Raw genomic sequence first — 68,846 nt, forward strand, 5'->3', positions numbered from 1 at the left:
GTGAAGAAAATAGAGAAATAATTAAGAAATGTATTGGTTGGTTTCCGTTTTGTTTTGTAAATGGAAAAAGAGCTGCAATGGAGACTTGAGTGTAATTCCTAAGATAGTTGCTATCCTTTGTTACTGAGCTGATGATACCAATGACTCTGTTAATGTAGAAACTGCATCTACAAACAAAAATATTACTTTACAAATTGTGTGTAAATGTACATGGGGAAACTAGAGGGGCAAGCAACAACTGCTATTCCTGAGTTAAAGCTTAAACCACTCAACACCTATTTAAAAGGCGTAGGCTACTTTTATTTAAATAACTATATATGGATATAAGACCCTGACTTTAGACCCCCAGGTTTGGGAATGCAAAATCTACAGTTTTAAAATTACAGGGAACTAGTGTGGTGTATGGAGTCTGAGAATTCTGTTAGCATGCTTGCTGAATCTTTAAAATCTGAGCCATACTTTCTTGAGTAGTAGAGTTCAAAAGTCTTTTAATTTGGGTTAGATACCAAACTAGCTATGGCTTTGTTCATCTCAAAAACACAGCCCTGATAGAAAATTAATCCATTTACTTTTGCTGCGTCATGTTCTTATAAACTGTATGCAATCACATCTTTTGGTGACTTCCTGGTAAAGTCTTTAAAATACCTTACCTTACCTAGATGCATTTTAGAAAGTATACTGAAATTCTATCTAGTGTGTGTTATGGCACTAAAAAATCCTCAAGAAACAAGTTCAATTTGAAGCAAAGAACTATAAAACAGCTTCCATAGCTGGAGATCCAAGAACAGGCTCCCTTCTTTCTTCCATGACATTTGCAAGCATGGCTTAACTACATTTTTTAAATTTGTTTCTTCAAAATGTCAGCAAATTGCTTTACAGATTTCAGCAATAATACTTGCAATGGCTGCACCCATAGAATTCTGTGATACTGAAAATTCCCAACTGCAAAACTATGGACAACTCCTGAGATCCACACCAAGGCAAAGCTTCCATTGTTTGTCAATGAGAGTTTTGCCTAAATAAGGAGCGTGTGAAGTATGATTTGTCCTCATGGGACAGATACTGAGAGAGTTAATATGTGGCCTACCAAGTACTACCCACATACTGTAATGCATTGGCAGTACCACAGAAATTTTAGATATTTTAAGTTCTTTAAAACGAAATAGAGCCAAAGACACCATGTTTTGTGTTTGGTTGCAAACATAACCCCTGAAACATGGGTGATTGGGATTTGAACTACCAATGTTCAGGGGAGTTGGATAAAAGGTTTTGTCCCATCTCAGTAGGGTCTGGTGAGGCTTAGTGGTACACAGACCTTGTATTTCACTCTCAGTATTTTGGGCCATTATTAGAGTATTGCAGTGCTTTCATAAGGGCTGCAAGCTCAGCAACAACTATTTTTCCTCTGAGGAATTCTTTTCAACCATGAGGATTGTGAGGGACTGACATCAAGTTTTTGACTGAAGGTAGGTTTTATGTGTGTGCGTGCTTTGGCATGATTTCCCTCAGACTTCACAGAAATCTGCACTTAACTAAAATTCTTTCCCATGGTAGCATAATGTGCCCGTCTGCCCACAACACACACTTTTAAAAGAATTCTTCTTTATCATACTGCATTGAAGGCTGGCAAACATTTCCCTTCATTACAGTTAGTTCAAATGTCCTTAATTGTGATGAGTTCACCATGTCACACTCTGCCCTTGTGGTATCTTGTAACTTTGTTCACCTTTTTCCTTATGTGATTCCACAGATATATAAATTCACCCATTCAAATATCTCCAGTTTACTAGCAAAAATGTCTGAATTATGTCACAGATGTAGAAATGCATCTTGGGATCAATGGATTACAGATCAAGTCATGCTCTTGTCATCACACCCTTTCTATATATGCTCTCACTTGCTCATCAAGGCCAGGTCCTCCATTCCTTTTCATGCTCAAAGGTTCCATTGATCCCAGGATCTGTGGTAAAGTGGAAAAGAACTTATGTGCACAGAGGAATATGCCAAACATGTTCAGAGCTGAATCTGGTTTGTTTCCCTTACATGATTTTTTTAAAAAGTTGCCACCCTTTCCTTTATACTCATGCAATAATTCATTAGCATAATTTAAAACCTGTGTTCTTTAAAACAAACAAAAACACACACACACACAAAATATGCTGAACAAATAAATGCAGAAGCTAAGAAATACAAGGGGATAAAGGAAAATGCACCTAGGGTAGCGTAACATACCAAGGAGTCTTTCCTTTCAATGCACCAGCATAATTCAGTGGTGGAAGTGGAACAAGAGTTACACAAGCACACAGAACAAGATGATGCAAGTATTATCTTACTAAGAGTTAGAAATATTTAGAATGTTTGTTTAATTTCTTCAGCTTCTCTTCTGGTGAAGTTTTGATGTCAGGCCTTGATGACTCAAGCTTTTTCTAAGCACTACCAGTCTCAAGGCAAAACTGAGGCAGCTTGAGATTGCCAGTTGCCAGAGGGATTAACGAAGAATTCTTAATTTTTTTTTTTTAACTGCAGGAAGTGTTTGTCATTACTAACAGCAGTGATCATGTTTTAGTGCATTTATGCCCTTGGGTTATATGAATCTTTCACCTGTGTCAGGAGTTGTATTTTTTTCCTTAGAGAAGAGTTGAAACACTTTCTCCGCACACCTGTGTTGGATCACAGGACTGCTAATATCTCTGCTGCACTGTCATGCTTCTTTGACAATGTGCTATATATGGATTCTTTTATAAACAAATACATAAGTGTTTTCAAAATAGTCATTCTGGTGAGCCTTATTTCTAATGTAAACTTCAGGCCAGGGTAATGTAAACTCTCCTACCAGGTATTCAAAGCGTCTAATATAATAGAGCCCCAAGACGGACTGGAGCCTCAAGGCGCTATTGAAAAACAAATAACTCTTCCTGGTGTGACAATGACACCTAGTCACCATGAGACTCAGAGGAATGCCACAGTTTGGAAATGTTAGTACAGGATAAATAACTGTAATGTCACTGTCACAGTTTCAGGGTACTGTACCTGTATTTCCCCTCCACACTATGGTCCGCCAAGAGCACCCACTTTTATTTCTGGCTCCCAGCCGTCACCTTTCCTGGGCAGAGACCCACATCTTTATCCCTTCTGACCAGGCATATTAAGGCTGCACAGCTCCCCGGTTTACCCTGTGATATCCCCAGCAAGCCTGACTGCCTACAAGGCTGCATTGTGGTTTCTCTCCAAAGGCTATGAGCACAGTATTGCCCTCGGTTATAAGTTACCACACAGCTCCTTCTAAGCAAGCACATTTATTCTTAAGGTAAAAGCAAGATAGAGAAAACACATGAAAGCAATAAAAGAACCTATACACATGCTAAAATGCTTATCAAAGGTTAACCTAACTCCAGCCTAGGGCTTTGGTAGGTTTCAGTCCTTCCAAATCCACAACTGGGTTTACCCAATGGTTACAAGTTCATATCTGTCTTTGGCCCAGTCTCAGTTCTGGATCGATCAGCCAATTTTTGAGGCCTCTGATCTTGGGCTGTGTAGCAGGTAATCAACAGACAAACACCCTCTCCTCAGGACATAGCTTCAAAAGGCTGGGTTTTTGCATAACTAGAGTGGGGGATTTGATTAACCTCTCCCTAGTGATACCCCAGGAAATCAACTTAATACTTATTGTCCCAAAAGTCCATACTTGTCTGGCATATTTTCAGTATAGTCTTTTGAACTCCCAAGTCTCACATCTGTCACATCCCCCTAGAGAAGTTACGGACAATCCCAGCTCACGATACATAAACTTAATACAATAACGGCTTTCAGCTATATTGCAGGGAAATTGCCATATCTGTCAGTCACAACATACGCTTGGATTAACACATGGAGCAGCAGAGAATACACAATAAGTACACCTCTACCCTGATATAACTCGACCCGATATAACATGAATTCAGATATAACGCAGCAAAGCAGCGCTCCGGGGGGGCGGGGCTGCGCACTCCGGCAGATCAAACCAAGTTCAATATAACGCAGTTTCACCTATAACGCAGTAAGATTTTTTGACTCCTGAGGACAGCGTTATATCGAGGGAGAGGTGTATTTGTTTTCAGGGAGGAAGGGTGTCCCACTCAGCCAAAAGTCAGAATTTAAAATGATTTTTGTCTTCTGCTGCACTTCTGCTGTGATGAGCAATTTGCAGTAATGTGCTACAGTCTGATTTCTTTGTGAAAGCAAAAAGTATCTTTTTCCACTCAGTAAAATGGCCGAAAAAGGTAAATTACTCATTTTGCATCAGGGGTCGACTTCCACTCCCATTGAAGTCAATGGGAGTTTTGTGACTGACTACCATTGGAGTGGGAGAAGCAGACACTCAATAAGAGATTTTCTTCAAAGAGCTGCTGCTTCTCTCTTGTCTTATTCCAAGAGTTGCCATTTTTTATGAATATAGACAGGGAGATTGTCTAAGACAGTCTTTCAAAATCACAACCAACTGACCTCTGGGAATCAATCCAAACCCCACAAACCAGATGAGTGAATTTCAGCTATAAAATTATTCCAAGTAGGAGAAGGCCCTGACTCACTTTTACAGTTCCACTCAACCCTCTGCACTATTTTAGTCAGCTGATCAGCTGGCATAAAGACAGCAGGAATGGATGGATCAAGGGAATTGCTAATGAGTTACACAGTCTATCATTTCTAGACTGTTTAAATCCAGTGGCCAGATATCATCACCATTTGATTGATGATTGTTTGACAGCACATCTGAAATGAGTCGCTGGACACAGTCCAGCCCCTAATGGACAGGTGTCCATATCACAAAAGACCACCATCACACTTGACAGTCACCACTTTCCTTGTTGGCTGTCTCAGCAAAGAACTGAATGTACATATGTAGTAAGCTACCCCTTTTCCTCCCTTCTGACTAGATCTATCCCCCATTCCCATCCTGTTTGGCTCCCAGTTACAATTTTAAAGAAACAGGACACATCCTCATAGTCAAACCAATGTCAGATAGCTTCCATTGTGGTTAAAGAAAGGTTTTCCATCTCCATGAATCAATTTATGCCCTCCATGAAGGAATCACTCATGAAGCTCTTAGTATATTTGATCATACAGAGACTCCTAATGGGATCACCAGGAAGAGACTAGCAAGGGAGCCAGCTGTTCAGGCCAAAGTTTCCCCTTTTGTATCAGAGCAATTCCACTGAAGCCAACGGTGTTGCACAGATGTAGCTGAGAGATCTTGGCCACAGAAACTAGAGATGCAAATAAGACCTATTAGGTCATGTCTTCCATCACTTTGACCATGCACAATTGTACTTTTACTAGAGTTTTGTAATACTTCCCTTATCTACAGCAGAAAAACAGAAGAGCAGCAAGCAAGTTTTTCTTTCTTTTTTTAACTCATGAGGAGCAGGAATCAGATGAGGATAGCGGACAAGACGGCCAAGAAAAATGACAATATTTTTTTTTTCTTGGAGGAGACTTTCCCTCTTTTCTAAGTTTCCCTAGAGGACTGCTAATTGCAACAGAGCGAACATTGCATTGCAACATCTTCATGCCACATCATGGCTGGCATCATTTCATAACTTTCTGATTCGCTGAGACAGTCTGAAACTACAATTCAAGCTGTATGATCCACATCTTGATCCATTTCCATGACCCAAATTCCTGGGGCTTGGGGGGATGTTTTTTTTTTTTTAATTGTGCGTGACTCTTGAAAATCTAATAGGTCCTCCAAAAAACAAGACGAGTAGCACACCCGCCCAGGATTCCTTTACAAAGACTCATGTCTAGTTCAACAGCACTTGCCTGGACGCTTATTTAAGCGCATGTTGCACCTATAACTCTGTCTCCCAGCAAATTAACTGTTTTATTGAATGTGTGCGTGTTTTTTGTGCCATAAAAGGCCACCCCCTGGTTCAGTGCATAACAAAATGCAACCACATTTTCTCTCCTGGAAAAACTTTGGGGGCAAGGAAGTAGGCAGGGAACACCTCCCATTCCCCCACCCCCTCTTTCTGCTGTTCTGGCCAGGAAATGGGGAGGAAGGCAAGTGGGAGGCCAAGGTTAATTTAAAACAACCATCTGATACAGTGCTTGTCCGAGGGAGCCCCGGCTTTGGGCTCTTTCTTGGTGGGGGGCTGCCTGGGCACCCTGGGGGTCTGGATGGATACACTTTTGGGGTGGGGCTCCCTGAGATGGGCGGGGGTTTATTGAGGGGCTCTGGTAGCACCGAGACCAGCTGGATCTCGGGTGTATTTTGGAGGTAGTGGTGGGGGGAGGCTCTGCCCCGGACCCCAGCACCACTCTGGGGCGGTGGCCGGTTCCACCTTAACGCGGGCGGAGGCGGGGGGGGGGAGTGAAGGAAACGGGGGGAGGCGGGGCAACCGCTAGGTCACGTGATTCCGCCACCGAGGCGGAGCCGCCGCCATTTTGTCTGGGACTGGGAGTGGAAATGTGAAAGGAAAAGCCGGAGCGGAGCCCAGGAGACCAAGCGGGGCGCGCGGCGGAGAGAGCCCCTCCCCTCCCCCCCGGAGAGCAGCGCGGCCCCGTCGGCCCGGGCCTGCGAGCAGCCCAGGGAAGGAGGCGGCGGGCTGCGGTACCCTGGGGCCGTAGCGGCTTGCTGGCCCCCGGCGCACAGCAGGGGCCGCAGGGGACCTTGCTTCCTAGGCTGCGGGCGCTCTCAGGGCGGGCTGGTTCCCGGCGGGCGTCAGTCCCGTCTCTCCCCTTGGGTGGGGGGCAGGCCGAGGGGACCCCAGGCTGCTGAGGGGGGCCGGCGGAGCGGAAGATGTCGGGCCAGTCGATCACCGACCGCATCGCGGCCGCCCAGCACAGTGTCACCGGGTCAGCCATCTCCAAAGCCGTCTGCAAGGCGACGACCCACGAAGTCATGGGGCCGAAGAAGAAGCACCTGGACTGTGAGTATCGCACGCCGGGCCGAGCGGCGCCTCGGCGTGCCCGGGGCGGGGGAGCATCACGACTCCCCTCCCGTGTGGCCGCTGAGTCAGCCGAGGTGAAATGCTTGGCCTCGGGGCCCACAGAGGCAGCGCCGCGCCAGGAATAGGACTCACGATTCCTGTCAGTCACCTGCTCTGACTGTTAGGCAGCGCTGGAGCTCCCTTTAGAAACCACATCGCTTCGCTTTCTGCCGCTCCTGAGATAATGGGGCGGAGAAGAGAGGCGGGAGGAGGTGACTGTGCCGCCACAGCGCCTTCCAAGGGCTACCTGAAGCCGTGACAGTCTCAGGAGGTTGAGATTCTCCCCTCTGCAAGAAAGTGAGCTTGGAAACGTTTCCACAAAACACCTGGATGTTACTGTGTGGAGACCATTGTTTGTAATTAGTGATGCTGTTTAACTCCGCTGTTAATGTCCAGCATGAGACTTGTAGGCACCGCTCTTGCTGTGTAGGAAATAGTATGACTCTTAGGAGAGAAAGCAGAAGAAGTGGGTTGTAGCCCACGAAAGCTTATGCTCTAATAAATTTGTTAGTCTCTAAGGTGCCACAAGTACTCCTGTTATTTTTGCGGATACAGACTAACACGGCTGCTACTCTGAAACCAGATTAATATGGTAACAGAGGTACTGTATGGAGGCCCTTCTAAATGATGAAATACCTAACCTTTAATAGCCGCTTTCCCAGATATTTTATTTCTAGTATGCCAGATTTTTTTCTCTTTCATTTTCTGCTGCCTATGGTAGATTGAAGTTGAAAAGTAAACCTGAAATCCATAAATTGCAACGTAACAGGAAGACAAAAAATGGTGAGCGTAAGGTTCTTAGTTGTCTGAAGGTTTCAGCTGTTGACTTGATTAGTGTATTGAGTGCATCACTTAAAATAAAACTTTGTCTGGTGTAACTCACAAAATGAGGAAATGTAAGTTGCCTGACATTCTGTCTTCAACTTGCCACCACAGTAACTTTCACTGAGATTGTATTGTGTTCATGAGATTCCTTTGGATGTAATTTGATACAGAACTCTATTTAGAGGTATCTGTTTTCTACAGGGATTTGTGTAGAAGGAATTCCATGGTTTGACATGATTGATTTTTCTGCTATTAAGAACAAATAAAAAAGCATAATTCGGACTGCATATGAGAAATGAGGAGACATCATGGGAGTGGTTGTAATGTAGACTTTAGTGAAAATGTCTTATTCATTGGAATTTTTCACAGAAGCCATCATGGTGTAATACCCCCTAGTTGTTTTTCAGGGGCTAGGCTTAAACTTTTTCCTAGCATTTGTCATTTGGATCACAGGTGTACAGAACTTTTTCTCTTGTTTCTGGCGCGTGTGTGTATGTGTGTGTGTTAGTTACAGCTTTCCCTCTGTGCAGATCCACAAAGGTTATGAGTTGTTATAGCTATAAGCTACGGAGACATCCTTTGCTTTTTGGCTTAAGCTGGCAGCTCATACTTTTAGGTCTGGAGGTCCCAGGTTCAATCCCTGGTATGTTGGCCAAGAGAGCAGTCATCACATAAGCAGGTAGGATATTAAAGTATATGATCATATAGCTGAAACATCCATAGAAGTGTGATAAATATATTTCCTGCACAGAACTAAGCAGAAGTAGGGCTTTGGTTAAAGTGAAAATTACTGTGGTCTCCTCTTGGTCCCTCATTGCTGCTCAAAAATGAATCCAGGACTAGTATATGCCTGTTGAGGGTTTCTACAGTTGTCTGGGACTATGCCCAGCTTCAGTGCTCTTCCTCAAACTAATACTAAATATCTCCAAATACACTCACGTTTAAATAGTAAGAAAAGCACTTAACGTTAAGAAAACGTTGTTATAGGCAAAGACCTACACATATGATATGTGTGTGTATGTAAGCAGTTGCATAGTGCTATGGAGCTTTGATTGTGTTTCTGTTGGGCTGCTGAATAGTAGTACAGTCACGTAATTAATTTTTGTTAAGTCAAGGGATCAGAGCTGTGTGAATGGAAATATTCCATTTTTAATGTAGGTCACAATGTCCCAAAAGTAAATCAGCTGCTCTATTTTTCATAACGTTAAGATATTAGACCAAAGTAAATTAACTTTTATGGTGGTATTTCTGCATTCCCAGTGGATCACTGCGGTTCTCCTAACTTCCCCGCTTACTTTATTCTCCAGCTTCTCTTCCCACCCCCCAATTTTATGTTGCAGTACTTGGGTAGGATTAGATATCTTTTCTTTTTAAAGTAGATCAGAATCGCCCTCTTAAATGCACACCTCTTTCCTTGTTGGCTCTGTCTTTAGTGTGCATCTTATCCAGTGGGTCGAATGTTCTGTGTCTGCTGACTTCACAATCCCTGCTTCTTTGTTTTCAGAACAGGTCACTTGCTTGGCAATATAAACTCTGCCACTAACACACTGGGGAGAAAATAAACTGATCTAAAACTAGTTTTAACAAAATAAATAAAACCTGTATCGAGGCTAGTAGCTTATATAGTAGACAAAGTTTTAGCCCAAGAAAACTGATTTAAATTTTTGATTGGTAGTATTTATCTGGGATTCAAATGACATTGAATTATTTGACTCAAATAGAAATTTAAAGAAATATGATCAAAGCCAAGATTTTATTTTTTTTCCATTTTTTAAGTATATGGAAGTCAAGACATACCTGGGAAAAATTAAGGAAGGAAAAAGTTACAAAATATTTACTGCTTGATTAATCAAACAGTTAAAATTTACAATCTGTAGAGTATACAAGTTTTAAATATCATATAGGAATGGGGAATAGCACTGCAATAGCACAGCTAATGAAAATTGTACTATACATTGCAAAATTTGGCCCTGATCCTGCAGTCCAATCTGCACAGTCAGATTTTTGTGCTGTGTAGACCCTCTTTGACTCCTTGGACCATTCTGCTTGCACAAAGTCTGCCTAGATCTGATTGCAGTCACACTGATGAGCAACCCTGTGGTAACAAATTAGAATATGTAGGGAGAAAAGTCCAATATTTTCTGATTCATATTTCAAAGGAACTCTTAAACAATAGTGAGTAAAACAGTGGCTTTTTCTTAAAATGTTCAATACCTTGACACTTCAAGATGCTTGGTAATACCGCTGTTTTACGTGAGTGATCCATATTAGGCTCAGCAGCCTATAAAGTATACAGTTTTCCCATACTAATCTCCTGTAATCAGGGGGAAATTTATAACATCAAAATATACCTTTGTATATGTTCTCATATCATTAGAAGTATTCTAGGGGGTCTCTAGGGGGTTAAATTTTGGATTATTTCTTACCTTGTATGCCAAGTTTTTTTTATTTTTACAATATATTTTAGTGCGTTCTTTGCATATCAGTACTCTTGGACACTTCTGGTTTTGTCTGAATGCATTTTGGCATAAGAGAAGAGAGTGTAATTTTTTGTCACAAGAGTAGAAGATGACTATGCAGTAAAATATGTAGTAGTGCCAATTAAATATGTAATCCAATTTTGGTTCCTGTTGAGCCAGCACCTATTTTTAAATGCTCTTTTGTTCTGCCCATGGGGTCACAGTCTGGTATTTTTGCACCAGTCTGTCATACCTTCTTTATTGATCCTCTGCATTTACTCATAAAGGGTGTATATCGTCATTTCTACAGGAAGGAATATATGCACACAGCTAGTGCTTTAATTTCATTTTTGTACATGGGGTAGGGTGGGGCCCTGAGATAGTTAATACAAGGGCAAAGGGATATTCTTCTCAGGCCCCCAACCTCACATAATCTTTCAAGAAGGATGGGGGAAGGGAATTCAAAGAGTTTAATGAAAGGTTTTATGTCTGTATTCTAGTTTCCAATCCATGGAAGAGCTTCGATGGACATCTTTCATTGACGTTTTCTAAGTTTTGAATGCTTGACTCTGCAACCTTAATGTTCTTTTAAAATAGTTAGTGTATGTAATAATAAATATTGAAGGTGATTGCATCAAAACTGCAATGGGTTAAAGTGTTTTTATGGCATCAAGCCTGCTAAATTTGGTGTGTGTTTCAGCGGACTTTGTCTAAAGAGGTAAAGATTAGAAACTAGGGATGAGACTTCAAAAACCGCTAAACTTTGTCCTAACAAATCAATACTGAATGCTTTTGACAATCCCACCCTAAATGTAGGATAGATGGTGATATCCATTACATAGTTCACTTGTTTAGACTTGTGAGGCAGGGGGAAATCCCCTGTTTCAATTTTTATAACTGATGCAAAATATCACAATAATCTAACTTGATAGTTTATTTGCTTTTAAGAAGATTGTCATATTTATGACCAGACTAATTTGTGAAGTGGAATAAAAATACCTAATGGCTTTTATAGTTCAGTTTAATCCTGATTTTATCTGAACTCTAAGGAGGGAGATGAGATAGTGTTGTATGTAATGTGAAATGATTTGAAACTGAAAATTGTTTCCTTCACCTACTTTCTGTGTTTCAGTTTTTAATAATAGAACCTATTCTGTATCAATGTATCGAAACAGAATAGTGGACAGATTGAACTTTGTGGCAGTGTACTACTAGTAGAGACAGGAATAACATCTACATATGCAGTGAAATATCCTGATGTTTCGAATGCGCTAAAAATGTTACAAAAGTTCAGCCAAGGATTTGAAAGGGATTTAAAGACTCGGTAGTGAAAAATAACCATCTTTCAACTCATTTTATTAGAGTTTGGAGTGTCCATTTCTTATAAGATGGAACAAAAATTGAGCAAATATAGTTTGTGTCCTGAACATTTTATTAAAGAGAACTTCAGTGAAGACTGACAGGCGCTTGTTTAACTTCTGTTTTGCATCTCCTATTGATTGGAATGCTTTCCAATCAGTTGTGCTTTCAAGTTGGTCAACAGTTGGTGAAGGGACAAGAGATAAGAATTGTCTGTGCAACAGTTGGAATCTACTTTTTAAGGCTTTTTGAAACAATTTTCTTAATTGGCAAAATTGATTTGTCTAAAAGATTTTAATTGCAGAGAATATATTAATTTGACTTTCTTAAAACTGATCATTTTAGTGATAAACTTGTGGGCTTTTTGAAACCAGTCATTTTAAGTTGTGAATTTGCAGTTGATTATGATTTTGTTTTTTATAGACCTGATTACTCAGAATATTGCAATGTCACCACAGGCCAAGTTTAAGAGAGCACTAATGCTCTTTTGTGTAAACCTTACATACCAACAAATCTTCTTTAAGTTTGTTAAAATAGAAGATCTTTGCTTGTAACTGATTGTAAAACTTTTTTACAAACTGATTGTAAAGCTTTGTAATTCTTAAAGTAAGCTTGATATATCTATTCAATAACTAGATTCAGTGCTTAATTCAAAAATAACTTTTCCTGTCACTTTGATGTCAATATGCATTACAAAATGGTATAGAGTACTTATTTGGCTAACTCCTTCATTGCAAGGTATTCGAACTTAGAGGAACTAAATCAACCTGATAACATTTTAGTTTCTTAAAACATTGATCAAATGCATTTAAAAAATAATTACATGATCACATACTATTTTTTCCATAAGACACCTTCCTCATTCAGCGCACAGGATGGATGGTGCTCATTGAATTAGCATCCATTTAATATTTTGTTTTATCATCACGGTTCAATGTGTGGCCCCATGCCTTATTTACAACACACTATTCAAATTGTGCTCTGAAGATAGAATTATTAATTTCCTCATGGTTTTTAATGCTATTCATCACTATAGTATCTAAGTGCTTCACAAATATTAATGAATTTATTTTCACAACGCCTTTGTGAGATGAGGAAATATTATCCCTATTTTACAGATTGGGAATTGGGGGACATGAGATTAATATCTTGGATTATAAACTCTTTGAACCGTCTTGTCCTGTATTTATACAGAACCTAGCACAATGTAGTTCTGGGCCATGATTAGAGTTCCTAGATGCTATAGTAAATCAAATAATAAATATGTCCACTGTTTTAGGTGCCAAATTTGAAATGCTTAGGCCTTGATTTTTCAGTATGTTTAGCATTATCTAGCTATTTATATGTTCAAAGCACAGCTCACATTGGCATCAGTTGCTGCTGTAAGTGCTTGGCATTTCTGCAGATCAGATTATCAAGTTGGGCACCCAGAAAATGAAGAACACAACTACAGCGACCTTTGAAAAGGAACTCCGTGGCAGAGGCAGGGATAGAATCCCATTCTCCAGAGCAGCGTTCAACACTGCCTTAGCTGTGAGATTGTCCTCTCTTCCTGCAGTCTCCAGCCTCATTCACTATGAATCTTCCAATTTCTGCTACAAATGAGGCAGAGGTCCTATAAACGACCCTTTGCTGCACAACACTGATTGATCACTGGAGAATGGGCCATGGCATGCAATGAATGAGCTGGATTAGGTAGGAAAAATAGCATGTGATCATGTAACTAAAGACTGCATCATCATTCACGTGCACAAGGGGACTGAATTAAGGTTATGCAGACAACTTTAATTCTGGCACTTCCTAACTTTTGAGTTCTTGGCTTTGCAACTTTGTTAATGTTCTTTTTAATGTATTTTTCTGTGTGTATAATTATAGCCAGGTTAGGGGACAACAATATGTAACTAGATCTCCTGATTCACCTGCATTTTTAGAGCAAACGAAGTTGAAGTGGGAACTGAGGGTGTGCTGTTCCTAATATTTAAAATGTAAAAAGCAGCAGTTTGCATTTGTTTCAGCCTTTCCCTCTAACTTCTTTCGATAGTAACACAGATGAAATACTCAATAGGTTGCCTTTAGGTAGTTGTCTGATCCTGCAATTCCTAGGAGTTATGAGGATCCCTCTCTCTGTCCATGCTTCGTCCCTAAAATGTCACAAGTTTGACAACCTTCACTCTACTCCCAGCCCCTACAAAGAGAGAATTAAGAAGAAAATGTCTCTTTATATAGCAGCACTGTTAAGCCTGTGAACCAGACAAACTTTTTTCAGGTCTTCGTTACAGAGGTAACTATAAGTACAACTCGAGGGTTGCCCATATGTTGAGTCGTCCCCCCCCCGGGATGTCTTCTCTACAAAATTAATTCAAACTCGAACTAACATGGCTTCTGTCCACATGCACGCACCCATCTGGTCTGAAAATAGTGGTGAGTTACACCCAAGTTAGCTGGTCAGTCCTGGCATGTGGGCTAACACCCAAGTGCTACTTACGCTTGGGCTGGTAACTTGGCCACTTTACTGAGAGGATGCAGGCTAAACCACTCTAGTGCAGATAGTCCTCTCGTGCCTTCCCAGAATTCCACTATGTGCCCAGCAGGACAAACTCTCACACAATTCACTGGAAAAAAAATCAGTGGCTCAGCTTACTGCAGTGCTAAGAACAATGGAATGTGCCCCCAGAAGTCCTAGAGCCTTCACAGGTGAGAACAGCACCACGGTGGCCACTTACAGCTAGGCCCAGGTCCCAATTGGCTGAATTAACTTCACATATAGACGTACCCTCAAACCCTTAACTTGAGTGTGGTAGTGCTTTTGGTCTTGTCTACATGGTGTAGCAATATGCACCAGAAAGGTGTAAATTGTAGAGCTCTCTGCCCTGTGTAGACCCTGCTGACATGCTCTGAAAGATACCCAGAACACCGTGATGTAGTAACATTTGGAACAGTACTACTTCAGTGCATGCTAGGAACCTTTCAGACCATTTCAGCATGGTCTATGCAGGGCAGTTAGAGTGCTCTACAGTTTACACCACTCTAGTGTGCATTGCTGGACTGTGTACACAAGCCCTTTAACTCTAGTTGACTGTCAGGGCTATAGGGTACAGCTCAAGGGCATGGCTACACTTGCGAGTTAGAGCGCGTTAAAGCAGCCCCGTGCGCTCTAACTCACGACGTGTCCACACTGGCAAGGCACGTAGAGTGCTCTGATTCTGCGGCTGGAGCACTCCTGGTAATCCACCTCCGTGAGAGGCATAACGCTTGGTGTGCCCTGGCTCAAGCGTCGCAGCGCCAGTGTGGACGCCCTAGTCTGTTAATGCGCTCTGATCGTTCTCCAGAAGTGTCCCACAATGCCTGTTCTAGCCACTCTGGTCATCACTTAGAACTCTACTGCCCTGGCCTCAGGTGACCAACCGTCAGACCCGTCCTTTAAATTCTCTGGGGATTTTGAAAATCCCCTTCCTGTTTGCTCAGCAAGGCGTGGCGTGCTCTCAGCGCATCTTTGCAGGTGACCATGCCTCCACGCTCCAGGCGATCCCCAGTATGGAGCAATGGCAAGGTGCTGGACCTCATCAGTGTTTGGGGGAAGGAAGCTGTTCAGTCGCAGCTGCACTCCAGCCGTAGAAATTACGATACCTTTGGGCAGATATCAAGGGACATGATGGAAAGGGGCCATGACCGGGACGTACTTCAGTGCAGGGTTAAAGTGAAGGAGCTGCAGAATGCCTACCACAAAGCACGGGGGGCAAACCGCTGCTCCGGTGCTGCCCCTGCGACCTGCCGTTTCTACAAAGAGCTGGACGCAATACTGGGGGGCGACCCCACTTCCACTCCAAGTACCACCATGGACAGTTCAGAGCCCAGTTCAACAAGGCAGGAGGAGGAGGAAAGCGGGAGCGAGGGTGCTGAGGAGGAGGAAGACACCCCGGCGTCCCTAGATGCATGCAGCCAAGAGCTATTCTCAAGCTGGGAGGAAGATAGGATGTGCCCGGTAAGCGGCTTTTATTTTGGGAAGGAAGTTATTCGGTGCGGGCTCTTGGGGTGAGGAGGGTTAGGGTCTGCGGAATAGGGTGTTGATGTAATCTCTTCAAAGGTCTCGTCCAGAAGCTGTGCGATGCGCTTGCGCAGTTTCCTTGGGAGCGCTACTGTACTCCTTGTCCCAGTCAGGCTAACATGTTTGCGCCACTTCTGCAGTGAGGGGTGGGTGACCCATTGCTGCATACAAGCAAGCTGCGTATGGACCAGGGTGGAAGCCGCATTGTAGTAGAAGACCCTCCCTTGCTTCCCAGGTCACCCTCAGCAGCAAGATACCTTCCAGGACAAACTCCTGTGGAAAATGTGGGGACAGTGTTCAGTATAGGGGGCCCCCTGCATCTGTTAGCTCTCCCCAAGGCGCAGAAACCCAGAAGACAGTACGGCAGTAAAACAATCAGTCCCCCTCGACTCTGAGCTTACTCACCATTTTGAAGCTCCTGTGGGTTATGTGCACTCGCTTTGGGACAGGCAAATTTTGCTATTGTGTAGACTGTGCTTGTCTTTAAGTATGGGCGAATCATTGCCCTGTCTGGTGTGAACAATGCTGTCTCTGTTAAGTGTTGCATTTTGCCTTTACAGATGCAACCTTGAGATCTCGGCCGTCCATGTTATCACAGGCCGAAAGACTCCAAAGAATTAGGAAGAGGCCATGTAGAAGCAAAGAAAACATGCTGCATGAAGTAGTGCAGCAGTCCCTTCATGAAAATCAAGAAGCGCAGGAGTGGCGGGAAAATGAAAGGAGGTTCCGTCAGCAGAATGCAGAGCGCCGGCACCAAAGCACAGAGCGGCTGATAAGCATTATGGAGCGCCAAGCAGACTCAATCCAGGCACTCGTAGCCATGCAGGCAGAGCACTACTGCGCCCGCCCCCCCTGCAGCCCTTGTCCCAAAACTCTTTCCTTTGTGTCCCCATCTCACCTCCAACCCACTTTCCCCAACATCCGGGTTCTTATCCCCACCAGCTGCCTCCAACATCTGTAGCTTCACCACCCACCCCTGCAAACTATGATCCTTACCCACTGCACTCAACCCCCATCACCATGCATTTTATCCAGCCTGAAGTGCAGCACTCATTGCACAGCACTCCAGACAGGAAGGCTGAATATGAGAACAGGACATACGCAAATCTGTGATTGAATCGTTCCCCACCCCACCCCACCCCCTTGCCCTTTCTGTTTCCCAAGCAGTTGTTTCTTTTCAATAAATGAATTTTCTTTTAAATAAATGGCTTTTTTGGCTTTGAAAACATTCTTTATTATTGCATTGAGTAAAAGATACCTTAGCCCAGGAAAGCAACAGGCACTACAAGTCAGTGTAGCAAGCACAGATTCCTACTAACCTTGGAACCACTGCACTTCACTCCCGTGCAGGGCACCAAACATTGCTGGTGGCTATCAGCCTCAAATTGCTCCCTCAAGGCATCCCTAATCCTTGCAGCCCTGTGCTGGGCCCCTCTAATAGCCCTGCTCTCTGGCTGTTCAAATTCAGCATCCAGGTGTTGAACCTCCGAGTTCCATGCCTGAGTGAATCTTTCACCCTTCCCTTGACAAATGTTATGGAGGGTATAGCACGCGGATATAACCCCGGGGATGTTGTCATCAGCCAGGTCCAGCTTCTCATACAGAGAGCACCAGCGGCCCTTTAAACGGCCAAAAGCACACTCCACAGTCATTCTGCACCGACTCAGCCTGTTGTTGAACCGCTCCTTACTGCTGTCAAGGCTCCCTGTGTAGGGTTTCATGAGCCATGGCATTAAAGGGTAAGCAGGGTCTCCAAGGATCACAATGGGCATTTCGACTTCCCCTATGGTGATCTTCTGGTCTGGGGAAAAAAGTCCCTGCTTGCAGATTCCTGAACAGGCCAGTGTTCCGAAAGATGCGTGTCATACACTTTTCTGGGCCATCCTGCGTTAATGTCAATGAAACGCCCATGGTAATCCACAAGCGCCTGGAGAACCATAGAGAAATACCCCTTCCGATTAACGTACTCGGAGGCTAGGTGGGCTGGTGCCAGATTGGAATATGCATCCCATCTATCAACCCTCCGCAGCCAGGGAAAGCCAGCCACAATGTCATGCATGTTACCCAGAGCCACAGTTCTCTTGAGCAGGATGCGATTAATGGCCCTGCAAACTTGCATCAATACGATTCCAACGGTTGACTTTCCCACTCCAAACTGGTTAGAGACCGATCGGTAGCTGTCTGGAGTTCCCAGCTTCCAGATTGCAATAGCCACCCGTTTCTCCACTGGCAGGGCAGCTCTCAATCTCGTGTCTTTGCGCTGCAAGGTGGGGGCGAGCTCATCACGCAGTCCCATGAAAGTGGCTTTTCTCATCCGAAAGTTCTGCAGCCACTGCTCGTCATCCCAGACTTGCATGATGATTTGATCCCACCACTCAGTGCTTGTTTCCCGAGCCCAAAAGCAGCGTTCCACGGTGGTGAGCATGTCCATGAATGCCACAAGCAATCTCTTGTCACATGTGTTATGCGAGTCGATATTGTCAGACTCCTCACTGTCAGTTTGTAGCTTAAGGAGAAACTCGACTGCCAAACGTGACGTACTGGCGAGACCCATCAACATATTCCTCAGCAGTTTGGGACCTATTCCCGCAGAATGAAAGGGAAGACAGAGCGCGCAGTACAAAAAACGTTGAAAGATGGCGCCAAATGTGGACGGAAGCACAGGGATGCATCCCGGGGCGTTGGGACAGGACCCAGAATGCCCCACCCACCCACCCCCTTCCCACAAGCCACAGCACCAGAATGGGAAGAGGTGCTCTGTGGGATAGCTGCCCATAATGCACCGCTACCAATGCCGCTGCAAGTGTCGCAAATGTGGCCACGCCAGTGCGCTTGCAGCTGACAGTGTGGACACATTACAGCACTTTCCCTACTGCGCTCTCTGAGGGCTGGTTTAACTCGCAGCGCTCTACATCTGCAAGTGTAGCCATGCCCCAAGTTAGTACAACTCATCAGCTTCTGACACAGTCATTCTGTAGAACTCGGGTGTTATTTCACAGTGTGGCCACTCTTCTGAGTGAGGCTAGTTTAAGAGGAGTTAACTTGTGTAAATAGCCTCAGATTAATATGATGTGAGTTGAACACACAGTGATTCAGTCACACTGCAATAGCAATTTCCTTGTATATTTCTAAAATACAATCCAATTCTTACAGCTTTGGGAGAAGATAGTGATCTATATTTTAAAAAGGAAAACTGGAAAATTACTTTACTTTCCGGGTAATCTAAAACCAGTTTACTTGTTTCCACAGCCCCAGGGGTTCTTTCTCCCTGAATTTTAAGTTCTTAATTAAACCCATGTTGGATAATTGGAGAATCTGACTTGAACTCAGAAAAGTAAAACAAAATCACAGTTAGGGCTAAGCTTCTTTCTAAATGTCCTCATTGTGCTTGAGTGTTGTAGTTTGTAGATCATACAGGTTTGGAAATACCTAAAATGAGTTGATACAGTGATTATAAGAGCAGCTTAGTCTTAATGAACAAAGTAAAGAAATCTGAAATTGAACTTGCTGCATGACTTATTGATCTAATAATCACAGTTTTCATAAAGGGCCATCTCTGGCTGTAATCATTAATACAGTTGAAGAAACACTAGTCTTGGTCAGTATTTGGCTGAGAAATCTCTAATGAAAACCCTATGTTTGTCAGAAAGTAGTGTTTGTTATTCATTGAGTAGCTGTCTGATTTCAAATGAGATGTGCTGATATTTCAGATGTTATAAAATGAATGTCCTGAATATTTTGTAGGCCATTAAAGATCCCAGGGCCCTCTTTATATGGTGTTAATCTTGGTGTCTTGGCCAAATTCTAGTGTGGTTAATTTTCAGCCTGACTATATGCCCCTTCAGTTTTGATGGGATGTGGTATTCTTCCAGTCTAAAACTGTTTAGCGTTGCTGTTATAACAGTTTCTAAATTCCATTCCAGAAATAGCATTTCACTCTTGGTGGAAGTGATGCCTGTGTTTGTGGTTTGTAAAACACTCTGTGATGAAAGGTGCTATATAAATGAAAAGTGATATTGGAGAACTAACATCTTTTACCCGATGTTTCATTCCTTTTGTAACCTACAACATTTTATAATATTTACTCCTATATTAGAATTGTTTCTACCTGTTGGTCTGTCTCACTGCGCATGCATACTCAGCAACTGTTAGAGGTAGGTGGGTGATGGCATATAGAGTATGTTAACAATAGTAGACTATCACAGGCCTGCACAACTTGAGGTGTGGTTTTGGTAATATTTTTTTTTCTAGTTTTTTTTCCCTTTCAGTAACAAGTTCAATTATTTAACATTTCTCTGAAAATAACCTTTTTATAGACCTATCTGTTCTGGAAGAAGTCAGTCAGTTTTTTAAAATCATGAAAACCGCAACAGTTCTTTATAAAAGTATTTACCAGATTCCTAATGGAAGATAACTAATATTTCACAATCATAACTATGCTAGAGCAGCAGGAGTTCAGCTAAAGGACAGCAGAATCTGGCTAATGGGTAACTAAGACAATTAATACCTTGAATTTAGAGATCTAAAAAAAGTGAGCTACAGTAGTCACAAGTTTGTTTTTGGTTACAACATATTGCATACAAGAGTAAACATAGCTGTGGAATGAATCTAACCTTAAATTACTCAGATTATTATTTGTACATTAAAGTGTTTTTAAAATCTTATTAAGGGACGTCTTATGTCAAATTTAAGTTTAGTGAAAGCAAGCTTTTAGCCTATAGAGCACACTATTTCCATGAGCTCTCTTTTTATTAAATATTCCAGTAGAAAGATTTATAAAAAAAATTCCTCAGTTGTCATCTAATACAACACCACAGTGTCTGGATTGCAGTGTATGAGAACCTGAAAGTGAAATTGTCTAGAAAATGAATATGTAAGACAAATTGTGGTAGATAGAATGATGTACAAATTCTAGTTTAGCCCGAACTTGGAAGCTAAGGGCTTAATCTCAGTTAAATCAACTCCCATTGCCTTCATCGGGTCTAAGATTGTACCCTTGGTTTGATCATGTAAGATTCTTGAGTACCCATAACTCAGTTTTGCCGTTAACTTTATTGGGTCTATGATTTCACTTCTAAGATCCCTGCTCACGTGAAAAATACTATTGTATCCTTAGTCACCACTGTGGGCGAGCCCCCATCATGTGACGAAAATGCATCCCAAGGTGGTAGGTTTGCAGGATGCCTCACTTGTTCAAAAGTGTGGCTGGCTACTCATCATAGAAATGTAGGGTTGGAAGGGACTTTGAGAGTTCATGTAGTCCAGCCCCTGTGCCGAGGCAGGACCAAATATACCTAGACCACCCTTGACAGGTGTTTGGAGGCTTTTAATAACCAGTTAGACAGTGCTGGGGATTCTACAACCTCCCTGAGGCTACGTCCTCACTACCGGGGGGGGGGGGTCGATTTAAGATTCGACGTATCGGAGCCGACTTACCCCGCTGTGAGGACGGCGGCAAATCGACCTCCGCGGCTCCCCCGTCGACGGCGCTTACTCCTGCCTCCGCTGGTGGAGTAGAAGCGTCGATTCGAGGACCGATTGTCGCATCCCGACGAGATGCGATAATTCAATTCCCCGAGAGATCGATTTCTACCTGCCGATTCAGGCGGGCAGTGTAGACCTGCCCTTAGTAACCTACTCCAGAGCATAATTATCCTTATAGTTAGAAAGTTTTTCCTAATATCTAACCTAAATCTCTCTTGCTGCAGATGAAGCCAATTACCTCTTCTCCTATCTTTATTAGATGTGGAGAACAACTGATCACTCACTTCTTTATAACAGTCCTTTACATATTTCAAGACTTATATGGTGGGTGCCCCCCCCCCCAGTCTTCTGTTCTCAGAACTATGCTTGTCCAGTTTTTTTAACGTTTCCTCGGGTCAGGTTTTTCTAAACACTTTATCACTTTTGTTGCTCTCCTCTGGACTGTGTCCAGTTTGTCCACATCTTTCCTGGAATGTGGTGCCCAGAACTGGACACAGTACTCCAGGTGAGATCTCACCAGTGCTGAATAGAACAGGAAGGCTCCCTCCTGTATCTTACATGAGACTCCAGTTAAAACACCCCAGAATATTAGCTTTTTTTTTTTTTTTTTTTGGCAACTCCATCACATTGTTGGCTCATTCAGTTGATCCACTGTGAACCCTCAAGACCCTCTTCTAGAGTACTGCTTTCTAGCTAGTTATTTCCCATTTTGTAGTTGGGCATTTGTTTTTTCTGTCTTAAGTGTAGAACTCTGCACTTACCTTTATTGAATTTCCTCTTGATGATTTCAGACCAATTCTCCAATTTGTCAAGGTCATTTTGAATTCTAACACTGTCCTCCAAAGTACTTGCAACCCTTCCAAGTTGGTGTCATCTACAAATTTTATAAGTATATTCTCCACTTCATTCTCCAAGTTATTAATGAAAATATTGAATAGTATTGGATCAGGACAGACCCCTACGCGACCCCCTCGATACAGCCTCTCATTTTGACAGCAAACCATTCATAACCATTTGAGCACAGTTTTTCAATCAGTTGTGCACCCCCTGACAGTAATTTAATTTAAACCACATTTCACTAGTTCGTTTGAGAGCATCATATGGGACCATGCCTTACTAAACTGAATATATCCTGTCTACTGCTTTCCACCCGTCCACTGGGTCAGTAACCTTATCAAAGAAGAAATTTAGGTTGGTTTGTCATTTTGTTCTTGACAAATCCATGTTGCCTTTTACTTATCATCCTGTCAGTGCTTACTAGTCTTAGTAGAGAGAACTGTAAACATTTTTATTCTTAGTATCTTAGTATTGTTATTGAGCTTCATTTCTGGAATAAAAGATAATGGACACATTTTAAAAGCTCCTAAGTACCATTGATTTTCATTTCATTATTATTGCTACTTGCTAGAAGACTGATTTTTGTTTTGTGTGCCAAAGAATAAAGCTGTTATCTGAGTTCAAAGAACACAGATTAAGACGTTCAAGTGACTTTTATTGGGGAAGTAATGAAATAAATACCATTGTGATGGCAAGTTGCACAAATGAATTCTTTATCATATCCGTAATGGACATGTGTATACAAGTGATGGTGATACATCAAATGTTCAGTTTTTTTTAGTGGTCCAAGCATCTTTTGTTACATATATTGGTAGATTCCTATTTTCGGAGACTTAAAATCTTATGGGGGTGGAAAACCCTAGGATTAAAGTTTGAATTTAATATAAATATTTTATAATGTCACCAGGAGGAGTGGGGGAATCTTGTGTGTTTTTAAAAATCACTTTAATCTAATCTGGGCTCACTAATACCTTTTAATCATGTGGTTGTTGCATGGTGTTCACTAGAGGGTGAAATTAAGATTGTGAGAGTGGCCCTAACTTTGTATTTCCATTTTTTAAAAGTTAAATTAACCTTAACTCTGAATTTGTAATGCTTGCTTTTGAGAATAATTGCAGCATCCCTATAATGAGTAAAATGTATCTTAATATAGTTTTTGAGTTGTAATGTATGTAAGGATTTTTTCCTTTTTCTATTCAAAGCTTTTAGAGCACTTCTAAGCTAGTAAATTGATATGTGCTTTAGTAGAGAAGCTTAGAATAAAGAATTCAGTTCCACATTTTAGTTTAGTTTTCATTTATTTTCTGTAAAACTGCTATTAAGGAAATAAAGCAAGAGATGGCAGGCTGTTTGTGGTTTGCAACTCCAAAAGGAAATATAATTTTTAATCCATCGGATTAAAGCTTTCAAATGGTGTGGAGTCCTGTATAAAGCAGTTAACACTCATGTTACATGTTCAGCCTGTGAAACTTATTTCTGTCACATCTTTGAATGTCTAAACATAATGCTTTACATTTTTTTAATTTAGATCTAATCCAGTGCACAAATGAGATGAATGTGAATATTCCACAGCTGGCAGACACACTTTTTGAGAGGACTGTTAACAGTAGCTGGGTTGTAGTGTTCAAAGCTCTAATTACAACACACCACCTCATGATGTATGGAAATGAGGTAAGACTGATTACCTTGTGATAGTTATATTATGGGGGCATCTCTGAAAAAATCAGAATGCCATAAAGAAATAGTTGTGACCTGTGAACTTGAAGGGGAAAAAAAAAGTAATATACTTAATTTTTCTATCATTTTTGGTTGTAAATTACCTTTCTGATTGAAAATTAGTGAAGTGCTATTCATCACTAATTAGTCAGTTAATTTCAAACTAAACTCAGTAGATGTCTAAATCCATGTCATGCCTCTTTTCCAGTAACTTGCCTTCCTAAACTACTATTGCCATTCATTTACCACCTATGTTTAGATCAGTTTAAAAACAAAAGATCAGCAAAACTTATTTTAAAAACTTTGTGGTATAGTAAGTGATGGGACAGATTTTCTTTCCCAGACCACAATATGACATTAGAAATTTCATCTTTAATTGTACACAATTTCTCAACCTTCCGATGAAGCCTAAACAGTCAACCTTTTATGTCAGATAATAGAGATTGTCATCTCAAATATACAAGTGTGCATCCCCATGCATATTATAGGTTGTCTGTTGCGCATATGACAGACATCTGAGTGCAGAATTGTGGCTGAGGCAAAGTATCTCTATATGAAAGTTTTACCTTTGCTTTAAATGTAAACATTAAAGAACCACTGTGAAGGATTTGGACCTGATCTGTAAGGGGTTTGACTAGGTTATTGAAATAGGCAGTATATGACTGTGACTTTAGAGAGACATGGTGGGTGCAGTAAAATCTGTTGTTGGAAGAGACAAACTTTCTTGCTTACACAAAGCTCTTCTTCAGGTCACGGAATACTGACGGTATTGAGTTAATTTATTATATGCATATGTTGGTTTAGTTATACCAGCCTGTTTGGAAATACGGAGTAAGGGCAGACAGTGGCTCCAGATAAAACACCACCTGTAAACAATTCAGGAGGTTAAGATCACTGTTGAGCTCTATTAGCTATGAAGATGCTACTTCCAGGTTCCTGCCAAAGTTATGCAGTTACTCAGCCAAGATTGAGAAGGAACAGATCAAAAGGGCTATAAACAGTTCAAAACTTTCTCTCTGTCCATAATGAGGGAGATTGTCATAAGGGAGCTGTTCACAAAGAACAGCCTGACACAGCCACAGACCCTGTGGGAGGGTCTGAAGCAGTAGGTCTTCCTATTTTAACTAAGATAGACGTGCATATAGACTGTTCCATTGTTTTAAAATCTGTTTCCTCTTTGCTTTGCTGTATTCCTACTGTTAGGATAAAATTGGTTTGTATTAAAAAAGCTGCCTGGTCACTGTGTTAGCCACTGGTCACTGAAGCTGGGTGGGAACTACTTTTCCTCTCCTGTGATCATGTTTGAGATTTCTAAAACTGCCCTGTTCTGCATTGGGATGAAACCAAGATCTTTCAAAGTTTGTTTGTTTTTTGGGTGGAAAAACAAGAGACACCAGGATAGCTTGGCATTGAGGGTATTCACCTGATTCAGACTAATGACTTGAACTTGGGTCTCCGACATCCCCAGTGAGTACCTTTACCACCAGGCTATAAGAGTGTGTTTCTGTCTTTTGAAACTGTTAGTGTGTATAAAAAAATATTCATTGGGTCAGAGAGAGAGAGAGAGAGAGAAAACCACCTCACCCTAGAATAGCAGCCTGGTGGTTAGGGCACTTAGGATGTGAGAGACTCAGGTTCAAGTCCTTGGTCTGAATCAGGCAAAGCAGGGAGTTGAATCTGGGTCTTCTACATACTAGGTGAGTGCGCTCACTACTGGCATATTCTGGGGTGGGTTGTGTCTCTGGTTTTGACCTGAAATGCCGTACTGAACCTGAGAAACCTTTCCCTATGAAAGTTTTGTTGAATCTGGTATGTTCCCAGGTAAAGTTTCAGTTTTGACAAATTGGACTATTCAGATAAAAAACTGTTTTATTGAAAAAATTCCCAACTAGGCCTACTGGTCACAATTCACGAAAGGCAGACTTACAGGTACCAAACTCAGCCGGGCCTTCGAAGCAATCATTGTTGGTAGGCAACGTGCTATAGCCCAAGACCCAGGGGGTTGCAGGATTCCACCCTGAGAGAAGTGAAGGCATGTGGCTTTAACCTGAGGGGAGATGCTCAGACTCAGTAGAGGTCAGAGGTGCAGTTAGCCCTGTAACTGTGATGACAATATTTTTTGTCCTGAAAAGATAAGTTCTAATTTATAGTTTGAGTTGTAGGAAGACATGATTGTGTGCATATTAATATGTATTGAAAGTGGCAGAGAGACTTAAATTGTTCATGAAGCAGTTTCCTTTTAAATAACATTAATAAGTTAAGCTATAGATTTAGTCTCCTCCTCTTTCTTATCTCATCTGCTTAGCCAACTATTTGAGGAGGAGGAGACTAACGCTATAGACTTACTTAGAAGTAGTATAATGCCAGGTGAGTTAATTACTCCATTAATAACTATACAAATACTTGAATGCTTTAGTGTCTGTGTTTTTATAAAGCATTCCCAAATAGTTTGTAATTGTCTCTTACATAGAAGTTATAGCGTCGTACAGAAGAAATTTTTAGAGCACCTATAGTTTTTCTCCAATTTCTCTACTGTGAGCTACAGAATTAACAAAACTTTTACTTAAAAAGGCATGTAAGCAACTCCCTCAAATGCTAATATAACTTCATGTGTGGACAGTGGAGTGCTTTTCTTCAGACTGAACAAATTTCGTCTACCAAACTCTCCGTTCTGAAATTTAATGTATTTAATTCACATTAGTTTACTAAGTTTTGGTGAATCGTTTTTGTTGCAACTAATTTGTACATTATAGATAAAGGTAAATGTTGCCTCTGAAATACCCAAGTTACATGCAGTTGTTTTGTAATCTAATTCTTAAATGTATTATATTTGATGAAGAAAAAGTAATTTTCAAGCAGTTGACGTTTTTTCCCCTTCATCAGCGCTTTATCCAGTATCTTGCATCCCGAAATACATTGTTCAATCTAAACAACTACCTGGACAAAAGTGCCATGCAGGGTAAGAATCTTTTTCTTTGTGAAAACTAAGTTGCAAACAGTAAAGTATTACTTTTTCAAGAGAAGGTTGGCAAAGCAATGAAATAAAACACCCCCTCCCCCCCCAAAAGAAAACCTACATAACAAAACAATTGATCTTTTTTTTTAATGTCTTAAATACATGCATTTTTCTAGCTCTGCATTAGTAGTGATTGTAAGTCACTGGTGTTTAACAGAAAATGACATTTCCATGAAAGGGGGCTTAATTTATATTATGCAGTGCAAAGGGATGACAGTAAGCAAAGGAAGCAGGGAAAATTATAGGATGGCTGAAAGTTACACAGGTGAGAGTTAGAAATGTGCTTACATGTCTTTTTAAAAAGGCATTTATAACTTAACACATGAGCACTGGAATAATCTTTTTCATTTGGCTGCATTCCACAATGGCGGGGCGGTAATATTAATTGTCAGGCTTCATAATATGGTCATTAGAACACGCTACTAGTGGTTAGTGAAAGCCTTTCATGCAGATCTCTGAAAGGTGTTAGAGGTAGTTTGTATGATGGCAAAAATATATATATTATTTAGTATTTTTTTGAGAGCATACTTTTTTACAGTAGCTGAAGTTCAGTAGTTCCCATCTTTAGTCTTCAGCATTTGACTGATTCTGTTTCCAGTGAGCTGTATACTATAAGAATAAAAGAGTGCCTCATGGTTGCCAACAGTAGCCTCTCCTACTGTTGTTAGGTGAGGCATTAACATAGTCCAGATAACTTCCTTGGAATTGTCATCACTTGGGAAGATGGTGGCTGCATTATGTCTCAAGGCTACTGCAAATAATCAAGAGAGAAATATGGAGGGAGACTTTAGGGGCTCTGCAAGTGAACATGGCGTTGTCTCCTTATACAAGTAGTGTGCAATGACACACATTACAGAATAGTACTGAAAAATGATTACAAAATAAATAGATATCCTTCCTCTTTGAAATGTCTAACTAGTAAACGTTTAATTTTCAGGTTATGATATGTCTACCTTCATTAGGCGATATAGCAAATACTTGAATGAAAAAGCACTTTCTTACAGACTTTTAGCAGTTGACTTCACCAAAATGAAAAGAGGGTAAGAAATACTCTCCTTTTGCTTTTCATTTCAGATATAAGAGGTTACTAGTAGCCATGTATATGCTTGCCATGAAACTGTAGTTAAATACAGGGTAATAATCATATCAAGGCATCATATGTTCTAGGTCACATGTACATTTATACATTTGGCATTTTACACATTGTAGGATAGATGGAGTGATGAGAACTATGAATACTGAAAAGCTTCTGAAAACCCTTCCAATTATTCAGAACCAGCTTGATGCGCTCCTTGATTTTGATGTAAGCACATTCTAAATTGTATTTCATTGTTAAAATATTTTATTTAATTGATATGGGAAGAAATTTATTGGTATTTTTCTCCCCACCAATACTTTTAATCTATCTCTTCACTTTCTACACAGGCAAATCCAAATGAATTAACCAATGGTGTAATAAATGCTGCCTTCATGCTTCTCTTTAAAGATTCCATTAGGCTTTTTGCAGCCTATAATGAAGGGATTATTAACCTATTAGGTATGTGGAACTGGTGTGTATATGTGTGCATATGTTCTTGAATCTTTGGGGGAGACCGTGAGGGAGAAGTAGAAATTTAAAAGCAAATTGTGTCTGTTTAATAGCCTAACAAATTAAGGGCCAAATCCTGCTTCTGTTGAAGTCAGTGGTAACTTTTATCATTACTGTCAGTGTCAGCAGGATTCGCTTTAAAGGCATTGATATACAGGCCTTATTATTTTTCAAGCTGAAATGTATATCTGAGTTATTCTTGCCTTAATTTCTATTTTAGAAATACCAGAAATGTGTTTTGAATGTTCCTTATAACCAGGTTATAAAAGAATTTATCCTATAAGTACACTTTAATTGGGGGAGGGGCTCTAAAGTAGGTTGGCCTGTGCTGGGTTTACTGGGCATACTTTTTTTTAAAAGGTTACTATTTATTTGCTGAATATACAGTGCACCCAGTGCACATTGTTGGGTTTCCTATGTCTTTGTTTTATCAACTTGAACAACTGGTGTTCATGGTCTTGTGTAGGTTGTAGAGTTCTACCTTGCTGAGTTCTTGGTTCACATATGTCAGACATGGCTTTTAAGTGGATTGTGCCTTCAAGAGTAACTAAGGGGAAAATTTTTGAGAATCTTACACAAAAAAGATAGTAAAGCAGTAAAAGAATGTATTTAATAATTTTTGGATTCAGCTTTCACTCTCCTCCATTAAATCTGCCAGTGTCATTAATTTTATTAATGCATTAAAATCTACAAGTTTCAGAGTATGAAAAATAAAACTCAGTACTCAAAAGGGTGCAAATGCTATTCCTGTTTGACAGGTTTACTCATAAGGATTCTGTACATTAATATTGACAAGTCGAAGTTGGATACATGTGAAAGTTGAGTTTTCATTTGAAATGCTTCCTTCAGATTCTATATCTCCATTTACAAACCACAAATGCATAGTATTGAGATGTTGATGTGTAGTTTAAAAATGCTTTAAAAATAGATACTAGTGGTGCATTTTTAATTTACTAAAGTCAGCTACTGCATTACTATTGTTTGAGTGCACCTCATAAACTGACTTTTTTTGCAAACATTTTTCTTCAAAATGAAGTCCTGCTTAGCTGACAAAGAATTTAAAAACAGATTAAACACTTTACATTCAGGCTGACTACAACTGTCCACCAAGTTATAACTTGCTGAAATCAACAAACTCATTGTAAATATGGAGATTATTATGAGTAGTCCCAAACACGTTACTCTTAAAAGTAACATGGCTTTCTATATTAGTTAATATCTCCTCTCCCTAAAATTATCTAAAGTTATTGTTTGCAGTGTTGTATCTTTTAAAATCTCTTGCATTAGTGTGAAAGTTTTCTTGTTCTGGAGTTTTTTGGGGGAGAGGGGTATTTTACAAATGTCCTTTTTTTCACTCTTCAGAAAAGTATTTTGATATGAAGAAGAACCAGTGCAAAGAAGGTTTGGATATTTACAAAAAGTTCCTAGCCAGAATGACCAAATTGTCAGAATTCCTCAAAGTAGCAGAGGTAAATAAATTTACATGCATTAAAAGGGTGTCATTTAGCTATCTGTACTGGTACAATAGTCCCATCACAAACAGTCTAATGTTTGTGTGATTTGCTGTGCAAAATAAAACTTCTGTAGGTTGCTGAATCTAAATGTCGCTTAAATGTTTTTTTTATATTGAGTGATATTTTTAAGGCACCTTTCTTTGCCTAACAATTACTAACAGTACAGTAAACCCTTTCTGTCTAAAATGCTACTAAGAATCTGCTTTTACACATTGATTAGTAGATGGAAATGACTGGGCTGGATGATATTTATAAATATTTACAAAGCATTCCTGTGATATTTCTGCTCAAAATAGAGCATAAATTCAAGCAAGCTGTGTTATTTCCAGCTCTCATAGTAAATCTCAGCATCTTTGCATGAAATAGTGCAAATAGAAATATCGTTTGAGCTTGTTTGACATGTATACTGAAATCCTAGCTTAGAACTTGTCTGTTAGAATTGGCATGAACAATGTACCAGTTCAGAAAGTTATTCATGTCCCTTTTGATACCTTAGCTTCTGTGTAACATTCAGACCCCACAGTTTCTTTTCATTGCCGCTGCATGTAGTAATGTACATTTTTTTTTCCCTTTTTTGTGAACCCAGCAAGTTGGAATTGATCAGGGTGACATTCCAGATCTTACTCAGGTCAGTGTACATTTCATATTAATTTAACCCAGTTCTTTTGTCCTTTGTGTTTTAATGGTTAATGTGTATCATATTCATCCTGAGAATATATTCTCTTCCATATATTTATATATGGAAATATACATGTTCACTTTTTCCATAGATTGTTATATGTACACAGTTCTTAAACAGTTCTGCAATTCTTTAAATAAGAGTTCTGTTTTAAAGCAGTGAAGTTTATCTGGTTTATAGGGATATTTTTACTAAAACAGAAGTTTTTCCTTTGAATCCTTTGTGAATCTGCCTCTCAAGTACACAGGCATATTGTGCCACGTCTTGGGGAAAACTCACCCCCATTCAAGCAACAGGTTTCATAGAAGTTACACAGCAGTACATACCTGTATCTTAAGCTTTGTTACTCAGCTATGGAAGCTTTTCCAAGGTCCACAAAGATAACAGTGTAGATCTACTGATATTTATATTGGCACCAGCCATATGTTCAGCACTGTAAGATATGCACACAAATGGGGGGAGGGATAGCTCAGTGGTTTGATCATTGGCCTGCTAAACCCAGGGTTGTGAGTTCAATCCTTGAGGGGGCCACTTAGGGATCTGAGTTAAAATCAGTACTTGGTCCTGCTAGTGAAGGCAGGGGGCTGGACTCGATGACCTTTTAAAAATCTGGGAACTGGGTCCTGCTTTAAGCAGGGGGTTGGACTAGATGACCTCCTGAGGTCCCTTCCAACCCTGATATTCTATGATTCTATGACAGTCCCTGCCCCCAAAAAACTTTAATGATGGGAGACACTGGGAAATCGGGTGGTGAGGATAATTTACAACGCAGAATAAACTAGGTTGATTCTAGGTGTCTTGATAAACTGTAGTAGGGACAGTACAGATGGAATCGATATGTATAATCAATTTAGAGGAACATTGACCATCCTTATAAGAACAGACCTTTTTATTTTATTATGGAAAGTGTTATTACAGCACCCAATTGTCTTTCTTTGTGCCATTCATTGTTCTGTACAGTATCCCTCCATCTGATCTTGTACTAATTTCTTTTACAAACTAAATAGCACTAGTCTCTGATCTATCTTTGTGAAAATTCCCCACCCCTATCAATGTTGTTAATATTCATTACCCTTTTTGGGGACTTTGCTATTTCTTTGTTATTTGTAATAAAGAGACCAAATATGAATACAGTCACCGAGATGAAGATATATAATCTAGAGGCATAATAGCATTATTTTCTGTATTACACTCTATTCACTTCTTAATACCCTACTATCTTAAGGAATGTCTTTGGCTTGTCATTACATGATCAGAACATATTTTCAGCAATACGCACAAATCCCTTTAATAAAGTTTAAGACTAAAAATCTATTGACTGAATTATTTGTTCCATGCAATACTTGTATCTTGTAATTGTCAACATTGAGTTTTCTTTGCCATCATTTGTTCCGTTAACTTGTTTTGTTAGGTTATTCTAATGTTCTTCAAAGTCTTCCCTAGTCTTGACTAACCCAAATAAATTGTCATAATCTAATTTTGTTCCCTTACCACTTTCCCCCTCCTCTAGATTAACTCCTTCAAAAAATGACGAGTAAAGTATTGGCCAAACTTAACCTTTAAAAAGGTCAGCTACTGTTAAATCATGTCTTTCGAGTATTTTTCTTAGTAGTTCACTTACTTTAGAACTCGCAGGTGACTACCATATAGTGCTAGTGATATATTGCAGTTTTCTTGTGTGCTTTAGCACCTCATCTGATACCTGTGTCTCTGACCCTTCATTCCCTAGTGAATTCATGGATTCTCTAATAGATTTGCATGGTACATTTTATTGAGTCATTTTTAGCTATTTGTTTAAATTTTCTTTTAAGATTTGTTAGGACCAGACTTTCAAAACATAGCCTCCATTTTTTAGATCACTTAAATCCTTCATTTGCGGGTATTGTTAGTTATGTTTAAGTAATCTAAATTACTTGTACCAAGAAAAATGATCTAGTTAGGCTGAAATGAAAATTTGGCCCTTAATCTACATATTACCCACTGAAGTTCTGCTCTACCACTTTTTGATATTTTGTGTCTTTGTCTCCAACTCTTATACTTGCTGTTTGACCATGTTGTTCTTACTCTTTCTTATTCTGAGATAGGCACACATGGGTATTTTTTCCAAGCAATGTCCATAAGGAACTTTTAACCATTTATATTTTGGAAGCTGAACTCACCCATTATTACTAGTAAATCTTATTGCCTCCCTGATCTGCAATAACATTCCAATTTTATCATAATTTATCTGTTCAGGAGGCAGGAATCCTACCCCCATATGTTCTGTGTTGTGGTCACCTCTACTCATAATTTTCTTTTGATAATCTAAATGGAATATTTTAGGTATTGGCTCTCCCTTACTCCCCCCACCCCCCATCTCTACACCTTTCACTTTTGCTAAGACACCACTTTGGCAGAAAATAGAGTATTCTTTTCCAGTATATTTTGGAAATGCCAAATGTCTTGGTTTTCTCCCAGTACCAGATATTCCAACTCTCACATTTTGCTTTAGGCTGCTTCCACAGGTATATTGTAGATTTTAATTTGTAATGGATGTACTCCTCTCTCTTTGCTGAAACTTAAGGATTGCTATTCCTTCTCCTCCCCCCCCCGCCCCAGTGTACCCAGAATTGTCTTAGTCCTACCGTGAGACAGTTTCATATGTGCATCTGTTGTCCCAAAGAGAATAGTTCAATCTGTGTGTTCCTCAGCATTTGCCTGCTTTTCCAAAACTTAATTTTAACCAATTGTATGTTCGTTGTCAGTGTGTCCTTATTTAGGACAAAGCCATAGCAGAAAGGATACTTTTAACCTTGCTACCATTCCAGCAAGGCTTTTTTCCATGATTGTATTGTACATTCTACCAGATTTTCAATATTACTTTTTTGCTGAGTTAACCTTAGCTGTCTTGTATCAAAATGATCCATCACTGTAGGTGATTCCTTTTAAAAGACTATCATAATGACTTGTGATATCAAATAGTCTAACACCTTGTAGGTATTTGCACCTACGTATGTTTCTGATGCTCGAATCCCCTACCACCACTATGTATGTTTAGCATGTCTGGTAAACTTCCAGAGGGACATATGTAGGGGGTGTGAGTTTCATCTGTTTTTCTTAGAAGGGCCTCTTCTAATGGGGCGGGGAGAGGATTTTTTGAGGGGGAGGAGGGACACTATACAGCTACTAATTTCTGTTTAGAACCTGCATCAGATACTAACATGGTATGGGGTCAAAAGAGAACAGCAGAACACCTACCAGTAAACAGGCAGAAGGGAAACCAAACAAAGCAGTTACAAGACTTTCTTTACAAAATATTTCTATTCAAACCCTGTCCTGTAGGTAAACCTGTCTTTAAAATCATGTTCAGGCAACATGAGTAAAACCTGTATTAACGCTCTTTTAGAAATCTGGATTTCTTGAAATAGTTTTTCTCTTTGCCTGGTCTATGTGGACCAACAGACAGAACGTGTTTTTATCTTCTGTACCAGTCTAGACACTTGTTGGTTCCTCTCAACGATTTATTGGTATGTACTTCATAGGCAGCTGTAGAAGTGGCGATCAGATCTCTAGAGACCAAAGATGAGGACATGTAACTGGCCAAGAAGCTCCCATTTCTGGACTTGCTCTCTTTGTGAGAGTCCATGTCTATTATAATCCAGTCAATTTATGGAGCCGTGGCTGTGCTGACAGAGTCTTACCTGTAAAACAGTGGAGAGAAAATTCTCCCTCCAAAGCCAGACTAGCAGCCCTGCCCTTAAAGGCAGGTTTATTTTCAAGGAGGTGTTGAAAAAGGCTAGGATCATCTGAAACATTGTTAAAGGTGTTAATCTGTGGATCAATCAGTGTTGAGGAGAAATTTCAATTGAGTTAAACTAACTTGAATGAAAAAAGGCACCAATTTTTGCCTATGTAGACAAGGCTTTTAATTAGTGGCTGGCTACTTTTTCTTACATCTTACTTCGAACTAAATCAGCACTGGGTTTTGATGTGGTTTATTCTTCTACTTTATTAGCTGCTTGCTTCTGTTCATCCATTTGTCAGTAGTTCAGATGCCTCATTCACTCAATCTTAAGCACTTCAGAGAGAGATTAAAGTTTCCAGATATAGAAAGACTTTGTAAATTTATTTGTGCTATTTTAAACACATTTACTGATGTCTACTGTTGAGCTATTTCACTTTTTAAAAAAATTTGTAGTATGGCATTTTAAAACCTAGCTTTTTGCTAGAGATAGTGGAATGCTGGAGAAGTCTGCTTAAAAAAAAATTAAGAACATTTCATGTATAACACTTCTGTCCTGACTGAAAACTATCACCTTATGGTCAGTTTTAATGTCTAGATTATAAGAACTGCTGGTATCATGTGTTGATTTAGTTCACAGATGGATCTGAGAAAAGAGGGAGGGAATGTTAACTTGCCATAAAGATATGAGTGGTAAAGGAATAGCAATTAATATTCTATGTTAGTGTGAGTGCAGTAAAACTGTTTTGTTGCTTCCAATAAAGTGGTTATGTGGATCATACTTCAGTTTCTAAAAGGTAGTTCCCCGTTGTACTGAGATACACTGGGGGCTTTTGGTTGTAAGGATTTATCATCTGATTTAAATTTGTTTATGGATTTCAGACAAATGAAAGTATATCCTGCCTTTTTTTGCTACTGTAGCTAGAGAATTAACACTTTCTGTAAGCACTCTCACAGTTTTGGGGCATGCTAATTAGAGCTGAGTATAATTAACTGACCTGCCTTGTTACTAAAGTGCTTAGCACAGCTAATGCTGTTGCCAGAAAATTCCAATCTTTGCTTCTATACATGTGCCCAATTTGGTGGAACTTCTGTTTCGTAACCCAGCATTTAGTGATCATGTTTGCCTATTTTGATTGAAAAGGGGATATTGCCAAAAAATGAATCTTGCGAATCGAATTCAAGTGTATGATCTAAAAAGAAATGCATAATTGTTTAGTTGGTGGATGGGGGAATTAATCTGTACACAAGATGATAATGCATTGTTATCAAGCAGATGTTTTATGAGAACTTTAACTTTAGGCACCCAGCAGCTTGCTTGAAGCATTGGAACAGCATTTGGCTTCTCTAGAGGGGAAAAAAACAAAAGAAGTCTCAGCTGCTAGCAGGTAAGCATCAAGTGGATCACAAAGGTGTCTTACATTTTAATTCTCTTTGTACTGAGGTATTTTGAGTATCGGTAAGTTTGAGGTCTTCCTTGAGATACTCGCACCCTCCTAAAAGTAAGTGGAAAGAAACAATTTGTTTTCCTTTTCTAGTAAGTGTGGAAAGCATAGACTAAAGCTTTATTAATAGTGTTGCTCTGTTAGTAGAGGCTATCACTTGAATGTACATTAAATGTTCTTATTTAGTGACAAAAACACATAACTTCACCTACATGCTTATCTTTGTGTGCCCAAACTCCTTGTTAAACTGTGCGTTTTAACTAGGGTTACCATATTTCAATACTGAAAAAAAGAGGACGCTCCACGGGGCGCTGACCCCGCCCCTTCCCTGCCCCGGCCCTGCCCCAACTCCGCCCCCTCCCCTGAGCACCCCGCATTCCCCCTCCGCCCCCTGGGCTCCGGCTGCTGCTGGGCTGGGGAAGTTGCTTCGGCCCCCACTGCGGTAGAGAGCGGCGGGAGCCGGGAAAGTTGGAGCCCAGGGAGGAGGCGGCTGCGCGCTCGGATGCCGCCCGCCCCCTCTGTGCCCCTGCAGATCGGGGGGGGGGTTTAGTTTTGCTGCAGCCACTCCACTTGGGGTCCCCCGAGCGTATTTTGCCTGAGTGCGAGTGGCTGCAGCAAAACTAACAACTCCCCCGATCTGCGGGGGCACAGAGGTGGCGGGCGGCATCCGAGTGCGTCGCCGCCTCCTCCCCGGGCTCTGGCTGCTGCTGCGCTGGGGAAGTTGCTTCGGCCCCGGCGCGCGGTGGAGAGCGGCGGGAGCCGGGAAACTTGGAGCCCAGGGAGGAGGCGGTCCCCTTACCATGCCTCCCTATTTTCCCGGACATGTTTGGCTTTTTGGAAATTCCTCCCGGATGGGGATTTGAGGACCAAAAAGCCGGACATGTCCGGGAAAATCCGGACGTATGGTAACCCTAGTTTTAACATACAAGTGTAGTAGCAAAGTGCTGAGCTGAGGCCACATGTAGTAGCTTTCCTCAAAATATTTTTACCTTATCTGTTAAAGTAGTGTGACAAGTCATGAGAATTTAACTGGCTTTTAAAATACACACATGCCTTCAATGCTTACTATCTGGTGTGTATATCGCTGAATACAAGTTCTTCTAAAGACGTATCAGTTGTGTTAATTAACCTTATTGTGTAAATTCCTTAACCCCAAAATATGGATTACCCTACCACCTTTATTTATTTATTTTGCTCTCTTGTGGCATTGTTGTTGCTTAAAATAGTTTAGAAGCTTCTAAGAACTTGTCACTTCCCTTATGCTTGATACTGAAAATTTCTTCAGAGAAACTTATGGTGAGTGGTGAAATATTTCTTAGTATCCTAAGGAGTTCCATGTAGGATTTTGTTTAGAAACCTAATATTAGGGGGATTAGATTTTTTTTTTCCAGTTAAAAAACTTTATTTTTTATTTGAATATTCCTCCTCAATGTTTGCAGCAGAAACCCTGTAGAATTGTCTTAATGTGCAGAATCATAAACTGAAGCAGATTGTTTTAATTGTTCATGATGAATGAAGAACAGAAATAAATGTATTAAAATACAGATAATGACTACTAAATTAGATTTGTAAAGATTTTTAATTTCAGTAGTCTCTAAGGGGTTATAAACACAGGTAAGGACTCTTTTCTTCTTTGATCTGTAACATCTCTTAATTCTATTTTTTCTTCCCTTCTTTCTCTTGAATTTGGAGAGAACAGGAATCAATATTTCCTGAGCTCTAGTCCAAATTCTGCCATTGACTTGCTCCATAGCCTTGAGCAAGTTACTTTGCAACGTGCAAAATCAGCAATTGTGACTACCTAATATTTGTACAGTGCTAAGTGTTAAGTAATATTTATTCATGACATCACAATCATTGTCCTTCTGCCTGAGTATTGGATAAGACTTCCTCAGGACCTGGCAATACTCCTCCTATACAGAATCCCTTGTGATAATTAAGAAATAAAAGGACCCCATCATGGGATGCACTTCCCAGACCAAGCAGCAAGCTATTAGACTTGTAAATTAAAGCTAGACCCAATCTGTTGAAGATATTAGCACTTTTGGCCTGTCACCAACTTCACTTTTGTAAAAGTTGTATTGATTTTTAAATAGAGATTTAATGAGTTGCAGAAGGTGTAAGAGATGCAGAGTTGGGAATGTGTTTATGGAAATTATCTCCTCTCCCACTGTTGTGGGAGTGCAGGAAAATAGTAATCTTTAAAGGCAAATTTCTCTTGTCAGATGTATGTGGACCATTCTCACTACTGCCTGTTCATCCTTGCACACAGGCAGGGTAACTGATGTTACTTCAGATCCTCCTGTGCCTCCTATGTCGATAGGCTATCCCTCAGCCGGCGCCGCTTCCCGCAGCCCCCATTGGCCTGGGACGGCAAACCGCGGCCAGTGGAGCCGCGATTGGCTGAACCTGTAGATGCAGCAAGTAAACAAACCGTCCCGCCAGGGGGCTTACCTCTGGCGGTCCGCGTGCCAAAGGTTGCCAATCCTTGGGCTATGTGAACGTGTTTCCATGTCCTGCAGTCTCACAGCATGTGGTAGACTTCAACCAGTAGGTAAATCCAGACCCAGCTATGGGACTAAATTTGTGTTCTGGGATCTGATTGATTGTCAAATGCAAAATTTGCTTCTTACTTCCACCTTGCCCGAATGCACCTAGTATAGCTTCCTAATTGTGATTCACATTATCTGAACTCAAAAGCTAGACACCATGGTTACACTTGCTCAGATAGCATGATAATGATCAAGAGCATGGTATACAAACTTAGAATCATAGTCATGCTGGAAATTGAAGAGCACGGTCATTAGTTTTTAAGATTGTTCATGACATGTTATTCCAAAACTATTGCTTATTACACATGGGTTAAAAATGCAAATCCTCTGCTGGACACAGTTTCAGGTCCTATTTAGTTACCAAGAAGTTGCAGCTTTCTGTAACAGATAGTGCTTGCATATGATCACATGATATTTTTGGTATGCTAACCAAATTCTATTGTGCTAATCGCCTGTAACCAGCCTTCATAGGACAGCCACTAATCAGGAATACCATGTTGCTTTTGCTGCACTGATAAGTAAGCCATGCTTGCCACATATATGGCAGAACAATCATGCTAATAGAATTCTGAATGGCTAACTACCTCCCCACCTTAAAATGGGGCATGTTATGATGTTTCACACCACTGTCCCCATTTGGCTCCTTACCAAGCTGTGCTTTTTGGATGGGATGATGGCAAGTCCATTTATTCTTCCTACTGAAAGATGCGTTGTCACTTGAACGATGAGGTGAGGAAGAGATGGGTATAGTTTTAGTTCCTTCACCAAAAGATACAACAATATGTACCATCAGTGTTTGTGATAGTTGGACAAAACACCCTTTTTTGGCAAACCCCTTTTTTGAGAGAGGAAGTCAACACAGATGTGCATATTTTGCAGAAATCCACAGTTCTGCATTGCAGCAGAGTCATCGCTTGAGCCTCTTACCTCAGATTTTCACAAGTAGCTGGGAGGATTTGGCTCTACAGCATCAAGTGTGTGTGGGTGCATGCAAGCTAGATAGATCCTTACAGATTTAAAAGTGCTGTTTCCCATGTCAATATAAAATACTAACACATACCTGTTTATGTATGCCATTTGGAATTTTGTTCCACTTATTTAAAGTATCATATTTACAGCAGGTACATAAATTGTGTGGCAAAATCACAAACATCTATATGAAATTCTGTACTTGATTATTGATCTGATATCTCTTCAGCTGAAACTATAGAAAAATATAATTAATTCTACACTTGTCCCCTTCTCTACCCTTGCCCCAAAATGTACAGTATTATGCGTTTGCTGTTTTTCCTCACCAAACGGTGATTGTATTTAGTGCTGAGTCCAGAGACACATAGGATACTATCTATGAAGCACTTCTTGCCTTTTGGATGCAAATTAAAGGTCACAATTTAAAAAATCATTCTCTTGATGAAACTTTATTTTAGAGCGAGCACCCTATCCAGTGCTGTTTCCACACTTGCCAACACAGGAATGTCATTTAGCAAAATGGATGAGAAAGAGAAACAGCAAGCTTTGGAGGAAGAACAAGCTAGACTGCAAGCACTTAAGGTATCTATCTTTTAAGGATTGGTGTTCCAGGACCCGATGCTTACATATTTTGTGTGTGTGGAATCCTGGCCCCATTGAAGTCAATGGAAAAACTTCCACTGACTTCAGTGGGACCAGGATTTCCCCTAAATATGCAAGCGTGGTGGCTTCCAGTAAATGGTGGCTCTTATCGTGATTGCATAACTTGATAACTAAAATCTGAACACTTTATTCACCTATACTTCTAAAATAGATTGGGTACACATTTTGTCAGAATACATGTTGTCCACATAGGTTTTTATATTTAGGATGATTTAGCAAGTATAGCTCTAGGAAACAGATTTCTGTCCCCATAAGCTAGAATCCTGGAGCAACAGCCATATTGCTACTCATACTGTTCCAGTGTGGACAGGACAATAGTTGACTCCCGTCCATGGAAATATAGAAAGGAGAAGGTGCTGCAAGATTAACTCTGTTTATTTTTCAATCCCAGGGCACATCTATGTCCTTTTTAAATTACAGTTTTGACAAACTATAGTGGCCTGTCTCAGGAAAATGAGTTCTTTCTTTCTTTCTTCTCTGTTACTTGCTCAGAGGCCCCCATGGCAGCATCCCACTATTGTTGGAGAACTGGACATTAGTCCTTCAAAATCCTATTTTTGTAGCAGCTCTCTCTGGGGAATGTGGTGTAGTATAGAGAGACATAGATAGTATAGACATATGGTTGGTGAGATGAAGTGAGCTAGGCAGTTGATGAATATCTTTGGGGCATTTCTGTCTTGTTAATTAACCGGCGGGGGGGGGGCAAAAAAGGAGCACTTCTTTGTGCTTGGAATTTGCCATCAAGTTTGGTAGGACTTATGGGCTGGTTTGCTATATTAGAAATCTAGGCTTGGTTGCTGGCTGACTGGTCTACATTTCCCTTTATATGGGAGAAGGGGGCAGGTTAAATTATTGATATGGAGCAGAGATCTTAATTAAATGCAAAAATAAAATTTTGCTGGCAGTTGCCTTTTAGAATGAACAGCTCTCCTAGTACTATCAACATGTTTTTGTTTTTTTCTTCAAATAACTCACAATTATTTTTCAAAATGCCCATTGACATGCATAGAAAAAGAGATTCCATTTACTTAAATGGTATTTCAGAAACATGCATCCAAGCAGAGCTGTTGTCAGGAAAAGGAAGGAGGGGTAGACTCCATGAAGTCTGCTAGGAACTTCGAACGCTGTCAAATTTAACAGTGATGGACAGAAGTATAAAAACCTAAAGTAGATAGTCATCAGAAATGTGTCTAGTACAAACAAGTTTTTGGAGATGTGTATTCATAATCAGTTTGTCTCCACCCTATACAGGATAGGTTATAAAGATACACCTCTATCTAGTGTTAGCTACCTGCTGGGTCTGGACCATAATATTTATGTAATTTTGGAATGTTCCAGAGGTCAGGAACCTCCTTGCAGGAGAAGTTAGTTCCTTTTACTTAGCAAATGTTTGTAATCTAAACACTGTAAAGCGTATGCCTATCCTACAGTGATAGGTGCTATATAAATGTATGCCACAGTAGACAATAAGCATGTACTATGGGACCAACAGCATGAGCCAAGTATGGTGTGCTAGCTTCAAAACTAAACATCCTGGCATTTGTTTTTTTGTCAGATTCTGGATGTTTCAACATAATTTTGAGGTTGTTTTAATAGAAACATTTCCACTTTTCCCTTAACATTTCAGCTAGCTATATTTCAGTTTCTTGGGCATCCCAAAAGAATATGTGATTGGTGTTAATCAGGCCTTTATGATTGGTGTTAATCAAGCCTTTATTACTAAAAATCCTTCTTGAAAAATAGTACTTTTGAAGATGGAATAGCTAGTACAGTTAAATTTAAATTAATTAGTTTGTCTCTCTTAATTTATCTTTCAGGAGCAGCGGTTAAAAGAGATTTCTGTGGTATCAAATTCCACTTCTACATCAGCATCTCCAAGCACCTTATCAGGGAAAAGTGTGAATACCACTACAGCTGTTGACCTCTTCGCAGCACCAGCACCTACAACCAGTAGGTGAGGGACGCTTTCTTCCCTAAGCAAGTATAAAACACTGCCTTGGCCAAGTGCCTGAAAAATGGAAAGGCATAGATAAACTTTACAGAATATATTTCTCAAGAGTCAGAAGAATCTTATGGCGGACTGAGATTTTCTTGATATTAGATTAGATACCAAACTTAAATGCTTCACTTGAGAGTGGGGGGAGGGGGGGAGGGGGAAGAGACAGACAGTTGTGTCCTGTAGCACCATTCTTGGCCTTCACTATGACTTCCAGAAAAGTAAACTTGGAAACATATGTATTAGCTCTGTAATTCTAATAGTCCAGTAAAATGAAATTGAATCTTGGAGGCTGTAGCAAACAAAAATATTTTGTGCAAACCACATACTTCAAAAATTGCATTAAATGCATATTGGATATATTTTTAGCTGTTGGTATTTCTAGGAGTTGGGACGTGTGTGCAGACACTTAAAACAAAAAACAAACTCCATTCTTGCTTAATCTGCTCAGGAAATTTAAATCGGATAACAGACCAAATGCTGCTTAATAATTAACTTGTGTAGCTCATATTTTTTCTCTCTATTTTCAGCATGCCTAACCTTTCCAGTGATCTCTTTGATCTTCAACCTGCATTTGTTCCAACTGTACAGAGTACTCCAGCTATAGCAACATCAGCAAGCAATGCGTGGGGGGGAGGTAAGTTACTATTGTGGTTTAACAGAATAGATAATATTCTTAGCATCTGGGAATTCATCAGTTATCGTTGTCTGACTAAAACAAAAACTCATATTTAAGGATTAAGTTGTATGTTCAGTTAACTGCCAGAAATCCAAATATTACTACTTACCTTGATAAGAGATGAGACTGGTCATCTTAGAGTTGACATTAAATTTAAATGCATTAAAGAGCATTGCATTCTGTATTTTAGAGAAATTACACGTTATTCTGTTATGGCAGAAAACAAATTTGGAGCACAGTTAACAAACTCCTGTTTAAATTTGCAAACTTAAAAAAAAATAGTTTATTTCTCTGACAAGAAATATGTGAAATCTAGAGTTGGTTTTATTCTTTTACTGCAAACAATGGACTTGAGGAGCATTCTTCTAGTTCTAGTAGATCCATAGTAAAGCTATGGAATTAAAATTTAGATGACTGTTTTAGTGATAATCTGTGAAGTAGAGTAGATTACAGCTTGCTCCACTGCAGCTACAGCAATTGGCTTTGCAATTCATCGTAAACCAAGCAAATTTAACTGGAAAAACACAGGGCCAAATTCTGTCCTTCCATATGGACATGCATCTCTCATTAACTTCAGTTACTTCAACTTGCACATGCACAACTGCCATTGAATTACCTGAGGGAAGAACTTGTTAACTAACAAGGTGCAGTTTTTATAAACACTTAAATAAGGAAATGTTGCCACGGCTAAAACTGGTAGTATGTTAGTCAGTGGAGCTGTGAATGATCCCAGTGCCATTTGCTAAGCTTGGAGGCCCAGGAATGTGTCTCCATAGGTAATGCCTTCCGGGAATTCAATTCACAGGTGAGTAAATGTCCCTTTTTTTTTTAGAATGATGATGTGAAAAACATCAGAATTAAATATTGTCCCTTGAGGCAAGGAAACTGGTATGAGTTTCAGTAAAACCGTCTGAGTTGGGCAGAACACCATGTGGGAAAACGTATAGCTAGAAATTAATTTCAAATAAGTTTGCTTAACCCTAGTTCTGGGAAACTTTCATATTGTGATGTTCACAATCTCTGTGCTTCTCTGTGTGCTATTTGAACTCTAGATTCTCTTCTTTCCTTTTTTTATTACTTACTGCTATATCTGAAAGGTCCTTTCTCGTCCTCAAATGGTTGTGTTGGTTCTCCATCCCATCTGGACATCTTTGACATGAAGCCAGTTGAAGAAGCTGTAAAATCTACTATCCCTTTCGTCTCTTCCACCTTTACCTCCAAACAAACAGTGGAACAGTTTAGTGGTAAAACATCCTCTAATTTCTTTCCAAATGGAGACAATAGTAAAAGCAAACTGGGTTGCGTAACTCTTTGTATGTTTCTAATCCCTTCTAATATTAAAAATAAGCGCGATTCATTTTTTTTAATCGCTTGACAGCCCAATCGTGCAATTAATCGCACTGTTAAATAATAATAGAATACCATTTATTTAAATATTTTTGGATGTTTTCTACGTTTTCAAATATATTGATTTCAGTTACAACACAGAATACAAAGTGTACAATACTCACTTTATATTTTTTGATTACAAGTATTTGCTCTGTAAGAAAAGAAATAGTATTTTCAGTTCACCTAATAAAAGTACTGTAGTGCAATATCTTTATCATGAAAGTTGAACCTACAAATGTAGAATTTTATGTACAAAAAAAATGCATTCAAAAATAAAAGTGTAAACTTTTAGAGTCTTCAAGTCCTCAGTCCTACTTCTTGTTCAGCCAATTGCTCAGACAGACAAGTTTGTTTACATTTGCAGGAGATAATGCTGTCTGCTTCTTGTTTACAATGTCACCTGAAAGTGAGAACAGTCAGTCTCATGGCACTATCATAGCCAGTGTTGCAAGATATTTATGTGCCAGATGCGCTAAAGATTCATATGTCCCTTCATGCTTCAACCACCATTCCGGGAGACATGCGTCCATGCTCAATAACAATCCAAAGCAGTGCGGACCGACACATGTTCATTTTCATGATCTGAGTCCGATGCCACCAGCAGAAGGTTGATTTTCTTTTTTGGCGCTTCGGGTTCTGTAGTTTGCGCATCATAGTATTGCTCTTTTAAGACTTCTGAAAGCATGCTCCACACCTCATCCCTCTCAGATTTTGGAAGGCACTTCAGATTCTTAAATCTTGGGTCGAGGGCTGTAGCTGTCTTTAGAAATCTCACGTTGGTATCTTCTTTGTGTTTTGTGAAATCTGCAGTGAAAGTGTTCTTAAAATGAACAACATGTGCTGGGTCATCATCCGAGACTGCTATAACATGAAATATATGGAAGAATGTAGGTAAAATAGAGCAGGGGACATACAATTCTCCCCCAGGAGTTCAGTCACAAATTTAATTAACACATTTTTTTTTTAACAAGCATCATCAGCATGGAAGCATGTCCTCTGGAATGATGGTCGAAGCATGAAGGAGCATACGAATGTTTAGCATATCTGGCATGTAAATACCTTGCAATGCCGGCTACAAAAGTGCCATGCATATACGTGTTCTCATTTTCTGGTGACATTGTAAATAAGAAGCGGGCAGCATTATCTCCTGTAAATGTAAACAAACTTGTTTGTCATAGTGATTGGCTGAACAAGAAATAGGACTGAATGGACTTGTTGGCTCTGAAATTTTAGGTTGTTTTTGAGTGCAGTTATGTAACAAAATCTACATTTGTAAGTTGCACTTTCATAAGAGAGATTGCACTACAGTAATTGTATGAGGTGAAATGAAAAATACTATTTTGTTATTTTTACAGTGCAAATATTTATAATAAAAAAATATACACTTTGATTTCAATTACACAGAACACAGTATATGAAAATGTAGAAAAACATCCCAAATATTTAATAAATTTCAATTCGTATTCTATTGTTTAACAGTACAATTAAAACTGTGATTAATCGCGATTAAATTTTTTTTAGTTAATCGCGTGCGTTAACTGCGATTAATCGACAGCCCTAATAAAAACTGTTTTGGATTGCCATAATTTCAACCAAATAATTATATTATAATTTCAGATCTCGTAATGCAAGTAAATATTCACTTTTTAAATGTTGATTATATTTCTAGATTTGAAAGTATCGTTTATTTTTGTTTCTCTATTTGATGTGATCAAGTATCCAAACATTTCTGCATTCATTGTTTTTTACTGCCTTTCTTTCAAAATTCCTTTGGACATAATTCTTTAAAATTGAGGAATGAACATATTAATTGAGGTTTCCGGATTATTTGGTAGATACTGGATTCTTCCTTTTTATTCTTGAAACACAATTTCAAGTCTGTTGTAACAATTAACTTTCAGGTTTTTTATTATTCTCTTCTCTCCAATCTACATTTCCTTTCTTTTTTGCATGAAGATGAATTTAGTGGTCATAAACCTACATACACTTGTGTGTTCTCCTTTGGCAATTGATAACTTTTTTTAGCTTTCTGGGCTCATTACAGTTGGACTGTAAAGATGGCTTTACTGTATATCTAATCATTTTTAAATTTATATTTTAGGATTTCCTCTTCATTCAGCTCCTCAGAGCACCACCTCTTCCATAATTAATGTGGATTTTGATGCTGTCTTTGGAGGAAAGTCAACGGCACATGAGTACAGGACCATAAATGGTAAAAACTATCTTACATTAACAAACTTAAGATGACTGCTGAGAATGCAAAATTGAATTTATAAATTGAACATAGGTTTGGTAATTTAACAAATAATCACTTTCATAATAGCTAGCTTGTTTGAATTCTACTGTAAAAATAGAATACTTAACTAGCTTTCATTCATCTAAAACATTGTGTAATGTCTCTTCTCTCTCCCCTTTGCCCCCCTTTTCCCCCCCCCCCCCCATGCAATTTGCCATTGTGGCCTACTGGATGTCTCTTAATGGGTAAGTTTACATATCAAACTGTTTTAAACACTTAAAATTGAATGGTAGTGTTGTTGCATAAAAGCTGTGCTCTTGTTAGTTCTGTTTGAAGCATGTTATATTTATCTCAAACATGATTATTGTGTTTGAGGGATAAGACATGATATTTAGTTCTTGCAAACAGTTTTAAATCTGGGTAAAGGTAATATAATGGATGACACATTCTGTGCAGAAATATTTTAATACAGTTTCTGCTGGTCATTAGTAGCTTGATGTCGTCTTGAAAGGTGAAGATTTTTTTACAATTTATATGCAAAAGTTATTAATGGTAACTTGCCCAAGGAAGTATCATGTTGCCATGCTTTTGTGACAGAACGCTTTTAGATTATTTTGTAACACTACTCTGTCAGGTAGTTTTTTCACTGAAAGTCAGGAATGGTTCAGCTTTGTATGAAACTTACGTACCTTTTCAGGTCAAATTATCTTAGTGTATGAGCTTTCTAAAATTCCTGTCTGTAACCCTTTAAATGAAACTCAGACATGTTCTAGTATTTTATTAGAATTATACACAGAATTCAGAATTCCAAGGAAAAAAAAATTAACCTAAATTTTGCTTAACCCTTGAATACCTCTTTGGCATTTTGAAATTGTGCCTAAGCTACTGACAGTGTCATATGAGAATAGTGCTTTCTGGAGAATGGAAGTTTGTTTGTCTGTTTTCTGTATCAGTAAAATGTGGTTGTTTTAATGATGACATTTCTATATTCTGTTTTCAGTTTTTATTCTAGAGGATGTATTACAACCAACAGTACCAACACAATGTCAGAGAACCGTTCTAATCAATCAGCAGAGTGGAAAAATTTTAGCAAATGACCTCGATTCATCACTTGCGAACTTAGTAGGAAGTAAGTGTGAGATTTTTTTTTTTAAAACTTATTTTTCCTTGTCTATTAAAGAAAGAGAACATATTTTGCTAATTAAACATGTTTTTTGGGGGGGGTTATCTTTTTTTGTTACAGATCTTGGCTTTGGAGGAACCCCTTCCAAAAAGTAAGATTTTCTTTTTTGTACTCTTGACTAAGCTCTTAAAATTATGCCGTGTGAAAAGTAATGTATTCTTTTTGAAAGAACTCCTTGCTATAGACTAAGAAACATAGTCCATCAACGTAAGAAACACAGATCCATTAAGATCTTTGGTTAAGTAAGATCTTTGTTCTGAAAACCATCTACATTGATCAGGAAATCTTATCAACAGTGTTCAAACATAATTGTGACTAATAGGTTTTCAACCATAGTATGGACAGATTCTAAATTGCATTTGATAGTATGATTAAATAAATCACTGTAAGATGGAGAACTGTCATGTATCCAGTCCTTGTTAATAAAAAAATATACTGTGTGAGTTTAAAAAAAAGAGAGCTCAGGATGAAGTAGCCTACCTGTTCAGTGGCATCCTTTTAACCATCTAAATTAGACTTGGAGATTTGAGCAGTCTTGCTTGTTAAGGTCAGATAAGGCATAATTCAAATGAGCCACAGAATAAATAGCTCTGGCAAATCATTTTCTGTAACATGCTCTCTGAGAAACCATTAAGCTACATTGCATTGGATGGTGTTTAGAAAGTTTACTTCTCATCTTGCTCCAAAAGCAGTGGAAACTGTCGTAAGAGCAAGAACACAGATAACAGTGATAATTGGAATAAGTTAGTGGTGGAAATTAGATTTTCTTATATAAGAATCTCTGTAAATTTCTGCTACCTACATGAGTTTTCATCTGTAGTGTTCCGTTTTACTGATCCTCTGATTTTTAATTGTTTATCTGCTCATAAACAGAAATTCTTTTCAGTTTCAGGTCAAAGTTGTTATACTTTATGCAAGAGCCTGTTAACTCCATGGGGAAGTTTAGTTCTGTAATTTCTTTTTAGGTCAGACATGCAGTGGAATCAGCCAACAGAGAAGAAACTTACTGGTGGAACAAACTGGCAGGCAAAAACAAGCACATCAACTACATGGAATACTGCCCCCATTCCTCCTGCTCCACATATGGTAAGTGTTGTACCATTTCTGACTTCAAACTATGCACCAGGAAAGTAAATACACTGCCTTTTCCACTGATATGAATTTTAAAAAAAAAAAAGTACCAGAGGCTATTCCACTTGAGGCTGGAGAGTTGCCTATGGAGCAGGTCCACACTCAGTGACTTGAAGGGGAGTTGACTTTTCCCCTCTGCCTCAGAAACTCCTGGCTTTTTGTATTGGGCTGAGGCTAGGATTGTGCAGTTAAAACTGTTCTTTTAAGCTGTCTACAGATTCAAGACGACCCACTGTATTGGTTTCCTTTGTTAATAAATGGAAGGTCTATAAGGACTAGAAGCTTTTCTTTTAAATAAAAGCTTAGCAGCAGCAGAAACTGGTGAGCAAGTTCCCCATCACCAGGAAAAATCTTCTACTTGCCAGTGGTGAGTGGGTTTGTCAAGACTCAATGACGAGGGGAAAAACAATATCAGAAAATGACAGAACTTGTAAATGATTTTTTTGTTTCCATTTTCACCTAAAAATTTAGTAGCGATTGGACATTTAATATAGTGAATCCCAGTGAAAATGAGGTAGGATCAGAGGCTAAAATAGGGAAAGAACAAACTAAAAATTATTTAGACAAGTTAGATGTCTCCCTGTCACCAGGGCCTGATGAAATACATCATAGGATACTCAACTTGCTGACTAAGGAGCTGTCTGAGCCATTAGCGATTTGTCTTTGAAAAGTCATGGAAGATGGGCAAGATTCCAAAGGATTGGAAAAGAGCAAATATAGTGCCAATCTATAAAAAGGGAAATAAGGACAACTCAGGGAATTACAGACCAGTCAGCTTAACTTCAGTACCCGGAAAGATAATGGAGCAAATAAATAAGCCATCTATTCGCAGAAACTTAGAAGATAATAGGGTGATAAGTCAGCATGGGTTTGTCAAAAACAAATCGTGTCATACCAATCGAATAGCTTTCTTTGACAGGGTAGCAAGCCTTGTGGTTAGGGGGAAGTGGTATATGTGGTATATCTTGACTTTAGTAATGCTTTTGATACTGTCTCACATGACCTTCTCATAAACAAACTCAGAAAATACAACCTAGATGGAGCTACTATAAGGTGTGTGCATAACTGGTTGGAAAACCATTCCCAGAGAGTTATCAGTGGTTCACAGTCAAGCTGGAAGGGCATATCAAGTGGGGTCCCACAGGGATCAGTTCTGGATCTGGCTCTATTCAATATCTTCATCAGTGATTTAGATAATGGCATAGAGAATACACTTATAAAGTTTGTGGATGATACCAAGCTGGGAGGGGTTGCAAGTGCTTTGGAGGATAGGATGAAAATTCAAAATGATCTGGAGAAATGGGATGAAATTCAATAAGGACAAATGCAAAATACTCCACTTATGAAGGAACAATCAGTTGCACCATACAAAATGGGAAATGACTGCCTAGGATGGAGTACTGCGGAAAGCAATCTGGGGTCATAGTGGATCACAAGCTAAATATGAGTCAGTATTCTGGGATGTATTAGCAGGAGTGTTGTAAGCAAGACATGAGAAGTAATTCTTCTGCTCTACTCTGCGCTGATAAGGCCTCAACTTGAGTATTGTGTCCGGTTCTGGGCGCCACATTTGGGGGCCCCCAGGAAAAATGGGTGCCCCAGCCCCAGAAGAAGCCCCAGGGCAGAAGTCCATATGAGGCCACCCTGAGCCGCTGGAGGGGTGGGGGGGAAGTCCCGAGCCCCAGCTGGAGGGGTGCCGGGGGGTAGTGGCAAAGCCCCAGACAGGGCCGTCCCTAGCTATTTTGGTGCCCTACGCAGGCTCCCCCTCCCCCCGTGGGGGGGGCTGTGTGGGGCCCCGCCACCGGGCTGGGGGGGGGGGGGCGGGGCGGGCCCCCGGCCCCCCGGGGGGGGGGGGGGGGGGGGGGGGGCTGGCCACTTCCTGCAGGAAGTGGAGTGACCCGGCCCCAGCCTGCTCCACTCCCCTGGCTCCCAGGCTTGGGGGGCAGGGAGGAACCGCCCCACAGCACTTGCTGGCGGTGCAGCTGGGAGCCAGGGGAGCGGAGCAGGCTGGGGCCCGGTCGCTCTACTTACCGGTGAGTGCAGGCCCGACCGTTTCTGGAGTCTTCAGTGGAGTGGGGTCGGGGCTGGGGCAGAGCAGAGGCGGGAAGAGGCGGAGCAGGGGCAGGGGCCCTGGGAAGAGGCGGAGCAGGGGCAGGGGCCCTGGGAAGAGGCGGAGCAGGGGCAGGGGCCCTAAGCAGCTGCATATTTAGCGTATGGCTAAGGACGGCCCAGGCCCCAGAGCCTAGTCTGCCCCCGCCCCAGAGCTCAGGCTGCCCCAGCTTCAGCCGTTGGGAGTGAATGTCCCCAGCCCGGCAGAAGCCACTGCGGGAGGAAGCCACACCTGGACCTGGAGCTGCGGGGGGGAAACTGAAGCCCGGAGCCCAGCTCCTGAGCTGCTGCAGTGCAGAAGTGAGGGTGTACCACCCTCCTCTTTGCGCTTCCCCTGGAGGTAGGTCTGATCTCCCCACTAAGTGTGGCTGTGCAGGGGAAGGACAATTCCTGTCTCTCCCCAGCACGGCCACATTAGCAGCTCGGCTCCGAGCAGCAGGGGAAATCAGATTTCATGGGGGAGGGTTGATTTCGTGGTCTGTGACATGCTTTTCACGGCCATGAAATTGGTAGGCCCTACATCTAAGGGAAGATTGAAAAAACTGGGTTCAGTCTGGAGAAGAGAAGACTAAGAGGGAACACAAGTTTTCAAGTACATAAAAGGTTGTGACAAGGAAGAGGGAGAAAAATTGTTCTCCTTAACCTCTGAGCATAGGAAAAGAAGCAATGGGCTTAAATTGCAGCAAGGGCGGTTAAGGTTGGACATATTAGGAAAAACTTCCTAACTGCCAGGGTGGTTAAGCACTGGAATAAATTGCCTAGGGAGGTTGTGGAATCTCCATCATTGGAGATCTTTAAGAGCAGGTTAGATACACACCTGTCAGGGATGGTCTAGATAATATTTTTAATCCTGTCATGAATACAGGGGACTGCACTAGATCTCTCGAGGTCCCTTCCAGTCCTATGATTCTATGACTTGCAGGAATATTAGCTATTGATCTTAGTATGCTTGCCTTCATACCATTGAAAAACTTACATTAAGGGCATTTAAAAAAAAATCCAGATTCCAGTTTATTTCATTTTTGAGATGGACAGAAATTAACAATGTATGTTTGGGGAGGGTACAGTTGTCTTAAGATAAAACGGATCTCAAGGGATAGTTAGGTTTGTTAGGCAGGGACCTAGTCCATCTTGCTTCTGAATCCTGAGAGAGACCATCTCACATGTAATAACTGCCATTCCCAGCTTGTTTTGTCCGTGTCGGGCTTCAACATGGCTGTTTAACTACTTCATTGCTGATAATACTTTGCATTTTATACAGTCTTCTTTTTGTAGTTCTTGGCACAGCACTCTATCTTATTAAACCATCTCAAAGTACTTCAGTAATTAAACATATTGCTGTCCAGGATGTCAGATGAATACTATAAATGTTTCTCACATGGCAACATGCTGACTCACCACTGAGGAAATATGAGTGCCAGAAATAAATCCCAAATCAATTATAAATTGAAATATTCAGTTACAACTATGTCAAACCAATAGAAGAAGAGTGAGAAGCGCCCATAGGTTATATCTATGCCTATATCTATGCTAGTTTAGACAAACTAATAAAATGAAGGGAACAATGAAATAGTTAGGACTGATCTTTAATTAAACTTGTCATCTGCTTCTATTCCATCCATGGTTTAGAAACATAACTTCTGAGTTTCAACAGATCCCATGAGAGTATGTAAGAGACATTGAGGCAAGGGTAGATTGGGGTTTGACAGTTCACTGTTACATTAAAAACATACAAATGTACTAAATGAATCAGTTAAAGTTCTTTTTATTGAGTATTTGAAATACTTAGCCTGTATAGAAAAAATACAATTCCAGGTCTTGGATAACATTTTCAAAAGGGCCTAACTCCCATCTTCAAGGTTCCTTATTTATTTAGATACTTCTGAAAATTGTGTGCCTTAGGCTGTTTTGGGGGGTTTGGGTACTAAGGAAAATAGTCAGTATTCTATGCCTCTTGCCTTTGATACATAGACTATACACCTCTACCTCGATATAACGCTGCCCTCGGGAGACAAAAAATCTTACCACGTTATAGGTGAAACAGCGTTATATTGAACTTGCTTTGATCCGCCGGAGTGTGCAGCCCTGTTCCCCCCCAGAGCACTGCTTTACCGTGTTATATTCAAATTCATGTTATACCGGGTCGCATTATATCGGGGTAGAGGTGTACTTTTGGAAAGATGAGCAAATGCCCATTTTTGTCGGTTCACAGTTTGTTGTGCCACACCTAAATCTGGTCAAGCATTGTGACAAGGACTGTAAGTCATCCAATGGCTGAGGAAAAATAGCTATGCCAGAACTGAACAGTAAGTGGAAAGTCCTGAATTAAACATTCCATAAAGCGACCCCCAAAAATTCAAGGAACAGTTCTAAGCATCTTCGTCATTCTCAGTAGTAACTTCCTGTCAATATTCTGGATGTTCAACAAAAGATATGGAAAGATGCTATGGATCTATTAAAATCTGCAATAGTCTGATTGTTGTAGAACCAATAATAGGGGATGTTCCTGGATTTATTCATTCTTGTCCTGAACATATTAGGAACACAAAATATCTTCCTACCCTTGCATACAAATGTGCTAATTGTATCCCTGAAATGGCTGCTCTGGTTAAAGAAGTAGAACTAGAATGTTTTGTTTTACTTATTAAAAGAATCAAAACCTATCAAAATGGCCAAGGGGATTTGGAGAGCTACTATGTGTTCCCCAAGCCCACGTACAAAACACATACTCTTTCATATCTGTCATGCAGATGGAATCTTCTAGAATCCATTTTCATATGCACTATAACTTACCAACTGTTAATAGTGTGCACACTTCCCATTAGGTCACAATGGGACAGCAAGACCAAGGATGTGGCCCTGTGCAGAAATGAATCCCTAGATGGTTGTTCTTGGCACTGGTTTCCTCTTCCACTTGCTCCTGCTCTTCAATTTCTGGGCTCGCTTCAGACACCTGGTTCTATATTGTAGAAAAATATGGAAGCTGTCTTTAGGCTAAGAATCTACTTGAGCATCCTTTCCTCTCCATTCCTCACTGATTTTCATGATGAGTAATCAAGGCTTTCTTGCTCTCTTCTATTCTCTTCTTCTTCTGCTTAAATAACTATACAGTGCCTGTTTCCTGAAAGTTTGAAAAGCAAATAAAGGCTTCAAATGTGGCTGGATTTAGCAAAAATATAATGAATTAATGCCTCCATTATTAGACTGAAACTAATTATTCTTTACATGTTAGAAAAGGAAAATTCTATCCAAGTTACGTGGTACAGCCTGTTACTGTTCTAGCACACTGCATTATATTGTTTGTACATTTATCCATTCAAGTTAAAGATTATATTACATTCACAATGAAAAGCATGGAGAAAGCTAATTTCAGTACTATATCATAACCCATTCCTGGGTTAAGTTGTCTAGTTTCAGTACCACTTCAATAATTTTCTGTCCTTATTCCTTTTTGGTATGCCAGAATGGAGTACATTATCCTGGATATGTAAGTTACTTTCTTGTAAACTTGTAACCTATTTCAAGTACTTTACAAAATATACCTCTATATTTTGTAAAGTCCCTTATTAAATGTTACTAGTAGAACTGTATTTTAGATAATTTCAAGCATAATTTTTCTTCCTGCCTTTAAAGGTACCTGCTCCAATGACCTACCCAGTGACTACACCTCAAGTGCCTGTGTATGGAATGGTAAGGAGTTCATTGTTATAACTGTATTTTCACACTTTGGAAATGTAATTGTATATTGTTTTGTTGCTATGTTTCAATATGCTAATTTGTCAGTTTATACTCCTTTCTTTACACAAACTAAAAGACCTGAAAGACTACATATCTGTTATTTCTGTTGTTGTATTGATTTCCAGTATATCACATACAGCACAAAATATTCAGTATGAAGTTTCCAAGACTAATTTGAGTTTAAAATACTACTTTGATTAACTCTTTCCCTGTCTTTCTCTATACCTTACAGGTACCGCCTCAGATTGGTGCTGCTCCTTTAATGGCACCCCAGCCAATGATTTATACACAGCCAGGTCTCAGGCCAACGAATCCCTTTGCGCCTGTCCCTGGAACACAGGTGAACACTTTTTTTTTTTTTTTTTTTTTTTTTATGTGAACTTTAAAAGATTAAGGAAAAGTTCCAGTCTTAGGAGTAAGTGAATGATTCTTTCCTCCTCTCCCCCCCCCCCCCCCCCCCCCAAAAAAAAAAGCTTGGGATTCCAGTAGTTTACAAATACCTTTTTCTAGGCCCCTTAAATTACAAATGCGCTTGAGTGAACTATCCCAGCATATACTGATGACCTCCTAGTCTGCCTTTAAAAAAGGCAAGTCCAGCTTTTGTTAATATTGTATAGGTCTCGGTTTAACGCTATTAAAAAAAAAAATTGCCATAAAGATTTAACACTGCGATCTAAAAGGATACCTTAAAGAATACAAGGTTAAGTAAAACTGGACTTTCTTCTTTCCCAGCCAGTGTTACCATTCTGAACTCATTAGGGCTACAGTCCTCTATTTCCATGCTTGTAGGAGTTACTCTCATCTGTGTAGCGGCTACTAATAGGCACTACAGCCTGGAGGGGGAGGAGGTAAATGAATGGAGAACAGCAGAGCACAGGTTACTGGTCAACTTTGCCTAGCTAGCTGTGAAAATCCTTGCCTAGAAACTTTAGGCATAGGGGGGTTGAGAGGGCAGTATTTGGCTTCTAGGACTAGCCAGCCAGTCATTCCCCTGGATGAGTTCAGCCTTACACAACTCAGCAGGCAATGAATTCATGTCTTCTGCTGGTTTGGGCCCACAGTTGGAATGATAAAATATGGTGGTCTTCACACATTTTATGTGGCATGTGGGGAGAAGATTCACACTAATTTATGTGCTCCATTGGGAGAACATATATTTCATGCTCAGCTGTGAATTTCACTCCTTATCTATTTGTATCATAACCCTAAATGTTTGGGTTTTGTGGTTTTAAATAACTCTCTATAAGAAACCGAATAAGTAGTGCACTATTTTCTACCTCACCCCCAAATAAATCCCGGTTGTCAAGTAACCAGGTTAACTGTTCTGCTTGTAGATATGTGAATTGATTCATTATTCTGCAGAAATAGTGCATTGAGTAAACAAACTTAAACTTTCATTTCTATCTTACAGATACAGTTTATGTAGAGCAGCCAAAGCAGCGAGATACATTGACGACCAAATACTGGTAAAAAGAAGAGATTGAAAATTCAGTGTTCTCACAGTGCAGTCTTCAGCAGGGCATCCACTTACTACTCCCTGTGTAACATAAAATTACTTTGAATTGCAATGCTTTAGAGATTCTTGTTTATAACAGTCACTATGGTATGGAATCATGTTTGTTCATTGGTTTTAGACTGTAAGACTAGCTTCAGTAGAAAACCAAAATCTTTGAAGCTAAAGGTCAGTTTAGAAGATGAGAAGAATCTGACTTTTAAGGACCTGTACCTTCTGAAGAGGGGCTTATTTACATAATTGCTTTGCAACTTCATTCATCAACAGATGGCCTGTAGAAAGTTGACTGAGGACATGATATTTCTATTTATTTTATTTTCTCCCTGAACTGTGTGGCTGTTGTAATCAAGGCACAACTCAAATGAAGTTGAGCAATAAAACTTTCATATGCTCTAATAAAGTACTCTGATAGAGTAATGCTTGTATTATCATATAAAGCCAATATTGTGTGAAATCAGACAGCTTTCTCATATTAGAATAGCTTCTTATAATTCACAAATTTTATACTGTGAGTTTTAAATGCTGTGAATCAACTAACTATATATAAAAACGATTAATGGAAAACTGGTCCATTGGCATTATGGCAGTGCGTTCTATTGCCAGCTGAGAGATTCAGGCTTGAGATCTGTCTCCAAGCAGGAGAAGATAGTAGTACGTTACAGAATAGCATGTACAGCTTCCAAACAGATAGTGATAGCTGCACTTCCTTACAGTATCTTTTGTGCAGATAGCAGCGTCGTTCTTAGCTCTAGCAGGAGTTGCCTTTATGTCACAGTAAAACTGCAGACACATCCAGCAGCAGCAAATTGGAGGGATTAGTAAATCTTGTTGCTGGCCACTAAAGAGGAGAAATGTCCACATTTGAGTAGTTCGGCAGTTTAAAAAAAAAAAAAAAAAAAATCTTTTCAGACTGGAAATTACATTCATGGTATTGTCCAGCCTTTGGCTATAGCTTTTGCCACTTGTTCAACAACAAATCCAGTCCTTACAAATTACAAAAAAAGTAATTATTTTTAAATGTGTAAATATATGTGTAAACTTTGAAGTACGTTTCTTAATGCTGCAGTAACTTTTTTATTTTGTTGAATTTTCAAAATAGAAATACTGTATTGCTTAAGAAATGTACATACATTTCTTTTATAATAAAAATCTTGCAATCCATTAATTAATCTATGAAAAATATAACTGCAGTCTAGCTACGCATATGCAAAAATGATTTCAAAAATTAAGGTTTTCACTTTCATATTTATTAAATAAAATATTCCATAAGAATACTGTAGAATGTTGGATAAAAATATCTTCGAACACCTGAAGAATAAAAATGATAGCATGAAAAAAGTATGTAATTTGACACACATACAATTCAGAACATGTTTCCAGAACTTTAGTGGGAGAATAGAAGAAAAGGGAAAAGTGCTATTGTATCATTTAAATCTCACTGTGGGATAACCTTAAACTGGGTCATCATAAAAAGAAAATAAGCGTCCTTGTTATTTACATCAGTATAGTAGTGACTGTCTTGTCTTGGGAATGTTACGTTAGCAATAATATCATTAAGGGTAGCTTACGAATGCCAACATGTTTAGTAATCTTGCCAAATTGTTCTAGAGCAAACCTTTGAAATACAGCACTTAAATTCTATAATACCCTTTTCTCTAGGTATCTTTTTGTTTGTTAATTTTGTGCCAAGAGTGTAAGGGAAATATACTTATTTCATAAAAGAAATATACTTTTTGTCAAACTAAATGAGAATTTTTAAGTCCTTTTGACACATGTATTTGAAATTTGTAACCACTAACTTTCTGTGAAATTAAATGTTGCAAATGGAACAGATGTATTAAGCCAAAATTCTGGACGTGTACTGGCAAAGATATAAACTGGACTAACATACAGTGATTAAATATTGAAATTTGAATTTAAAGGCGTTTGGCTTTAATCCCCTCTTCCTGGGTTGACCAAAAATACTGTATAATTAGTTTTAAGCCAGTGATTTCTCCAGTGCACAGAGTGGCCCTCCACATGCTGGGGAAACATACCCATAACTTGGAGTGAGTCATAACGTTTCAAACTTTATTTGATATAGGGATGAATCCCATTGAGTTTACTCAGCATTTAAAGATCTTGCTTCCAACAAATTCTTCTGTCTTAAATCCAGTTTAGATCAGTACCTGTGATAGACAAGTATGTGTTTTTTAAAATAGTTAAGCAGTAATGTCAATGCTCAGAAGTTGTGAACAGGTAATGTCTGGCACTGTATAAAGTAAATATCAAGACTTTTTTCCTGTAGCAGCTTATTTTAAAGTCCTGTTCAAGTCCATTTTAAATTATATCCTTCGTATGATTCATTTTAAATTGCTCAAATGAATGAATGGGCAGACAGCATACATTCACTGTAACTTTATTGAAGAGCTATATTCTGATTAGCTAGAATGTACTTGTTCTGTACTTCCTGCAGTCAGAAATAAGCTCAAATACTTTTTTAAATTTCTGATTGGCTAGTGAAATTTTTAGTGACTTTGTTGGGCAGCTTTCCTGTAATCAGACTGTCTGATAAGTTTTATTTAGTATTAAAAAGGAAAAAACAGCCACAGTGTACATCTTAAACATTTTATAAACTACCTTCCCTTTAGTCTTGTACAGCATTTGTTGATGCATTAATGGGTTTACGTAAAAATCTTGATATAGTTTTATCGTTGAAGAAAAGGTGGTTTTAGCATATTTCTGACTTCACAAAAGTGTACAGAACTGCTTTTAGCAACTTCCTTGTGAACATATTTGAACATGTAAAATGCTGGATTATCATTTTTAGCCCACAACGTATGGTTTCATAAATTAAGAATAATGTAACTGCAAGGAAACAGGACACTGTCAAGATTCTTACGGCTCAGTATTTGCCCCTGGATCTTCTGAAAGACACTTTTTGTTGTACAGCAAAATTATTCCCATTATTGGGGACCATATGACTTTAAAAAAAAAAAAAAAAAAGCCTTGCAACCGTTGCAAATAGTAGCTGGTACAAGAGCAAGACAACAAAGGACTTGTGTGTATATGGCATTGTCCATTCGCTCCCCTACTAACCCTGTCTTTTGTGATTAAGCATCCTGTTCCGAGTGCTCTTCCGCTCCTGCCTTTCTCTCAAAATCAGTGAAATCTGAGGAATGCCATGCACTTCCATCATGTATTCCTGTGGCATTTGTGACTATCATTCCACCTAACAGCTGAGATGTTAACACTATTGCATCCCTGTTTTGGGAAGCAAGTTAATCTTTCTGATGGGGCACTTTACCATAGAATCTATTGCAGAAGATGGGATGGAACGTTGTAATATTGAGCTTGTTGGACTTGAAAGTGTCCCTTTTAAATAGCTGTCCCTTTTTAATATCCTTAATGTATGTTATGAATTTGCCTCCAGGAAGTTCTCTACTTTAAATTTAGATTCCCAACTAGAATTATGTAATAGAGAAATTTTTGTTCTGTGCACATAGTGGTGGAAAAAAATGTAGGGTAAAAATAGTGAGCATACTTTTTGTAAAATGTTGAATAACCTCTTACTACAAGATTGAATACAGGGTGTGTCCAGATCTGGTTTTTTGATGTGTGGCAGAGAGGGTGGGTTACAATTTTAGAGTATCATGCACTGTGGATCGGTGCTTTATTTGTAAATAAAAGGGAAAACTTTTTTCTTTTGGGTAGTTTGTATCGTAAGGATAACATCTAAGGGCACTGTGTACCAGTCATTTATTTCCATTTTAAAGATTATATTTTTGAGTAATGGAAATTGTACATGTTATCATTTATACATTTATTGGTAGAGAAATAGAAAAGTTATGTTGCTATTACTCTGAAGATGTATTTGATTGTCACGTATTGCTAAATACATTACTGCATAGCTTTTTTCCACAAGTATCTCATGTGCATTTATTTAAAGAGATTGTAATAACTGGTGCAGTTTAAAAAAAAAAAAAAAAAAAAAAAAGATGATGTACATTAGGAATCCTCCTTCAGTATCTCAAACCTGTAGCCTTGTGTTTCAAGTCTAATCCTTTACCAGATATTTGGCTGGGGATTTCATCATATAGAGCACTGGTGCAAAAAAAAAAAAAAAAAGGTGCTGAACAGATTTATTCATTTGGGATTATTTATTTAATGGCTCTTTCATCATTTTGTATGTTGCATTTTCCCCATGTATAACAGGTTTGTGCCTTTTATTGGGTATTTATTTAAAGGAGCTTACTATAATGTAGGAGGTTGTTTTTACAGGCTTATTCTTGTATGGCTGTTTCTTTAAATGAGTTCCTTTCCATTTTATAATAATGGATACAGAATGTGTGGAAAACAATCCATTGACCATAAAACTGGGAGAGGGGAGATACAAATTCTGCAAAATAAAACATTGCATAAGCACAAGACTGGCTATGTTGACATTTAATTGTGGCACTTAATTTAACAACATACAAAACTGTTTTGGGTTTTTTAAGATTGTTGCTCAGATTCATTCATTTGTTATTGAAAGGTTTTGAAAAATAAACTTTGGCACAAATAAGATGTGTTTATTTTAATGTGTTCAGATATTTAATGCTTGTTTCAAAATTGCTATAAGAGAGTGGAGTTAATTGTTCTTGCTTCATCTTCCTAAACAGAGTGTGACAATCAAAAGGCTGCTTAGTTTGTTATATTTAAATATAGTTATGGCACTATGCCTTTCTTGCTCATGACATTCAAGTGGTGCCTACGCTTTTGTAATTTGAGGGTTTGATCCATCAGAAAGTCAGTCCAGTAAATGGGAAGGTCAGTTGCTTTGTTTTCCTTATGCAGGCTAATCTTTAATGGGGAACTATTTCAGTTAATCACTAAACTTTGGGGGGATTTATTGAATCATTGAAAATAAAGTATATTAGACTGTTGTTCTCCCCTATACTTATCCCCATTTGGGATCAGTGTCCATTTGCATCTTGGATACAGTAGACTTTAGTCAGCACAAATCTACACATATGGATTGCACAAAATACTCTGCCTCTGAATCCAGTATAATAGAAGCAAAAAGGGGCAACATCCTAGGTTGCGTGGTTTCGTTACATATACTGTTAACTAGAATCCCTGACACAAGGACGTGCAATTCTTATTCTTAACCTGTGGCTGACATTTGTAGCCAGTAAATTGCCTTTACTGAGATTTTTTTTTTTCATTCTCAAAAAAATAAAATTGCTAGTTTTTCCATCACAAATTGCAGCATTATGCAACTGATTTGTTTAAAACAAGCAACAAAAAACTATCAGCTAATGTCAAAACTAAGGGCATAAATCCTAACCAGGCAGTGTTCACTCCAGGTAGGTACTTAAAAGCCTCCAGGAAACAGCAAATGAAAGGCAAATCCATTTACACATTGCATTCTTTGGATTTTACTATTTTGGTTTATTGTTTCCAGGGAAATGCTATGCCTAAAGTTCATATCATTTGATGTCACAGTGAGTTGCTCTTGGAAATGGTTGTTATAAAGAACTGGCTAGGTCTTAAGCTGAGCCGTAGGTAGCATGAACCACACACAGTAATGAAGAACACAAATCCTGTCTCCATGCATATGTTCCTAACACTAACTTACAAAGGTTTTTCAAAGTTTCCTATGAGGCCATCACTTTAAGCAGCAGTATTTTGAACCAGCTGCACTTCAGTGCAAGTTTGTTAGATTTGTTTCAATTAATAACTTGAAATAGTAGACTGCTAATTCTTGAAGTACTGGGTCACTGCCAGTTGGTCACATTCTAATACAGAGGCACAGTTCCAGCAAAAGCTTTTTATTCATTATAAAGCGTTTCAGAAAGTTCACGAAATCAAGCTATTTGGTTGACCAGCCCTGTTGTACATCTGTGCTGTGGAGCTGTTCCATGGAATGTTGTACTCCTCTCGGAATTCTGTGCCAAAAAATTAAAAATTCTGTGCATAATATTTTAAAATTCTGTAAAATTTTGCATATTTTGTCAAAATAACACAATATAATCACCCCAGTTTCAATTATTGTGGTAATTTATTTCAAAATACCTATTAACAAGTATGTCAACAATACAGACAACAGCAAAAAAAAATTCCCCGACCAGCAGAGTTAAAGAAACCCCTACTACAACTCAGTTCCACTTGGGGAGTGCTGGAGGGGGCTGTGTGGGGGCCCCCAGAGCCCCGACATCTTAACTTCCATCCTCCCCCAGAGCCTAGCTGCAGGGCAGCCCTAGCCCAAACACCAGCACCCCCTCCACTCTGGCTCAGACACCACCACCCTCTCTCCCCAGATCCCACCGATGGGATACCACTGGCCCAGACACCAGCATCCCCTTCCCCCTAGAGCCCAGACATGGGGAAGCCCCAGCCCAGACACCAGCACCCTCAGAGCCTTTACTCCCCCCAGCTTCTTTACTGTCCTGCCAGGGGATGGGGTGTGGTGCAGTGCAGTCCTGCCCTTCCTCACTCTTTGCCAGAGTTGGGGCCTTTGCCCGTCCCTGGGAGGATGAGGATCAAGCAGAATGTGCAGCCTCCAGCCAGGCTAGGCAGTCCACTCACTGCAAGCTGGGCTCTGCAAAATCCAGCAGTCCCTAGTGGCAGCCAGCAATTCTGTGGGGGAAACGGAATTCTGCAAAATTCTGCATTGCGCAGACACCTAATTCCCTGAGAGAGGCAGGGCTTAGGACACACCCCACACTTCAGCATCTGCAGTTGGTTAGCTTAGGTGCCTCCTTGCCTAGCATGCTGGCTTTTTGTGGATTCTATTCTCAGACCTCTCTCTCTTCCCACTGTATTGTTTAGAGAGCACTTAACCCAGGGTTTGTGGATTCCACTGGGTGGCTAGGCACCCAAAAGTTACGCATTACAACACTGAGTGTGGATCCAGGCCTAGTCTTTCTTCAAATACAGCAAAGTTGTGTTTTATTACTGTCTTGGATTAATAAACCATTTGCTTCCGATAAGTGAACTGGATTCACAGACTGAAACTTAGATTTGGTCCCTAAGGGCTTGGCTACACTTGCATGTTATAGCACAATAAAGCCTCCCAGAGTGCTCTGCCTTACTCCCCGTCCACACTGGCAAGGCACGTAGAGCGCTCTGACTCCCTGGCTAGAATGCTCCTGGTACTCCACCTCCACGAGAGGATTAACAGCTGTTGCGTATTGGGTGAGACTCTGCAGCTCCAGTGTAAACGAGGAGTAACATTATTACGCACTGATTGACCTTCGGAAATGCCCCATAATCCTCTTAACTGAAGTGGTCTCTCTTGTCTTTGTTGTGAACTTGGGACACAGAAGTGCCCTTTCAAAGCTCCGGTTCCGAGAGCGGCTGCTTACCTGGTCCAATAAAAACAAACAGCTACTGTTTGCTTTTGAGTGTGTGAAATAGAGGCAGGGGGCCTCCGTTTGGAGTGCGGGCTGCTCGAGAAAACAAACAGCTACTGTTTGCTTTGAGTGAGTGAGAGAGAGGTGGGGGAGGGAAGGGGGTCTGAACTTACAAGACAGCATGCTGACACTCTCCCCCCACAAACACACAACACACTCCACCCCCCCCATTTGAAAAGCAGGTTGCAGCCTCTTGAATGCTGTGATAGCTGCCCATAATCCACCGCTCCCAATGCAGCTGCAAGTGCTACCAGGGCCGGCTCTAGGCACCAGCAAAACAAGCTGGTGCTTGGGGCGGCATGGCTGGCGCCAGAATGCTGCCCCTGCCGCCCCTAAAAATGTGCCCTGGCTGCCCTAGCTCACCTCCGCTGCTGCAGCTCGCGCGCCGCTGCTCCCCCTCCCTCCCTCCCAGGCTCTCAAACCTGGAAGGGAGGGGGAGATCCCGAGCGGCCGCGGCGCGTGAAACAGCTGTTTCGCACGCCGCTGCTCACCCTCCCTCCCAGGTTTGAGAGCCTGGGAGGGAGGGGGAGACTCTGAGTGGCCGTGGCGCACGCGCCGCTTCTCCCCCTCCCTCCTAGGCTTGAGAGCCTGGGGGGAGGAGGCTGGGCTGGGGATTTGGGGAAGGGGCGGAGTTGAGACAGGGCCGGGGGTGGGGTAAGAAAAAAACGGGGGAGGGGGCGGCCAAAATTGTTTTCGCTTGGGGTGGCAAAAATCCTAGAGCCGGCCCTGAGTGCTACAAATGTGGCCACGCCAGTGCGCTTTCAGCTCTCAGTATGGACAGACTGGAGCGCTTTCCCTAGTGCGCTCTCCGAAGGCTGGTTTAACTTAAAGCGCTCTACATCTGCAAGTATAGCCATGGCCATGAATGTCCATATCTTGTTATACTGTATTGTTGTACTAGTCGCTGAAAGCCCATTCTGTCAGATGGGTGTGGCAGTTGAGCCAAGCAATCAACTGTCTGTGCAGTCTTTCATACAAACCAATGACAATGTTGCATCATATTAGCTGTAGAGTAAGAGTGGTGATGTCACGATAGATGTCACAAAGGTGTAATTTGTTAAATCAAAATGGCTCAGGATTTAAAATGTCGGATGGTAACAGACCATGAATCTCAGTGATGATTGAACCTGGTGATCATTTAAACAGAGTTCTCAACCATGCTTGTAGCTGTTTCCATCATTTCACACCGACTCAGCAGCCATGCTAGGCTTCAGAGTGACACACAGTGACACTTCTGGAATCTTCTTATGTAGATTCTTGCACTTTCTTTTGAAAGGAGGAAAAATGTAAGTATTTCAAAAGCTTAGTGACCAAGTGAGAAATTATTTTTTCTTCATCTGACCTCATTGCTTTTTTTTTTCCACGTGGCCTACACCATCTCAGAAGTTAAGTCAGGGTTTCTGCTGCCCTCAAATGGAATAATTAGTGAATTGGAAAACACATCTGCCCTATTCTCTTGTTCATAATTGCACAGGTATCCAAATCCAGACAGAGTTGTGGAAGTACAGAACACTTATCTGTCTCATGAGATTAATCTTTGGAAAGAGTAAATTAAATTGTATCTAGGCTTAACAGCAGTGGTTGTGCTGGCAGAAGGTACAAGGTCACTCTTCTTAAAAAAGCAAAATAGGTTTCAAAAATTGTATATTGTACTTGGGCAGCATCTGTTTAGCAGAGATGTGCTTGAAATGCAGTCCACAAACCTCTAGAGGGGCTTTGTAACTAATTTATACTTTCCTCTCTCTTCCTCCTACTCAGTTGGTGTGTTCCTAATAGCTTGGCTCTATCACTGCACTCTTCTCCGAAATTGCAGCTGCTAAACAGCCTTTGGCAAAGATATTCAAAAATAGGAGCACAAAGTTAGGCCCCAGAATTGATAGACTCATAGACTTCAAGGCCAGAAGGGATCATCTAGTCTGACCTCCTGCACATGGCAGGCTACAAATCTCACCCACTCACTGCTGTAATAGGCTCATAACCTCTGGCTAAGTACTGAAGTCCCCAATTCTTGATTTAAAGACTTAAAGTTACAGAGAATCCACCATTTACTCTAATTCAAACCAAGTGACCCATGGCCATCGGAGATATTTGCTAATAGCAGTCCCAGATGGGCTACTTGCCATTGTAGGCAACCTCATCATACCATCCCCCCCTAAACTTATCAAGTTCAGTCTTTAAGTTTTTTGCTCCCACTGTTCCCCTTGGAAGGCTGTTCCAGAACTTCACTCCTCCGGTGGTAAAAAATCTTTGTCTAATTTCATGCCTGAACTTATTGATGACCAGTTTATATCCATTTGTTCTTGTGCCAGCATTGGTCCTTAACTTAAATAACTCCTCTCCCTCCCTGGTGTTTATCTCTGATGTATTTATAGAGAGCAATTGTATCTCCCTTCATTTTGTTAGGCTAAATAAGCCAAGCTCCTTAAGCCTGCTCTCGTAAGGTAGGTTCTCCATTCCTCTGATCATCCTAGTAGCCCTTCTCTGCATCAGTTCCAGTTTGAATTCATATTTCTTAAACAACGGAGACCAGAATTGCACAAAGTATTCCAGATGAGGTCTCACCAATGCTTTGTATAATGGTAATAACTGTTCCCTCTCTCTTCTGGAAATACCTTGCCTGACACACTTAGGATTGCATTGGCCTTTTTCACAGCCATGTCACGATGGCTCATAATCACCCTGTGATCAACCAGTACACCCAGGTCTTTCTCCTCCTCTGTAGCTTCCAACTGATACGTCACCAACTTATAGCAAAAATTCTTGTTGTTAGCCCCAAAGTGCATGACCTTGCACTTTGCGCTATTAAATTTCATCCCATTTCTATTACAAATAAGATTGGTCCCAAGATGGATCCCTGTGGAACTCCAGGAACTCCACCTTTCAGCATGACCCATTGTAGTCTCCCTTTCAACCAGTTCCTTACCTACCTTTTCAATTCTCATATTAATCTCATCATCTCCAATTTAACTAATTTCCCATGTGGAACTGTATCAAATGCTTTACTGAAGTCCAGGTAGGTTAGATCTACTGCATTTCCTTTGTCCAGAAAATCGAGTATCTTCTCGAAGAAAGAGATCAGGTTGGTCAGGCACTATCTACTTCTGGTAAATCCATGTTGTATTTTATCCCAGTTACTGTTTACTTCTGCCGGTATCTACTCTCTCTTTCAAAATTTGTTCTAAGACCTTGTGTACAACTGAGGTCAAACTAATGGGCCTGTTGGTTCCCAGATCACATTTTTGTCCTTTCTTAAATATAGGTACCATATTAGCAATTTTCCAATCATAGGGAACAACCCCTGATTTTATGGATTCATTAAAAATCTTTGCTATTGGGCTTGCAATTTAATGTGTTAGTTCCTTTAATATCCTTGGATGGAGATTGTCTGAGCCTCCCGATTTGGTCCCATTAAGTTTTTTGAGTTTGGCTTCCACCTTGGATGTGGTCATTTCTGCTTCCACCCTGCCACTGCCCCCAACCTTCTCATTAAAAACTTAGGCAAAGTATTTGTTTAGGTGTTGGGCCATGCCAAGGTTATCTTTAATCTCCATTCATCCTCAGTGCTTCGTGGTCCCACTTCATTTGTCCTTGTTTTCTTTTTATTTGTATGACTAAAGAACCTTTTACTATTGATTTTAATTTCCTTTGCAAGGTCCAACTCTGCTTGGCTTTTGGCAGTTCTCACTTTCCCCCTACACTTTAACCTCCAAGAGGAAAGTTTCCTTGCTGATCCATCCCTTCTTCCATTCCTTGCAGGCTTTCTGCTTTCTCTTAATAACTTTTGATATGCTTGTTCATCCAGCTTGGTATGCATCCCTTCAGTATGAATTTTTCTCCCTTGCTTGGGATGCAGCCTTCAGATACTTTAAGTCAAAGAGGCAGAAACTAATTCCAAGCCTCCTCCACACTGAGATCCTTGAGTTCTTCAGTCCAGTCCACTTCTGTAACAAGCATGCATTTTTGAAATCAAGAACCCTAGTTGCAGACCTATTTCTGTTTATCCTTCCATTTAGTTTAAACTGAATTAACTCATGATCACATAAACTGTGGTTGTCCTTTACAACCAGTTCTTCTATGTAGTCCTCACTACTTACCAATACAAAATCTAAAATGGCATCACCTCTCATTGATTCGGTGACTGGTGAAGAAATCTGTCAGCTATCATATCCAGGAGTATCTGGCCCTACCATTGTTAGTAACACTTGTTCTCCAATCTGTATCTGGGAAATTAAAATCTCCCATCATCACATTCCCACTACTGTTTATTTCATCAAAAATATTCTCTATCTGTATCCAGATAGGTTTCTGGGGGTCTATAGCAGACCCCAAACACTGTACCAGTGGTTATAAAGATAACCTCTGTTACCTTTCTTCCCCAAAGTGATTTTAATCCCAAGAAATTCTGTTTATCCACTCAATAATTTCTAAATTCTTTACAATCTACCTTGTCATTACAATACAATGTACTACTCCACCTTTTACTTGTCTCTCCTGGATAGCACATACCCTTCAATACTTGTATTGCAGTCATGACTACTGTTCCACCATGTTCCTCGTATCCCTACAATCCCTGCCTGCACCAGTAGTTCTAGTTCCTTCATTTTGTTACCTAGGCTCCTTGCATTGGTGCACAGACATCTTAGTTGTTTCTGTTTGGCTTCATCTAGATTCCTTGCCTGATTAGGTACAGTCATTTAACTGCCAATATCGCCTGTTGCTGTCCGTGGGATTGGCACTATCTTTCTTCTAGTTGTCCAGTCTCTTACACTCCGTTGTTCCTTTCTCCATTGCTGTATCCTCTCTTACGTGATTTTTTTCCTGCTCTATATTAGGATCAGGTGTGGAGATTGAATGTGCATCTCCCAACTGTCTCCCCCAAATTCCTAGCTTAAAGCTCTTTTAATCAGTTGTGCCAACTTCTATCCCAGATGTCTATTGCCCTCCCTACTCATGTGGAGTCCATCTCACGAGAACAGTCCTCTGTCCATGAATGCCTCCCAGTTGTTGAACATCCCAAAGCCCTCCTTAGAGCACCCTTTGCCCAAGCCATCTGTTGAGCACCATAATCTTGTCTGGCCTTCATTGTCCTCCGCTAGGGACAGGTAGAATCCCACTGAAGATCAGCTGAGCCTCCATTTATTTTAAGCATCTTCCCTAGCCTGGTGTAGCCTTCCTTGGTGCATCCCAACAAGAATCTAGCACAGGGGTAGGCAACCTTTCAGAAGCGGTGTGCTGAGTCTTCATTTATTTACTTTAATTTAAGGTTTCGCGTGCCAGTAATACATTTTAACGTTTTTTAGAAGGTCTGTCTCTATAAGTCTATATATTATATAACTAAACTATTGTTGTATGTAAAGTAAACAAGGTTTTCAAAATATTTAAGAAGCTTCATTTAAAATTAAATTAAAATGCTGATCTTACGCCACCAGCCTGCTCAGCTCGCTGCCAGCCTGACGTTCTGTTCACCTAGACCGGCAGCGGGCTGAGTGGGGCCTGACCTCTGAAGCCCCCCAGACCCCCAGAAGGGTGGGTGTGGGGGACTTCAGAGGTCAGGGCAGAGGGCTGGGGGTGTGTGGAAGTGCAGGGCAGAAGGCTGGCGGTGTGGGGGGCTTCAGAGGTCAGGGCAGAGGGCTGGGGGTGTGTGGAGGTGCAGGGC

The 68,846-nt window shown here is 40.1% G+C and overlaps 1 protein-coding gene across 4 annotated transcripts; it reads left to right on the plus strand.

The window, feature by feature from the left end:
• The first annotated feature begins 6,400 nt into the window (after positions 1-6,400).
• LOC112108501 (phosphatidylinositol-binding clathrin assembly protein-like) lies at positions 6,401-60,357 on the plus strand. 4 transcript variants are annotated; one of them, XM_024202656.3, is made up of 21 exons: positions 6,402-6,908; positions 23,506-23,648; positions 26,577-26,652; positions 27,647-27,749; positions 27,919-28,012; positions 28,135-28,246; positions 29,660-29,766; positions 30,398-30,439; positions 35,514-35,599; positions 39,636-39,759; positions 41,658-41,794; positions 42,367-42,473; positions 43,613-43,759; positions 46,006-46,116; positions 47,153-47,269; positions 47,384-47,414; positions 48,289-48,409; positions 54,027-54,050; positions 54,197-54,253; positions 54,534-54,641; positions 55,713-60,357. In XM_024202656.3, exons 1-21 carry the CDS (start codon positions 6,779-6,781, stop codon positions 55,725-55,727), a joined length of 1,992 nt encoding a protein of 663 aa, XP_024058424.1. In that variant the 5' UTR covers positions 6,402-6,778; the 3' UTR covers positions 55,728-60,357. The 4 variants fall into 4 exon arrangements, with proteins under 4 accessions (XP_024058444.1, XP_024058424.1, XP_024058433.1 ...); XM_024202676.3 differs by lacking the exon at positions 43,613-43,759 and having other exon boundaries at positions 6,401-6,908; XM_024202665.3 differs by lacking the exon at positions 54,027-54,050.
• The last annotated feature ends 8,489 nt before the right edge of the window (positions 60,358-68,846 follow it).

This window comes from Terrapene carolina, unplaced genomic scaffold, assembly GCF_002925995.2.
Source record: "Terrapene carolina triunguis isolate 2854851 unplaced genomic scaffold, T_m_triunguis-2.0 Scaffold131, whole genome shotgun sequence".
NCBI classification, from domain to species: Eukaryota; Metazoa; Chordata; order Testudines; family Emydidae; genus Terrapene; species Terrapene triunguis.

Bases quoted from the DNA above. Each gene is read 5' to 3' on its own strand.
- LOC112108501 (XM_024202656.3), top strand. From the start codon at position 6,779: ATGTCGGGCCAGTCGATCACCGACCGCATCGCGGCCGCCCAGCACAGT. The intron at 27,750-27,918 runs GTAAGAAATACT...TACACATTGTAG, and splicing joins TTCACCAAAATGAAAAGAGG to GATAGATGGAGTGATGAGAA. The intron at 41,795-42,366 runs GTGAGGGACGCT...CTCTATTTTCAG, and splicing joins CCAGCACCTACAACCAGTAG to CATGCCTAACCTTTCCAGTG.